This window comes from Xyrauchen texanus, chromosome 33, assembly GCF_025860055.1.
Source record: "Xyrauchen texanus isolate HMW12.3.18 chromosome 33, RBS_HiC_50CHRs, whole genome shotgun sequence".
In the NCBI taxonomy this organism is placed as follows: domain Eukaryota; kingdom Metazoa; phylum Chordata; class Actinopteri; order Cypriniformes; family Catostomidae; genus Xyrauchen; species Xyrauchen texanus.
This window is the reverse complement of record NC_068308.1, coordinates 38420807-38492895: the sequence shown is the minus strand read 5'-3', so window position 1 is coordinate 38492895 and position 72089 is coordinate 38420807. Positions and strand designations below refer to the sequence as shown.

Below are 72089 nucleotides of genomic sequence, written 5' to 3'. Positions count from 1 at the left end.
AGCCACTTTGGGTGGAGATTAGATAAACTTTTAAAAGAGGCGGAGCAAACAAACAGCATGCAAAAATGCTGTGAAACTTAATGGGGAACCTGATAATCATAGTATTCTTCAAGCATTCAAAAGCATTCATCTGAAAACTGCATTACAATTGGGACCCAAGGAAGTGTAATTCTTTACCACATGGTTCCAGAGTTATAAGCTTTGAACTGTTGGTTGCTCTTGAGACTGATGCCAAAATTGGCTCCAATTTCACAACTTTTTAACTATAGACTCACAGCTAGAAACAAAAAAAGCGGACACAATAGGTGCCCGCACACCTTGGCCACAATAAATACAGCAATTATCAAAATCTTGCAGACATTATTGAAATATTTAGAAATAGTAATCAAATTGAATACCTGAGTACTTAACCAAGTAATCTCCATAGAGTATGTAACTGTACCATTTCTAAATTGTCTCTCTTTAGATTTAATATAATATCTATTATAAACATGGTCTTGCTATTACATGCTTCATGTTTGTGGTCATTTATATGGAGATGCATATAAGTTTGTCTTTGTGTTTCAGAATCATAGAGGTGATGAATAAAGTCAGAGAAAGCTGCTCAGAGTTCCAGTGAACAACACAACTTCTGAAGATCACATGAGAATTAAGAAGAATATTTTCCACTGCTTTTTGAAATTAATAGAGGTTAACCCATATTTTAAAGTCTAACCTGTGAAAGAATTGTCTTGAGTAAAAAAAGAGTAGATAAATTATAGTTGGTGAGCTTTGGAAAGGTTGGCTTTTAACTTGCATTTAGACAACACTCATAATTTTTTATTGATTTTTAAAATTCAGTAACATAAGGGAAATGTTGACAAACAAAGTTTGTGTTGATACACAAATTGTATCAAGATTGAAAAAATGAAACGTATTTTATTGAATATTGATGGAGCAACAGAATTTGCGTAAAAAAGAAATAATAATGCAAGGTTGTTTTGATTAAAATTAATAAAAATAATAAAAAAATCTCCCTTGTTGTGAGGAAGATTTGTAAGTTAAATCACAACAACCTTATGTTATTATTTATTTTCACACAAATATTGTTGCCCCATCATTATTACTATTATTGTTATTTTAATATCAGAGCAACCAGGAACCAATACACAACAGAAAGTTCAATGAAGTAAACTGATATATAAACAATGAATACAAATTTGGTTTAATGTATTGTTAAGAGATTACAAACAAGAGTCCACCCACATGTATTAATAAAGCCACTGTTAATGTTCTGATGATGCAAGACAGCATCACTGTATTCTGGTTAAACTGTTGAAGGGAGAATCTGCATCGGCATTTAATCTCAGGTAACAATATTTATCATTTTATTCCCCTGAGCTCTAATCACTCATCAGTCATCTGCTTTTGATGGATTCAAATTATTTTTTTAAATAAACGTCCATTGAAGTTTAATGATTTAATCCGGAGATTTGGCTTAACTGTAACTTTGAATAGTTACAGTGGAGGTTTTTAATTTTTTTTATAAATGTGCACGATAAAGAGAAGAAAAGGACAGGTACACAGTACAATAATGTCTTGCATTAAATTTGATCCTGCTCTCTACTGCCTCTACTGAAGCTAGTTTGAATAAATGGTCCTTTTGGACTGGGGAGGGACTTTTGAGCTCTAAAAGTTAGAATATGTTTTCATAGTCCATCAAAACTCATTAGTTTATACCAACAAAAGTAAGTAAAAGATTGAAGATTATCGTGCACTTTCTAAAGTGCAAATTGTTTTTGAAATGACAATCTACTGTAATGTATCTAATAATAATACAAATAATAATAATAACCCTTGTGTGCTGTTCGGGCTGTTTTCAGCCACTAGGGTGTTTTTTTGAGTCGTTTTTTGGCCATAACTTTCTCTGTGTTTCAGCTAATGGAATGATTTTTGGTGACAAATCTTATTTTCACACATATTTTAGGAAAATGCTTTGAAAATTTTCAAAAACTCAACAGTACACTGTGGGCAAATTCACTACCCTTTGGTTATGTTCGTGGCTGAAAACAGCCACTACTTTAAACTGCTGTAAAAATTTATCAGATAAATATTTTTTTTTTTTTTTTTTTTGCATAAATCTATTAATCAACCTCAGTCCTGTTCAAAACTACTAAATGTTTAAAAAAATTCAGGATTTTAACTCTTTAATTGCCAAATTCATAAATGATGTCACTGATTTGGGGAAAAAAAATACAAAATGACGTATTTTCAATATAAAATGTGATTGTGGACTGGATTTTTTTTTACCTTTTATCACAGTCTTGGACATGTCAAAGATTAGAAACAACATTGGTTTCGATGCATTGTTAGTTTTTGTGCAGCATCAGATTTTAACTTTTTCTCCCTCATTTACTGTTCGTGGCTGTTTTTGCCCCATTGAGTTCCATTATAACCACATTTTTTGATTGCAAAGCCATGACACCATATAGTCATGCATTTTTGATTGTTTGTGGTTTTCCCTGTTGGGAAGAGGTAAGATTTGTAATTTTTACTGTTGATAACCACGTGGCACCATTAACCCTTTAGATAGGCCTGTGCAAAAAAAAGCTTAGTTTCTGGCTTTTACATGGAGTTATATGGAGTATAATAGCATATTAAAGTGTGTGTGTGGGTGTGGGTGTGTGTTGGTGTGTGTGTGGGTGTGTGTTGGTGTGTGTGTTGGTGTGTGTGTGTGTGAGAGAGAGAGCGAGAGAGAGAGAGAGTGTGTGAGAACTCACCTTGTTATTTTTTAGTATTTTTGAAGCTGCACATAACAATGAGAATAATCATGCAAACATTGTCAAAACACAAACAGTATCTTCTAAATTTATCTCTAACAAGCACATGAATTCAAGTAAAAATTAACAGGAATAGGATGCATGTAGTAACAAATGTGTAATGGCACATACCTTGTCTAGATTGTCGACACCTTATCATCTCTAAAACTTCACTACAAGTCAAGCCCTTTCTCATGTTGCTTGCTGCTCTTCTCACCATCAAATGACCAGCAGGCTTGCATGCAAGTGTTTAAATCCACTTGCTTTGTTTTTGATTACTCTGCATTTCTCACCATCAAAAGGCACTTTGTTTTTGTTTACTCCATGTAGTTGTGAGAGCTGAGGTGCATGTTTTGATTTTCTCAGACGCAACAAGGTGAGTTCTCACACTCTCTCTCTCTCTCTCTCTCTACACACACACACCAACACACACCAACACCAACACACACCAACACACACCAACACCAACACACACCAACACACACCAACACACACGCACACACACCAACACACACCAACACACACACTTTAATATGCTATTATACTCCATATAACTCCATGTAAAAGACGCCAGAAAGAAAAAAAGAAGCCAGAGATAATCGCAGATTACAACCGTTGCAAGGGAGGTGTCGACAATCTAGACAAGGTATGTGCCATTACACATTTGTTACTACATGCATCCTATTCCTGTTAATTTTTACTTGAATTCATGTGCTTGTTAGAGATAAATTTAGAAGATACTGTTTGTGTTTTGACAATGTTTGCATGATTATTCTCATTGTCATGTGCAGCTTCAAAAATACTAAAAAATAACAAGGTGAGTTCTCACACACTCTCTCTCTCTCTCTCACACACACACACATACACACACCCACACACACACCAACACACACCCACACACACACCAACACACACCAACACACACCCACACACACACTTTAATATGCTATTATACTCCATATAACTCCATGTAAAAGCCAGAAACTAAGCTTTTTTTTGCACAGGCCTATCTAAAGGGTTAATGGTGCCACGTGGTTATCAACAGTAAAAATTACAAATTTTACCTCTTCCCAACAGGGAAAACCACAAACAATCAAAAATGCATGACTATATGGTGTCATGGCTTTGCAATCAAAAAATGTGGTTATAATGGAAGTCAATGGGGCAAAAACAGCCACGAACAGTAAATGAGGGAGAAAAAGTTAAAATCTGATGCTGCACAAAAACTAACAATGCATCGAAACCAATGTTGTTTCTAATCTTTGACATGTCCAAGACTGTGATAAATGGTAAAAAAAATCCAGTCCACAATCACATTTTATATTGAAAATACGTCATTTTGTGTTTTTTCCCCCCCAAATCAGTGACATCATTTATGAATTTGGCAATTAAAGAGTTAAAATCCTGAATTTTTTTTAAAAAATTTAGTAGTTTTGAACAGGACTGAGGTTGATTAATAGATTTATGCAAAAAAAAAAAAATGTAAAAAATATTTATCTGATAAATTTTTACAGCAGTTTAAAGTAGTGGCTGTTTTCAGCCACGAACATAACCAAAGGGTAGTGAATTTGAACAATGCACAAGGGATAATAATAATAATAAAAACCTATCACCAATAACAATTTACATAACTTTCAATATGATTAGAAATGTTTGGAAATTGATACTATTGTTCCTTGTGTGTGTGTGTGTGTGTGTGTGTGTGTGTGTGTGTGTGTGTGTGTGTGTGTGTACTGTTCCTAACTTTAAGGTTTCTCTCAGCTCCATCTGACCTATAACATTAGTTAAATATGGCCCTTAATTAAAGCATATCAAACATATCATACTGTATAAGTTTATTTATTTAAATAAATCCTCAACAAATAATTAAAATATTACATTTTTACAACTGGACAAGTGGCTAAAAGCAATAAATAAATCGGAAACACATTACAATAATATTCCATTAGTTAACATACACTAATTGTTATGCTTGATAACGAGGCAGACGAAATGGTTCCAAACGCAGCTGAACTTTAGACGACAAAACAGGAAAACACAAAGGAACAACCCGATGGGAAATTAAACATAAAATAGTAAACTACACGACGTGAGCAAAACAGGGACTCGAGGAGGAAACACACAGGTTGACATCAAACAACGATCGACGAAGACTGAACAAAGACACGGTATAAATACACAAACATGGAAAAGGCCAATGAACGAACAGAACTCAAACAAGATAATAAGGTGATTAACAGAAGCAAACGGCAAACTAATGAGGGCAGGTGAAAACAATGACCGGGAACACGAACGCTAACAGAGGACTATGGAGTTACATAAGGGACTAAAGTGAAAACTAAGAAGTGCAAAAGTGACAAGATGGAAAACAAGAGGGCAACAGTGAAACAAGACAGGGTAACCGTTACATAGCCCCCTCAAGGATCGGATACCAGACGATCCTTGACAACAAACAACAAAAGACAAAAATCCACAAGGACAACATGAGGGCACCAGGGGCAAACAGACAGTACAAGTGGGCACATGGGCAGACAGGCAGACCAGGGGGGCACACTGGGCAGGCAGGAAGTCCGGGGGGCACAGAGGGCAAGACAGGCAGGTCCAGGAGGTGCCAGGGGCAGACAGGAAGTCCGGGGGGGAAATGAGTCAGTCCACGAGGGCACGAACGAAGGTGAGACAGTCCACGGGGGCACAAGTGGAGATGAGGGTTAGGGGCCCAGGGAGGTATCGACCGGGCAGGGACAGGTTTGGGGAGCCTGGGAGGAGGCCACTGGACAGGGACTGGGTCAGGAGGCCAGGAGGGGGGACTCAGGACGGGAACAGGGTCGGGAGGCCTGGGTGGAGGCCACAGGACAGGGACTGGATCAGGGGGCCTGGGAAGAGGCCACGGGACTGGGGCTGGGTCAGGAGGTCTGGGGGGAAGCCACAGGACAGGGACTGGATCAGGGGGCCTGGGAAGAGGCCACAGGACGGGAACAGGGTCAGAAGCCCTGGGAGGAGGCCACAAGACAGGGACCGGGTCAGGAGGCCTGGGAGGAGGCCACAGGATAGAGGCCGGCTTTGGTGGCCTGGGAGGTGGTCGTGGGCCAAGGGCTGGTTCAGGGGACCTGGGAGGTGACCACGGAACAGAGGCCGGTTTTGGTGGCCTAGGAGATGGAGTGGCCACAGGGGAGGCCGGCGGCGCTGCGTGAGGTGGAGCCAAGGAGGACCTCTGAGGCGGAGCCGAGGGAGGTGATGGCTCACAAGGCCCAGAAGGCAGGGCTGAGGGAGGCTCAGGAGGTGGAGCTGAAAGAGGATCAGGAGGCGGAGCCGGGGTAGGCGGCACCATGGGAGGCTTTAGGAGCGGAGACCAGGAAGACTCTGGAGGCTCTGGGGGCAGAGACGTAGGAGGCTCTGAGGGTGAAGCCGTCGAAGGCTTGAGTGGCTCGAGAGGCGGGGCCGGAGGAAGCTCGGGAGGCGGAGCCATAGGAGGCTCGGGAGGCTCTGAGGGCGGAGCCGTCGAAGGCTTGAGTGGCTCGAGCGGCGGAGCCGTAGGAGGCTCGGGAGGCTCGGCGGGCGGTGCCGTCGAAGGCTTGAGTGGCTCGAGTGGCGGAGCCGTAGGAGGCTCGGGAGGCTCTGAGGGCGGAGCCGTCGAAGGCTTGAGTGGATCGAGAGGCGGAGCCATAGGAGGCTCTGGAGGCGGAGCCGCAGGAGGTCCCGGGGGCGGAGCTGCAGGAGGCTCGAGAGGCGGAGCTGCAGGAGGCTCGAGAGGCTCTGGGGCAGAGCCGTCGAAGGCTTGAGTGGATCGGGAGGCGGAGCTGTAGGAGGCTCTGGGGGCGGAGCCGTAGGAGACTCAAGAGGCTCTGGGGACGGAGCCCTGGAAGGCTCGAGAGGCGGAGCCCCGGGTGGCTCGAGAGGCCTGGAAGGCGGAGCCCTGGAAGGCTCGAGAGGTTCGAGAGGCGGAGCCCTGGGAGGCTCGAGAGGCTTGAGAGACGGAGCCCTGGAAGACTCGAGAGACTTGAGAGGCGGAGCCCTGGGAGGCTCGAGAGGCTTGAGGGGCGGAGCCCTGGCAGGCTCGAGAGGCTTGAGGGGCGGAGCCCTGGCAGGCTCGAGAGGCGGAGCCCTGGCAGGCTCGAGAGGCTTGAGAGGCGGAGCTCTGGGAAGCTCAGAGGGTGGAGCTCTGGAAAGCTTGGTAGGCTTGAGAGGCGGAGCCCTGGAAGGCTCGAGGGGCTTGAGGGGCGGAGCCCTGGTAGGCTCAAGAGGCTTGGGAGGCGGAGCCCTAGAAGGCTCGAGAGGCTTGAGAGGTGGAGCTCTGGGAAGCTCGGAGGGCGGAGCTCTGGAAAGCTCGGGAAATTCGGACGGCGGAGCTCTGGAAGGCTCGGGAAACTCGGACGGCGGAGCTCTGGAAAGCTCGGGAAACTCGGAAGGCGGGGCTCTGGAAAGCTCGGGAAACTCGGATGGCGGAGCTCTGGAAAGCTTGGGAAACTCGGATGGCGGAGCTCTGGAAAGCTCGGGAAACTCGGATGGCGGAGCTCTGGAAAGCTCGGGAAACTGGGATGGCGGAGCTCTGGAAAGCTCGGGAAACTCGGATGGCGGAGCTCTGGAAAGCTCGGGAGGAGGAGCCCTGGAAGACTCGAGAGACTTGAGAGACTTGGGAGGCGGAGCCCTGGTAGGCTCGAGAGGAGGAGCCCTGGAAGGCTCAGGAGGTGCTGGCTCTAGGATGGGCACGACCACTGGCGCTGGCTCTTGGACGGTCACGGTTACTGGCACTGGCTCTTTGACGGTCATGGCTACTGGCACTGGCTCTTGGACGATCGAGGCTTCTGGTACTGGCTCTTGGACGGTCACGGCTACTGGCACTGGCTCTTGGACGGTCATGGCTACTGGCACTGGCTCTTGGACGGTCATGGCTTTAGGCACTGGCTCTTGGACGGTCGAGGCCGCAGGCGCTGGCTCAGGGACGGTCGAGGCTACAGGCGCTGGCTCAGGGACGGTCGAGGCTACAGGCGCTGGCTCAGAGAAGGTCGAGGCTACAGGCGCTGGCTCAGGGATGGTCGAGGCTACAGGCGCTGGCTCAGGGACGGTCGAGGCTACAGGCGCTGGCTCAGGGACGGTCGAGGCTACAGGCGCTGGCTCACTGACGTTTGAGGCTAACGGCACTGGCTCACTGACGTCTGAGGCTACAGGCTCTGGCTGGGTTACCGTGGTATGTGCCGGCTTAGGTTCGCCGGGCGCTGAGGGCAGAGTCAAGGGGGGTTTAGGGCATGGGGCTGCGGCAGGCGGAGGCTGGAGCACAGAGACCACTCCCTTTCTCCTCTTCCTCCGGGCTGATGCGACTGGCGTGGCTGGGATGCTGTTCCTGGTCAGCGTGGGTTCAGGCTCGCTGGCCGTGGTTGACGACGACTCAGGCTTGCTGATGGTAGAGGCCGTAGGCGCTGGTTCGCTCACTGTGACATACGTGGCCGCTGGCTCGCTCACTGTGACATACGTGGCCACTGGCTCGCTCACTGTGACATGCGTGGCCGCTGGCTCGCTCACTGTGACATACGTGGCCGCTGGCTCGCTCACTGTGACATGCGTGGCCGCTGGCTCGCTCACTGTGACATGCGTGGCCGCTGGCTCGCTCACTGTGACATGCGTGGCCGCTGGCTCGCTCACTGTGACAGGCGTGGGCCCTGGCTTGCAGACCGGGGCAGGCGTGGGTTCTGGCTCGCAGACCGGGGCAGGCGTGGGCTCTGGCTTGCTGACCGGGGTAGGTGTGACAGGGGGGGCCCCGGACAGCTGAAGGGTCTCCACAGTGGGTGGAGGGGTAGGGTCCTCCTCCACGATGCCCACGGTGAGCTGTGAGCCGCAAACTAGTAGGGTCGCCTCCAGGAAGTCGCAGAGCGTCCAGCCGTGCGTTGCCTGTGGCAACCGCTCCCTCAGCGCCGCGTTCAGATTGCCCCTAAAGAAGGCCACCAAGGCTGAGTCCGGGAAGTCTGAGACACTCGCCAGGTTCAGGAAATCGTGGATGTGGTCTTCAATGGGGCGGTCCTCTTGCTTTAAGCAGAGCAGATGGTAGTTCGCACGTTGGACTGCTGGATCCATGGGTGGGTCGATCGTTCTGTTATGCTTGAGTAACGAGGCAGACGAGGAAATGCGGATCCAAACGCAGCTTGAACTTTATTAGACGAACCAAAACAGGAAAACACAAAGGAACAACCCACGATGGGGAAATTAAACATAAAATAGTAAACTACACACGACGTAAGCAAAACAGGGGACTCGAGGAGGAAACACACACCGGGTTGACATCAAACAACGATCGACGGAGACTGAACAAAGACACAGGGTATAAATACATAAACAAGGGGGAAAGGGGCCAATGAACGAACAGAACTCAAACAAGATAATAAGGTGATTAACAGAAGCAAACGGCAAACTAATGAGGGCAGGTGAAAACAATGACAGGGAACACGAACGCTAACAGAGGACTATGGAGTAACATAAGGGACTAAAGTGAAAACTAAGAAGTGCAAAAGTGACAAGATGGAAAACAAGAGGGCAACAGTGAAGCAAGACAGGGTAACCGTTACACTAATGATGAACAATACTTTTACAGCATTTAATAATCTTGGTTAATGTTAATTTCATCTTAGAGTATTACTTTTAAAAATCAAAAGTTGTATATTTTAACATTAGTTAATGCACTATGAACTAACATGAACTAACCACAATTGTATTTTTATTAACTAGCATTAACAAGCATAAAATCTGTATTAATGCATCACCCAATAATAACTCCTTTTTTGCCGCTAACATTTTTTTCTTGTCTCATTTATGTATTGCTCTGATTAGTGGTTTAGCACACTGTATTGTGCTCTGGAAGCGAAGAACCAGCAAGCCCAAAAACATGACTATTATCTGGAAATAAAACCTAAACTACGATTAGCAAATATATTTTAAAAATCAGGCAGGCAATGAAACAAAATATAATAATAAATATAGCTGCGAGCAGCAATTAACAGGGTTCAAGCTGTTTAAGGCCTTTAAGCACATTATTACGTTTTATTTTGGAAGCATGTAACCACATACAGGCAATTTACAAAGGAAATTGAGTGGTGGTGGCATAGTGGGGTATAGCACATAACTGGTAATCAGAAGGTCGCTGGTTTGATCCCCACAGCCACCACCATTGTGTCCTTGAGTAAGGCACTTAACTCCAGGTTTCTCCGGGGGGGATTGTCCCTGTTATAAGTGCACTGTAAGTCACTTTGTATAAAAACATCTGCCAAATGCATAAATGTAAATGTAAATACATGGTTTTTAAAGCTTGTAGCATCACCTATGGTCCGAGTTTTTGTTTAGGAATTATGGTCTTATTTGTACACTTGACCATGCCCATTATATAAATGACACTGTGATAGCTACCCAAAGGGTAAAGTTCAAAAATATTTTGGGATAATTATTGACCTAGAGAGTCCAGATATTGTGTGAATAGAATTGTGAATATTTAATAAACAATTTGATTGAGAGCAGTGGTTCTTGAGGCAAAGTTGTTCAGTATGAGGAGATCTAATAAATAATATGAATTATAGCTGCATCCCAATTCAGAGACTGCATCCTTCAAAGGTTGCATTCGAAGGCCGATTGCATCACTGCTGCGTGACAAAAGCTGTCCCAATTCGAAGGCTCCTTCAAATACAGCCTCCAAATGCATCCTTCATTTCCTTTGAAATGAAGGATACAAAAGATGGATCCTTCGCGGCCTTGCCTACACCAGAATTCATTGCACGCCAGTGACGACAGCATATTTTTTGAGAGCATTTGCCAAATTACACTTTTAAACGAAAGTATTGGGTTTTAACTTACTCAAATATCTAATGGTTCAAATGTGAAGAAAAAGTTTAAAGTGGTTAAAATGTTGACTTATATCTTACTAAGTTGTGATTATATATAGTTTATACTCTTTATTATATACATAAATGGACCATGGTGAAAATTCCTATTTTGTTTTCAGACATTTTAAGATTCATTTCAAAAAGTACTAACATTACTGTCACTCAGCAGCTGTCACAGTTGTTAGGTGGCAAGAACAGTCCTCCGTAGGCTAGACTTTCCCAATGAACAATGCTCAGTCTGACCTTCACGGCCTTCGAAGGCATGGCCTGTGAAGTCTGAGTCCTTCGAAGGATGCAGCCTTTGAATTGGGACATTATGTGAAACCAACGACCTGTCATTTGGCATACTGTGCAGTTCAAATTTGATATATGTGCTCATTGTTTAAGTAAGAGAAAATTATCTTTGTTAAAAAATTTAACTCATAAGCCCATGAAATACCCAGTTAAATTTAACTCACAAAATGTAACAAGCCCAACTAGTAATGTAATCTGCAGTGTTATCTTTTGACTGTTTGTTTGACTTGATCTGCATGTGATGTGTGGTGTAAAGGAATTTTCTGGGTTTAGTCTATGTACCATAACTGTGGCATGCTTTCAACCTTGACAGTAATTCTACTCAACCCTTAATGTGCATAACAAACAAGAAACATATTTACAGTAAATACATGTACAGAGGAAACCTTTCACGAGTGCTGGCAATTTACCTAGCTTATTAAAACACACAAATTACTATTATTATTTGAGGTAATTAACAGTTGAATTATATTTTTTATATAATGAAATGCAACTACAAGAGAGGTTAAAGACCATTGTTGTGCATAACACAATATCCATCCATCCATCCATCCATCCATCGTCAACCGCTTATCCTGTGTACAGGGTCGCATAACACAATATAATAATTGTAATTAATGCCCCAGATATTTCATTCATTCTTTTATGGTATTGTTAAGACAAAAAAGAGTCCACCCACATGTATTAATAAAGCCACTGTTAATGTTCTGATGATGCAAGACAGCATCACTGTATTCTGGTTAAACTGTTGAAGGGAGAATCTGCATCGGCATTTAATCTCAGGTAACAATATTTTTCATTTTGTCATTTTAAGCTCTAATCACTCATCATTCATCTGCTTTTGATGGATTCATATGATTTTCTTAAATTAACGTCCACTGAATATTTAATGATTTAATCTAGAGATTTGGTTTATGTAACTTTGAATAGTTGCAGGGGATTTTTTTTATAGAAATGTGCACAATAAAGAGAAGAATATGACAGGTAAACAGTACAATAATGTCTTGCATTAAATCAACATTTTAATATGGCACATTACGAACTAAAAAAAAGATTTTCCTTGCAAAATGTAACTCAATATATCTATCATGCCAGAGACAGGCTCAACTGGTAATGTAATCTGCAGTGTTATGTTTTGTCTTTTTGTTTGACTTGATCTGCTAGTGTGGTTTAAAGGAATTTTCCGGGTTTAATCTATGTACCATAACTGTGGCATACTTTCAATCATGACAATAATTCTACTCATACCTTAATGTGTATAATGAACAAGAAACATATTTACAGTATAGACACATACAGAGGAAATCTGTCATGAGTGCTGGCAATTTCCCCAGCTCATTAAAATAATCAAATTAAAGTTATTGTTTGAGGTAATAAAAAGTTGAACGATATTTTTGATATAATGAAAAGCAACTACAAGAGAGCTTAAAGACCATTGTTGTGTATAACACAATATAATCATTTGAATTATTGCCCCAGTTATTTCATTAACTCTGTGGTTCTACTTAAAGACTCCTTTACCGAGATCAAATGGTGAAAAAATGGTGTGTATGGCTGTTTCTGCAACGATAATCATCCCACACCTGAACCTGATTCTTTTGGTTGAAATCGTTTTACAACACAAGTTTAAATATATGTGTGTAAATGAATTAGTTTCTTGGGGTGAGAAAGGAGGAATCAGGAATTGTGAACTTCAACTAAAAATGGTATGTTTATTTACTAATCATAACAAAAACACTCTTGCAAAAATCTCATGCCACACAGGCTCAGCAGGAGTGTATGCAGGCCTCCCGCTTCCTCTACTGGTGTCTGGCTCACTTTTAATGCAGTCTTCACTCTCAATGCAATGACAAACAGCTGTTAGAGACAATCATTGACAGGTGATGATCCTTACTGTTCTCGTCTCCCAATCTCACTCTCTATTCACAAGCTGGTGCTCGACTACGATCCCACTACCACAAAGTGTTTTCATTGTGATTGGCATTTTTCTCTCTTTATTAATGTCGATAATCTCTTGTGTGTTTGTTTAGATTCCTCTGAAACCTGTGAAATTGCTGTTAACTCTTTGAGGTTGGTTTTCCAGCTGGTATCTTACACCTCACTGAGCCCAGCTACAAAGGAACAATCCAGAATGGCAGAGTGGAGTTTCATTTTGATAACGATAAGTTCATCTGTGGGAAAAATCTTGTGGCAGGATTCATTATGTGTATGCTATTCAAATACACAATGAAAATATGTCACAGACTGATGCAGCCTTTGAATTGGGACACAGTCATAGTTTGTATGTGTGAAACAAAACGTGATTACAAAGGCATAAAACTTGTTTCTCACAGACCTCTAGGGCCAGGAGTCAAGCAAGCCCACTGAGTTTTGTGCCAATCAGCCTCCGTTAACCTTGTCTAATAGGTGATCAAATTTTATTGGCCGAAGGTGGCCATGTTTTTTGAGATATTCCAATGTCCTCATGGAGAGTCAAGGCACGACAAACGGTCTAGGAGTTATGAGCAGTTTTGCGGTTTTGATCTCTGTAGCGCCCCCTATTGACTGATTTGGCCGAGTCCGTGTGTCTGAGTAGCAAGCAATACTACTACCAAATAACCAAGTTTCAAGTCTCTAGGCCTTACGGATTGATCTGCCCAATCAGTTTTATGGCAGAATAATAATAATAATAATAATAATAATAATAATAAATATAGCTACAAGCAGCAATTAATGGGGTTCAAGCCTTTTAAGAACTTTCAAAGTATGCAAAAAAGGATCAGAGGAGATCTAACATATAATATGCATATTGTGTCTATGTGTGAAAGTCAGCGTGATTACTGAGGCGCAAAACTCATTAGCGCCACTCAGTGTCTGATTTCTTTCTAATTTCTCACAGACGTCTAGGGCCAGGAGTCAAACAAGCCCGCTTAGTTTTGTGCCGATTAGCCTCCGTTAACCTCGTCTAATAGTTCAAAGTTAGTTCAAATCAAAGTTAATTGACTGATGGTGGCCATGTGTTTTGAGATACACCAATATCCTCATAGACTTTCATGGCACCTTGGGCAAAGACACTGCATGCCAATTTTTAAGTCAGACGACCGATTGTGTAGTTACAGCCAATTTCATATTTTTTTTGTATTATAGCGCCACCATGTGGCAAAAGCATGCCACATTTTCTGGACTACCGAATTTTAACCTCTTATATAAGCATGACAAGTTTGGTGAAGATATCTCATTTCCTTAAAGAGTTATAGGCATTTACATAAAATTGGCCACTCCTACCTCCAATGTTATCAAATACCGTAATCAGCTTTAGTCAAAAGTTCAAACTTTTTTTGATAACTTTCGATATTGAAACTCCATAGAATCGTTTGGCACTGCTTTGGTCCCGATTGGATGAAAAACCTAGGACTAGTTCGCAAAAGTGAAAAATCTATGAAAAACCCAAGATGGCGGATCATTTTTATAAACGGAAATTAAAATCGGAGATATGTGATTTGTATGGTTTAAGCCACGCATAATGATGCATAAAAAGTTTTGTTTGAATTGAATTAGCATTTCACCACTATGTACCACTCTTTCCAAACTACCCAGATATCCTTAGGACATAATGTTGTTGATGCATCACAATTTTCTTTTGAATTCCACAATGAATTCTAAAGAGATATATGCTATACTCTTGGTGATTCAAATGGACCTCATACACCTCAGGATGGTTTTGAACCTTTGTATTCCATGGGTCAGTGTGCACTTTAGTGCACCACACTGGCACAACATGAACAGTCAACAAAGGAACACACCAAGCTTAGAGGAATCACAGACAAGCATAACGGCTGTTTTACGCCAAAGCAGTGCGTGATTTGAACTGAAGCCAGTGTTTTGCTTTTGTATAGCATCTTGATTTGCTCAGTTTCCAAACCAGGCTGTGATGTTTCCTGCCAGTATGCTCTCAATGGTGCAGTTATAAAAGTTCTTTAGCACCTATAGAGTGCAGTTTAAAGTCCTATAAGGGCCTGAGGTGGTAAAGAAGCTGACGGACCTTCTTCACCATGGTGTTAATGTGGCAGGTCCATGACAGATCGTGTGAGATGTGTATGCCAAGATAACGGAAACTGTCTACCCCCTCCACTGTTGCCCTGTTGATCATAATGGAGTGGAAAGTTTTGTTGGAAAGCTGAAGTCCACTATCAGCCATTTGTCTGGCTGACATTCAAAAGGAGGTTGTTCTCATGGCACCAGTCCTCCAGGCCTTTGATCTCCTGCAGATAGGCCCTCTCGTCATTATCAGAGATCAGGCCCACCACAACAGTGTCGTCAGCGAACTTGACAATGGTGGTGGAGTTGGAAGTGGCCACACAGGGGGAGTGGGGGGGGGGTTGAGACAAGACTGCCCACCCTTCCTGCTTGTGGCCTTTCAATCAAGAAGTTGTAGATCCACTGATGCAGAGATGGGCTAAATCCTGGGTCCTCAAACTTGGTGGTGAGTATAGAGGGAATTATAGTATTAAATGTGTGATGGTGAATGCGTTTCCAGCATTAATGCTCTCCACATACAAGCAGCCATTATCACTATTGGCGCTGTCAGCACCGTTAGCTCAGTAAACCAAGTGGAAAAAGTGGTCATCTCGTCCGCTAGATAAGCATCAGAGTTCGCGATTTTGGGGGATGCAGTTTTATTGTCCGTTACCGTTCTCAGTCCTGCCACAGGCTTCTAGTGCCACTCTGTTGAAACTGTGACTCCAATTTCTTCCCGTAATGCTGTTTTGCTTCCCTCACCGCTCTGCGTGTTTTTTAAGACATGATTTTGTAAATATCCATGTTCCCAGTGGCAAGCCCCGCTTTAGAGGCAGCGAATTGAGGATGGATTTATCCACCCAAAGCTTCTGGTTGGGAAACATCCTGATGGTGGATTGGCAGACTGCATCATATACCCGCATATAATACTTTAAAAAGTATTATATGCATTTTAGTATTATTTTTTTATTTTATCAAGATGTACATTCATAGCTACAGCTCACGCTTTGTCTACAGATGTTGCTTTAACTGTCACATGACAAAAATGGTTAGAGGAGGAATGCCTTCAGAGAAGCAGAACAGAAAAAGGATGATGGAAAATGAAAAACAGTGCATTAAAATGAAGAAAACAATGACCAAGTGGATAAACAGAGATTGGTAAGCTTAACTTATCACTTTATCACTGAAAATCTTGAAGAAAGGCTTGAAGTTAACCAACATTTAATGTTGATGAGAGGTACAGATGACCAGCTATACATATCAGTTCTTATACTTGTATCTTTTCTGTCACAGTTATGCAAAAAGTCACCATATGTTTGGGAATGGGCATTCAGTCGTTTTACATATAGAGAGAAAAGCTTGTTAAAAAAGTTGTTAAATAACCCTCTGCCATGTCCTACCTGGGCTTCTCTTACTAACTATAACTAATGTTGCTCTGCTTTCCTACCTTCGCCTGTTGTTGTCTTGCTGTCAAACACAACGTGAGAAACCATTAGATGTGGTGTGGGTAAATTACCTCAGGAATTATTAATCAGCACCTGGATCAATTATTGTCTAATCTAAAAAGATAAGCAAAGAAATGTGCGATGAAGAGGCTTACATCAGAATCAATCATGTTGAATAATTAAGCCTCTTCTTTATTTTCTTTCCATTTCTGTTTGAATGGAAAATAAGGATTCAAATAAAAAACAACATTGAAGCCCCTCAAAAACCGAGAGTGCTCGTCAATCTACAAGCATTTTCAAGTACTACTTAAGTTACAATGCTTTTGGGAAATGGGCGCAAAACTAAGATGAAACGTAAGTTGGTTTCTATGATCTACTTAGGCTTACGATGCTTTTGGGCGAGGCCCAGGATTCTTCAGGACATGTAGATTATGCATTCCAATTTTCTTTTAAACTTCTTGACCCATAGGTGGCACTGTCGCAAAACTCAAAAATGAAGCGAAAGCAAGTTTTGTTTCGATAGGTCAAAGTATTGGCAAGGTACAGCCTCAAATCCATTTTAACATTGACTTTGTTAATTTTGGGATGCCATAACTTTTAAACAAAGGTGAAAATCAAATACAGCAAGACATTATTTGATTGTCAATCAATAGAGTAATCAGACAAAAAGAATGGTATCTCTAGGACAAATCATTTTTAAGATACATGCAAAAGATTAGTGCATTTTGAATTGGTGGTGGTGGTGCAATGGAGTTTGGCCATTTTGTCCAAAATTAGCTATGAGGGCTCTTCATGACCAACTGTGCCAAATTTCATAATTGTTTTAAGAACGGTTCTATGGGCTGCCATAGACTACAATTGGGCAGGAATAATAATAATAATAATAATAATAATAATAATGGATATAATGGTGCCACAGAACCTTTAGTGCTTGGCCCCTAATAATAATGATATAATAATATAACAAACACACACACACACACACACACACACACGTATATATACAGTGTTGGGGAGTAACGGAAAACATGTAATGGGAATATGCATTTAAAATACAAAATTTAAGTAAATGTATTCCACTACAGTTACAATTTAAATAATTGGTCATTACAATACAGTTACATTCAAAAAGTATTTTGATTACTGAAGAGATTACTTTGCATTTTATTGTCATTTGTTTCATTCAATATTTAGTCCTTTCAGATGGATACATTCATACGAACAGACAGAGAAGTACGATTGAAGTAAGTTTGGAGCAGAAGAAATAGAAATAAACCTTGTGTAAATTGTTAGCTTTACGCTAAGCTAAAATGCTATTTCTAGCCAATTTACATGCACATGTTACCAGACACGATCATATTTCTTATCAAGAAAATTCATGTTAGATCATAATTTATTTTCTCTAGTAAGAACTTTGATATTATGGCAAAATCGTATTCTTGATAATAATTGTTGTATTGTTTTCATGTAAAAATATCTACAAATCCTTAAAACAAGATCAATTAAACTTGTTTTAGAAACAACACTGTGTAAGATATTTGGGTTTTTCAGAGATTGTATTTTTAAAATGTGTATTTTGTCTTATTGAACTGACAGAGTTTTTATGGTCAAAACAAGTGAAAAAAATGAATCAGTGCTGAAGAAGTAATCCAAAGTATTTTGAATACGTTACTAACCTTGAGTAATCTAATCAGATATGATACAAATGACATTTTACAGCATGTATTCTGTAATCTGTAGTGAAATACATTTAAAAAGTTACCCTCACAACCCTGTATACATACCTGATATGATTGCATCATGTGATTTCTTCAGATTTGTGCTGCGAATCTCCCGTTCTACCACATCCTAAAGATGTTCTTTTGGATTTGGATCCATTGACTATGAAGGCCACTGATGAACAATGAACTCATTGTCATGTTCATGAAACCAGTTTGAGACGACCTTTGCTTTGTGAGATTGTGCATTATCATGCTGGAAGTAGCCATTAAAAGATGGGCCATGAAGGGTTACACATGGTCAGCAACAATACTCAAATAGGCTGTGCAAAATAAATAAACAAGACCATCAGATTCATGTTTATTGAATGAAATGCATGAAATGGTAATAGAAAGAATTAGATGGGTAATCAAAGTGGCTCCATAATCTGCCCGTTTTTCCAATTGTAATCCTTTTTTTAAATAAAATTAAAATAATGATCTTTATTTTTGTCTAACATTTTCTACTGGCTGTGCAATTGTTTTGATTATTCTCCTTGCTGATGCTACTGATATTAATTTGCGTGAGAACAGTCTGGCTATTTTACTTTCAATTCTAAAGGATTTGAAGAATGTTGCTGCACTGGTTGAAATGTTGTTTGAGGATAAAGGGATTACACACACACACAAAACAAATATTTTACAACAAAAAAATTATTGGTTTAAACTAACTTGTTCTAGTTCAAGTACTTAAATTCATTTTATCAGATCAATTAGAAACATCTAATTAATTGTCTTAAGTTGGTCCAACGAAATGTATTTTATTGACCATTAGTATATGCCACGTAAGCAAGTGTAATGCCTGTGAAAAGTTGCACTGTCAGTTTGATAACAATTGCTTATAGAGATAAGCAGCATTCAAATCAAACTTCACTGAAAGTAAGAGTCCATCCTCAACACAAAAACAAGCACCAATCTTCACCACAAAGATAACTCCAAAAACTTTTAAATACCAATATAACACAGCATTATACACGAACACAAATCTTATTATTCTTATCTTACTCTAAAATGCATAAAATAACACTTAGTTTCAATATTTGTCCACCCCATACAGTCCCATGCTTAGTTTCATCAATGCTACAAAAATATTTCATGTAGTCTTAACTCAAATTGATTAAGTAAACTTCAGTTTTACAAATGTAATTGTATAGAACGTAATTAAATAAAGTTAAGACAAAATGTTCTAGAATTGTGTTGATTTAGTTTATTTTAATTAAGTAAACTGAACAATCTACAAAAATTCTTTTTTTGTACAACTGCACTTTGCTGACTTTTTAAAAGCTGCTTTTCAGGGTTTCTCTAAAAGCAGACCTCATTGTTTCCTGAAAGAACATCTCTCTGCTGTACATACAAGGACATAAAATGTGACTATTGTTGTAGAGCCTGACGCTGAAAGAAGTTTAAAGCAGATTGAATAACAACTGTCATTTGTCAATACTGCAACACCCAAGAATAATAACGAAAAGATATTGTTGGAGATTTAAACAGTTTTACTTTCTTTTTCTACTTGAGACGTGTAAAGTGAAATGCTAATTTAATGCTTTTGATTAACCTGCTTCTTTTTACAATATATTTGCTTTTAGTTTTATGATTAATACTCAAAATTTCATAAGTATTAGTGTTTGCATTTGAAGAGACATTACAGTCAGGACAAGGTGAAATATAGATCTTGTGATGTGCTCAGACACATAATCAGTGATGGTGGTAAAAAATGGGTCATGTGTTGATAACTGGGAGCAACAGGTTCTTATGAAATTAATTGTGCCCATGTATAAAAATCCCTGTTTATGTAAACAAATATAATGATTATTTTAAAAGCAATGTAATTATTATTTATTATTGGTGTTTTTGTAACTAAGTATTTCTTATATTTCTTCTGTAACTTTATATTAAACATAACATGTTCTCGCTTTAGGGATGTACCATAATTTTGCCTGCATATCAATTTTGCTGACATTTACAGTATTCTGGCGTCTTTGTAATTCAAGTCGTTGCCTAACAACATTAATTTGATGCGTTAGAGTCTCTCTTTGTTTAGTTCCTTCATTCTCTGCACCCAATGACTGGTCACACATTAATGTGACTAAAGTGAACCTGCTTATTTTAATGATATTACATTTGATTTTAGGATTAAAGTGTAAGTGCAGTAAAATAAATATGACTATTATAATTATTATATAATACATTTAGTTGTTATTTAAGATGTTACAAATAGAAATACATGTTTTTTAATTGACAATTGTGCTTGCTCACGTGAGGTTAAAGGCATTATTTGTTTGCAACATTGAAACTATGTACAGAAGTTTGAAAAATAAAAGTGATTTGATTTGATTAGATATTTTAGGACAGTCAAAACTGTCTGAAAACCAAAAATAGATGTTAACTGGGTACGTATATTTGCAATTTGTGTTTTATGGTTTCATTACTGCAAACAAAGTTAAAATAGCCTTATAGTCTGTAACAATTCATTTGTGTGTGTTTGTATGGGAAGGGTATCTTCATAATTGTGGTTCAGTTGTTCAACCTGTGGTCATTCCCTCTGCATTCATCTATTCAATCATAGAATGAAGAATGTATTTTTGAGTGACAGGTGTACAAGGAAGCAAATTGTTCAAATTACCACTTTCATGTAATATACTAAACTGGTTTAAGGTATTGTTAAGAGATTACTCATGATTCCAGTAAGAGTCCGCCCATATGTGTTAATAAAGGCACTAATAAGAGTCTGAGGATGCAGTTCAGCATCTCTGTATTCTGGTTAAACTGCTGAAGAGAGAATCTCCCTGAGTTTGCTCTGCAGCAGCATTTAATCTCAGGTAATGTTACATCCATTTATTTTATCCATCTGGGCTGTACTCACTCTTTACTTTATGGATATGAATTATTTTGTATAACAAATTAATTATGAATTGAACATTTTTTAAAAGTTGTTTATATATAAATATATATATATGTGTGTGTGTGTGTGTGTGTGTGTGTGTGTGTGTGTGTACAGGACGTGGCGTTCGTAACAATGAGGTTTCTAATCTCGCTGTGTGTGTCACTTCTGCTGATTAATTGTAAGTGTTTTGAACATCTTTAAATACACACCTGTGATCAATATCTGTCACATACATTACAATGATGCAGGATTCAAATAAATGTACTGATTATCCTCACCCAAATATTAAATGATTATGCTTATATTCTGTTTAACAGGTGAACTGATCAATGGACAAACATCTGGTAATCATTCCTCCACTTTATATTCAATTATAATCCTTTATTTCTTCACCCTTTGATGCATTTTTTTAACCAGTCCAGGGCCTCGTTTCCCAAAAGCATCATAAATGAAGTAGCAATAGATGTATGAGTGCTCTGGAGTAATCGTAAAGCAATAAGAGCATTATAAGGACATCTTCAGGACAATTGCTAAATTCACATCATACAATTTATATATTAATAGCTACACTTTATGCTGAGACTTTAATATCAGTATATGTGCTTCATTTATTTTTATTTTAACAAACATGTCTAATAATTATAATAATATAATACTAATCATAATAATAATAATAATTAAATGCGTAAAATAGATAGTCTAATTGGATGAATAAATTAATTAGTAAATAAATATAGTTATTTGTGTGAACTTTTTGGACTAGTTGGTAGCAACAAAGTAGTGGCTTGATTGATTCATGCAACTGTATAAATTAATATTAGAGAGAGAAGAAAAAGTAATTAACTTGATTCGTGCATGTAAATCGTCTGTATATATATTTGCTCATTATTATTTATGAGCCAGATGCGTTTATCCTCGTCTCCTCTTGCTCTCTGACATTTAAAGGCTCTCTTGACAGCATTACAAGTTGTGTATCACCACACAAGCAGCATCGCTGTCACCGTCATCACTTTTGGGAGTAAAGAGCAGAACTCCGCTTTATTGGTGAATGTTCGCTTAAGCGCGTCTTCCAAACGTCTCCTTATTTTAATAACGCAAAATAATATTCAATTAATGCTTTGAATTAGCAGGATCATAGGCTACACAGTGTCTCCGCCAGGCACGTGCACACATAGACATCAAAGGGGGCTTGAGCACATCATGACCTTTTTTTGGGGTGCTTTTATATATAAATGAACACATCTCAACAATAACAAACGTTCGTAAAATTGCTCGTAGAAAACACTCTTAACCACTAGATCATTACTGTTAAACATGTCATACGGACTCCAAGAGTCACTGGAACACATTTTGATCCTGTGTTTACATGGTTACAATGTTTTAATGCTTAATGTTTTTAATGTAACATTTTCTCAATGTTGTAATTCCTAAATAGTTTACTAAATATATACTAACTATTGTTTTAGCTTACGTATATATATATATATATATATATATTTTTTTTTATCTCTGCCTGGTTGCTGTATTGTTTGTGCACTGGAAGGTTCTGTCACCAAGACAAATTGCTTGTATGTTTAAGCACATTTGGCAATAAAGCTGATTCTGATTCTGGTTCTGATTCTAAACGTGGATGCAGAAACAAGTTCGTACTTTTTATCACAGAGCTGCATATAAAAATATTATTTAATGAACATCCAAATAAAATAACAAATATTTTGTAAAAAATATGGCATTTATGAACATACATTTAGAAACTCCCCCAAAAAAGTTTTAGTCTTGTTGCAAGATCAGCTTTGCCGCATATCTATATATGTCTTCTTTCTTCCTCTTAAAAAAAAAAATCCAATCCATTATTTGATCTCGATCTCTCATCTTTCTCACACGTGTAATTCTCAAAGTAATCTGCAACACATAGTTCTATCCTAGCACTCTTATTATTGCATCATAGGACGAATCGCTTCTATTGTAATCCAATTGCTCATTGGATAAATGCGTTTATTAAATCAATAAATGTACATGTCAAATGTAAATGATCTCATCTCATCTGATTTTGGGTTTAGTATTTTAAGATAAACAAAAATAAACTCGTTTAAAGAAATAACCCACTTTGATTAGTATTAAGTGTAATTAATTAGGTGTATATAAAACACATTTACGCTACAAAGCTAATTGAACAATTCCTATTGAATGTTTTAAATTGGCTTAAGACATCTGACTGTGCTTACATTAATTACCACCAGCCAAGACCAATGTCAGCCAGAACTACACCAGCGTTGTTTTATTAATAGCAGTGGCAGTCCTTGAGTGTTTAAAAGGAATGTCAGTGAGCATGCCACTACATTACATACAAATGTAGGCCTACTTAGAAATACCTATAACCTACACATCACAAGAAAAAAAAATCCTAAAATTAATTCTTAAAAGTAGACTATTTACACATAAGCACCATGCAAACATGAATTGCGTAGTTGCAAATGTGTGATTGACATTCGTCACACCAGAATAACGTTCTCATGCATAAACAAAAGTCTGTTTCAGCGGATTTTAATATCAGGAATACAAGGATAATCGGATCAGAGAATATTTAGTAGAAACGGGACACTTCTATTAACGGTCAAGAGATGTAGAAAGGAAGTTCCGCCTTCACTTAAAAAAAGCCTTATTAGGACGCCGCCTATCAATCAACTTCACAAAGCGCATGCGCATTAGCTATAGGGGCCAGGATTTTGGTCTTAATATGAGGTTAAAAAGCACAATTTATGATTCCAGCGTTGTCAAATTTTACTGCTGATTTGAAATATGTTCTTGGATCGTAATCATGACCAAACCGTTTTGGAGATTTTGGTCTTTCTCCGTTCAAGTAGACCAGCGCTGTACTGTCATGACTGGAAATGTCCACCAGAGAGTGTTCCAAACATGGCCGACAGTGGACTGACTTGCTAGAAACATTTTGATCGACACGAGTGTTTAGACGTAGTTCAGATGTCCATATATAAGATTCTGTTTACACATCTGCAACAAAATCTGTGTGCATTATAATCACAATATTCTGTGTCGGATCTCAAAATCGGATGGATGGTGTAAAAATGCAGCCATAAATATGAGTAGGCAACAAAGTGACAGATCTGGTATAAAAATACTGTATGTTAGCTTGTAGTACTAGAAGACATGAATAGATTTCACCATGCTGTTGCATTTTGGTCTTAATGTACGTAAAACACTATTTTTACATTACTGTGTAGATTACAACGTTGCAGCAATATCACAAATATTTTTAAAATATTATTCCATGTTCTTGATTTACCATTATAATGTCGTTTAATAGTTCCAACCAATAGTCCAAAAGCACGATTCCTCCAGGAAAATTAGCTTTTTTTCTGGTCAAATAGTGTATCAAGATTGGAAAAGTAATTTGTTTGAAAAGAAATAATAACTGAAGTTTATTATTATCATTTATTTATTTTTAAGGTGGAACTTAGGGCAAAAAGCCCCGAAGGGGGTTACAGTGATATCGTGTTGAATACCTATAGGGACAATACTTATAGGGTACAATTTGTCACAATTTGTCAAGTATTTTTGACAATGATGATAAATGAAGATGAATGAGTTCAGGAACTGAAATTGACTAATTAGTTGAAGCTCATCCTATAATGGTGATTAGGATGCAAGATTGGACATGGGTGTATGTGTTCTTACTAAACACGACTGCATCGGAAACACTCTCCTGTATTTTAAAGTTACTAATTAATCAAATACCTAGGCCTACTGGTTAACCATTTCCTATTCATTTCAATCAAATTTGACATTTCATAACATCATAAGTATTCTATAAACAAGTGAATCTCCAATGTGATCATTTAATGAGCTCACTTTTATTTTGTATTTGTTCCATAATAAATCTATTCGGCCATCTTAAGAAAAACAATGTGTTTTTGTTACAAAAGCAGCGCAAATGCGCCATCTAGTGGCAACTGTTGTGCGCATTCTACAGAACTGTGCACGAGACATAAGAGTTACACACATGCCAGAAACAGTAACTGTGTGTGACAGAAGAGTGTTTCTGACATACACCCATGTCCAACCTTGCATCCTGATCACCATTATAAGATGAGCTTCAACTAATTATTCAATTTCAGTTCCTGAACTCACTCATCTTCATCCATCATCATTGTAGTCTAATGTATGTCTGTGCTGTTCAACTAAGAACTGTCAGTAAAGTCTTTTGAACTAATTCCTGCATCTGCTTGAGTTCTGACTGATGCCCAAAGGTGAGAACTATATGTACTTCCTTTCACACAGGTTTATCACTTATTTACCAGTTAAAAACAAAAAACAAACAAACAAACAAAAAAAATTCTATTGGATCAAAATAAATGTGATCATTTTCATTAGATGTATCTGAATTGAAGGTAAATGGCATTGGAAAATATGCTTTATATATTCGCTTTAAATTCCCTTATTTGGACAGTAAAACTCTTGGAAGTTGAAGTGCACAATAATTGCTGTTATCTCAATCAATCACCTCAGGCCTTCTCTGAAATCGCCTACGGACCCCCTAAAACCCCTAAAACCCCATCGTGGCACCCCTGTTGGTTCCTGGACCCCAGTTTGAAAACACTAGAGAAATGTGCTGCTCTCGCTAAATAGAGGGAAGCATAATGCTTAATGTAATGACCTTGAGTTCACTTGCTAAAAACACAGAATGTGTGAAATGGATCAAACAAAAACTGAACCAGAACATACAAGATATGGAATAGATTGACAAATAAGCTGCCAATATTTTATTTTATATTTTTACTCGAAGGTCCCGGAACATCAATTTAACCCCTGTATACAACTACCATATTTGGTACATAGGCTAAAGTATTTAAAGGATCTATAATTAAGGTTGCTCTGGTTCAGTGTTTCCCAACATTTTTCTGCTGTACGTAGGGACGTCAGATCCTGGGTAATGATGGACCCGAGTAACAGGGGGGCCACAGAAATCCTTTATTGAAATTATATTATATTATAATTTGTTGTATATATATACCTCCTTTTGGATTTGGGAGGGAGTTTTGACTTCTAAACATTAGAAATGATAATATATATTATTAACATGCTATTGGTTTGAATAAAACATTGCAAGACCTGTAAAAATGGGGTGTTCCCCTATCCTCCCATGTTAGCGACCCACACCCCCTTCATTAAAAGCGAAAGCGGTCTTGTCCAACGTAGCTACATAGGAGAATATTTGTTTAATATGCATGTAAACTTGATCCAAAATTAACACTTGTCACACGGCAAATAGGAGAAATATAATAGCTCCTGGTGTAAAAATGTAATGGAAATATTCACCAGGTTTTGGAAACATTATTAGCAACTGCATCATTACATGCTTTTCATTAAACAGTGAAAAACAATCAGATGCTGCTTAATAAAGTGACATGCATGGGGGCCTGTAAAGATGCTGACTACCACTCCAGGGAGTGCTGAGTGACTCCAGCCAGGACTCCTAAGCAACCAAATTGGCCCGGTTGCTAGGGAGGGTAGAGTCACATTGGGTAACCTTCTCGTGGTCACTCTAATGTGGTTCTCTGTCTTGGTGGGGTGTGTGGTGAGTTGTGTGTGGATGCCGCAGAGAATAGCATGAAGAATCCACACACGGTAAGGCGCTCAACATGCCACGTGATAAGATGCCTGGATTGATGGTCTCATACGCGGAGGCAGCTGAGATTTGTCCTCCGCTCCCCGGATTGAGGCGAGTCACTACGCCACCGCGAGGATTTAGAGCACATTGGGATTTGGGCATTCCAAATTGGGGAGAAAAAATATAAAATTAAATGATGTGCACAATTCAAATCAAACTGCCAACATCTGCCGCTACTCACAAATCTACTGAATAAACATGTTTTACTTCAGATGTTCATCTATGATGCCTAAATGTTATTTGTTTCATGAGATACATTTGAAATGTTCACATTAAGCCATAAAAGAATGTGAGGAACAAAATCTGCTGTCATTGAGCTCAGATACCATTATCAATTTAAAGAGACAGTACCGATTAAGAGTGTGTTCTGAGTGTCAATGTAAACATGTTTGTAAACAATAAACATATACATATACATATATATATATATATATATATATATATATATATATATATATATATATATATGTATATGCTAAATAAAACATTTAATTTCAAGACCTTTATTGATGGAATATAATTTATTCGACCATTTTTTAAAAGCTAAATTGCGACCAATATAATGAAAAACTGTCAAAAAACAGACTAAATTAACAACATGTGCTGAGAAAGAATATATTTTATATTCAAATTAAATGGACATTGTTAACAAATAACACCTAAATGAATCCATATAGAATAAAATCAAATCGAACCTGAAAATCTGGATCAATACTCAGCCCTAATTTTAAGATCATTTTAGACCCTGTGTAAATATTGGTTAGGACTGAACATCACGGCACTCTTCTCATTTCAGAAATGATATGGTGACTTTGCCAACAAGAAAACTCATAAATGTACACATGTAGAAGTTTTATTGTTAGTAGGATTTTTTTAAATAATGTATTGCTTGATTCAAATAATATTTGCATTTGAAAACAAAACTTTGTTATGAATTAGCACTGTTAATATCCATCTAAATTGTTTATACTGGATATTATCCCCAACAAAAAGCCCAAATTGGTCAGGGGGCCCAAAAATTGCTCTGTGCCCAGGGCCCAAAATGTGGTGCTACACCCCTGGCCATACACCCTCATAGCACCATCAGTAAGTACCACTCATCAAAAAAAAGATGTGTACCAAAGGCTAAATATAATATATATATATATATATATATATATATACACACACACACACACATATATAGAATTATCGTTTGTACATAAATATAATTTATAATGTTTATTCATCTTCAACAACAAAAACAAAACCGGTATGTTTCAGTGGGCTGTTATAGATTTATGTGGCAACTTATCTGGAGAAAATGTGGGAATAAATGTGTTATTAAAGAAAATCTGTTTGGATGTTGAAGTTTTGCACTTTTTATTTCCCCTTTCATTGTGAAAAGATCATTATTCTGGACTGACCATGAAAGTAAACTTCCAGTCCGGTCAGCAAACTAAAAAGAGTTCAACACTTCATCATTTTCTTCTTTTTTTATATTATTCTCTCAGTGTCTACAACTTCCAGCTCTGACCCATGCAATGATTATAATATTCTTGATGACTATTGGAGAGACATACGCCAAAATTATTACCAATACTATGGATATGATGACACACATGTTGAATGGAGTGGTTGGTATCGGCTGTATTTGAATGGAGAAAGTGCTCAAATGTCGGAGTGGTGTGTGAGTGGTGCGAGATGTGGTGGTTATACTGGACTGTATCTTACTGGTTCTCATCCACGACTTGAGGATGGAGTGGTGACCCGTGAAGTCCTGGGGACTAATGGATATTGGTGGTATTACTCTAACCAGTGTGGCATCTACAGATCCAACTCCATCCAAGTCAAAGCCTGTCCTGGAGATTATTATGTCTATAAACTCATCAAGCCAGATGTGTCACTCAACATGCCCACATACTGTGCAGGTGCGGTTCAAACTCTTGTGCTCTTTTATTACTCTGAGATTTGTATTTTATATATTTTTTTTTTCATGACACAAAAGCATGATTTTCAAAAAGGTCAATGTCAAGAGTTCATACTCAATATATATAGAAAACATTATTTGCACAATGCATCCAAGCATGTTAACAGAATTCAAATAAACAGAATTGCTTACGATCATGAATCTCTTCAATCATGAATCTCTATCATCATTATGCATTTTGAATAGGCCTATGATTCTCTAGATTGCATGTAAATAATGTGTTTTAACAGTACTTGTACCAATGACTCTCTTGTCCATGACAGTTGCTTTCAAAAGCATCAGCAATGATCCATGTTACAACTATGAGTCTCTGGACCGTCCCTGGAGAGCCAATAATGAAAGTGGATTGTGGATTGGTGATGAATCTTTCTCCTGGAATGGCTGGTATCGGCTTTTCTACAATGGAATGAACATCCAGATGCCAGAGAGCTGTGTTAAGTCATATACGACCTGTAATTCATACATAAGTCTGTGGCTCAATGGTCCTCACCCTCAGATAGAGGATGGAGTTGTGACCAGAGAGGTCTGTGGGGAAACTTATTGGACTGAATGCTGTAATTACAAGTCAGAACCAATCAGAGTGAAAGCCTGTCCAGACAATTACTACGTATATGAACTTGTGAAACCGCAAGAATGGAATGCGGGATACTGCACAGGTACAGCGTCTTACCTCCACTTTTTCACAAGTAAAGTTTAGCAGCTTTTCACAATTATTTTAGTCACATCTGAAAAATCCCCCTTTTTTAGATGTCAGCACTATATCACAGACGGTTTCCTCCACAAGTCCAGCTCTCATTACTGGATCCAGCATCACCTTGGGTAGGTTACTATAAGCAAATCTATAAGAAATAAATACATACTGTTCATAAATATATTCATACATACATCCATGAAATAATTAATTGGGGAACTTGCTACGGCATCTTTTCCAATTAAAGTTTTGCAACTTCTTCCTGTCATGATTATGTACTATTTTCTTACTATTTACAGTATAAGTTTACTTTGTGGTTTTTAATTGGACATTTTACCACCATTAATCCACACTGCAAATGAACTGCATCAAAAACAAATAGACTTCATTTAATGAACAAAGATCTCTGCAATGCAAGCAAAGGATTGTGACTAGAGGGAGTTAGTGTAACAAATGTAGCTGGTAATGGCAATGATGAAGATGCAAATGAAGACGACGATTAAGCAGAACCCAAGTGCAGTTTATTTTACAAACGAGATGTCCAAAAAAACGTGAACAAAACAAAAACATGGAAGTGACGTGACTTGACTTGATTTGACTTGACTTGACTTGACTTGACTTTGTACTTGGCATGAACAATAACACAACGTTACACAAACATCAATACTAGACAAGAGAGAATGGCAAACATGAGCACTTAAATACATGGACATGGGGAAACATAAGCCAATGAACAAACAGAACTCTAAACAAGATAACAAGACAATAAACTAAAACCAATGACAAACTAGAACTGATAACAGAGTAATCAAACAATGAACCAATGAAAACCAGACACATGAACATGGAGGAAACATGAACAAAACACATCTAGATGTTACAGTTAGGGTCAAGATCGAGAGGTAGGGTGTCTGTGTATGTATTTTGTATGAGACTCTTTCGAGACTCCAGAAAGTCGCAAGTTTTCTTCTAGACACAATCAAAGCAAATCTCTGTAGCAGCAGCAGTCATGTTCATCAAAATCTCTGAATGAATCTGTATCATGTCAGCAGCTGACAAATATTTATTCATTTATTTATTTTTTATCTGATGTTTAAGTACTTTTTTTTGTTATGTTTAATATAGATTTTCATTGTTCTTTCATTATTTTATTTTATTTAATTGGAATTGTTTTATAAAGGAACATTTTAGTCTTACTGTACTCAATAGTCCTGCTATGAAATTGCATCTCATTGAAATATAACTTGTTGTTTTGGTCTCATCACAGTTGACCCGTGCTATAACTACAACAATCTTGATAACCACTGGAGAGACACACACAATTACTGGTATATGTATGGATATTTATCTGGATATGACGACACTCGTGTAGAATGGGATGGCTGGTATCGACTCTTCATTAATGGATCGAGTGCTCAGATGCCTGAGTGGTGTGTGACTTATATGTCATGTGGAGGTCATAGTGCTCTGTGGCTTGGTGACCCTCATCCTCAGATAGAAGATGGAGTTGTTACTCGGGAAATCTACGGCTCAGTTAATGACCAGTGTAATCAATACAGATCCAAACCCATCCAAGTCAAAGCTTGTCCTGGAAATTATTATGTCTACAAATTTACCAGACCAAAACTATCAATCCCAGTTCCTGTATATTGTGCAGGTACAGTCATTCTGTTTGATATTTTTACGTGTTTATCATGAATTTTCTTTTATATAACAACCATATTTGCAGACTTGCTAAAGATGTATGTATTATTATCTTGTACACAATTAATATGCAATATATACTATGCACTGTTCCTATAGTTTCATACACCACGCCAAGTGTTGACCCCTGCTACAACTATACCAGTCTGGATGAGTCTTGGAGAGCCACTGACAATCCTTACTATAATAACTACAACTACTACTACTACTCCATGTGTGATTATAATGTCAACTGGAATGGCTGGTACAGGCTCTTCTACAGTGGTCAGAGTATCCGGATGCCAGAGTCATGTGTTAATTATGGCATGTGTGGCACTGACTACCCGCTGTGGCTCAATGGCTCACATCCACAGCTGGAAGATGGAGTGGTCAGCCGCCAAGTCTGTGGTTCCACATGGAATGACTGCTGTGGTTACAAATCTCATCCCATACAAGTCAAAGCCTGTCCAGGAGATTATTATGTTTATGAGTTTGTTCAGACCGACTACACTGCTCAGCTTACTGTGCAGGTACATTTACTCATATGCACTTTATTCATTAAGCTTGTTGGGTTTCAATTGAAAATAACTGACATTAATATAAAAATATTCCTGATACAGATGTCACAAGTCTCAACAGCTCATCACATTCTACAACAACAGAAACAATCCTTCCAGTAGGATCCACTCCTGTGCCCATCACAACCACTGGTAAAGTATCGTATTACTTCATTTATGAGCGACACATGCATTTTTAAAACATATTTTCATTAGACATGAAGGGCCCTCTTTTTTTGAGAGCACAAGCGTTATGCGTTTGGAAATGTTATTATGTGTGTCCTTTTTAAACAGGACACATTTCTTTTATACACATAGAAAATGTGGTTCAGGATATAGATGTATGCTCCGTTAAATTATAGAGAATATACGTATAATTAATCATTTTAATCTACTGACACTCAAATCATGGCTAGTATTAACAGTGCTTGTATCAGAACACATTTCACTTCTGCCGGTCGACATTGATTTTGAAAAATTGTAATAATTTACTGAAACTGCTGGTGGAATATCCAAACTGCAAATGCAGGAACTGCTGAGTTAAGAGTTGGTATTGAAACGTCTTGCAATGACCAAATTCTTAGGAAAACTTTACATACAACATAACCACAGTAGGGCAAACACTCTCATCCTCGCCCATTTGCACTTTGTGCTCCCACGAAAACTGGAGAAGACCTAGCGCACGGTGTTAGCACATTTCGTTGCGCTTTGCACACTCGTGAAAATAGAGCCTCTTTTAGTTATCCCACTGTGACATAAAGTTGTGGTTAATTCACTGCTAAATGAATTTGCCCAGAAATTCTCAGACGTTTTCTTAATCACATTAAAAAAACATTTTATTCAATACAAATGAAAAAGACAACAGTTGTAGAATAAATAGAAAATTGAATATGATTACTGGAAGAAAACATAAACATAGAATACATACATTAAAACAAACTGAAACTAACATTTAAGAAGAGAAATATGAAAACTGTAATAGATGGGCAGCCCCAAAAAAGCTGAAGTTGTGAAAGTTTTTATTTATAGTAAAAACTATATGTGACGGTCTTGCCAGAGTGGTCCATTTACTGCATAATGGAGATACAAAAATGGAAATAATGGTTTCGTGACACAGAGAATTAATCAGTCCTAAATGAAACACAAGAAAATACACGGAGGAATTACGATCAAGCCTCGTGAAACAAAGTCAGAATAACTCAATATAAAAAAACACATTCGACGCCAAACACATGTCAACAGATCCCTAATATGTTCATTACAAGATCAATTCACAATAGGGCAGTTATTTATGTGTTTTTAGTACTTTTAAATGATAATTCTCTAGACACTCAAAATGTGCCACTTACCTACAGCATGTCTCATCAGCTCTGCTGTGGGAGTTATTCCACTCGTCAAATACCATCATTCACCTTTAGATGGCGCTGTCCCCATTTATGCAGTAATTTAACATATTTACACACCGTTATACACCACAAAATACTAACTATCTCAATCTACAAAAATGTAATTAATAAAACTACGGCTAAATTAATTTAATAATATTGAAAAATAATGAAAATCAAACAAATTTCCAAACAATGAGCACATGTGTTGAAACCATGACAAATCAACAGTCTGATTCAAAACACAAATATGATGAAATGCAAGACACATCACCCCAAAAACTAAATCCTATTGGAATGGGGAGGGACTTTTCACATCTAAACATTAGAACTGATAATATATATAAACATTCCCAGAATGCACTATAAAAATCAGAGTGCATCTGTGTTTATACCGAAAATGTCCTCATGTCTTCTTAAGTCTGTCAAGTCGTTACAGGTTTGAGCACAAGAGTAAATTAATGTCATTTTAAAATTCAAAGCCTCATTTTCTTTTCAAAACAGATTTAGTTTGTAATTCTCTTTAATCCATAATGTGCATGACAACATTTAAAATATCAGAGTTGTTAAAATAAAGATTAAAATACATTCATTGTATTTTAATTCGTTTATTAATGAAATGTATCTATCATAATTAAACTTTTATTTTAATATCTACAAATAAAATGCATGTTAATGTCTTTTCTTCAGTGATGTTGCTGATTGTAACCTCATAATCGTGTCACAGACGATTGAGTCGTGAGTGTCCCAATGGTTAGTGAATAAATACCCCTGCCAGTGCCCGAATTCGTGATAACAATATACTGATTCAATTACCCCTTTTAATATTCTGTCAAGATACTCACGGTCAAATCTTTCAAATCGGTTCTCTTGTAAACCCAACTCCCAAAATCAGTTATTGTGAATAAGAGACAAAGTGTGAGTTAAAAATATTCTTATTAAAGTCAAATGCAAAAGAAGACTCAATATTGGCTGTTTAAATCACATTTTGATCTTCTGTAAATGAAAGAGATTCTCCGACTCACAGAATGTCTTAAACTTTCAATAACTTGAAACACAAGAGTAACAGGAAGCTTAAAGAGTTTGGAAATAACCACTTCATAGAAATTAATACAAAAAAAGAATATAATGATAAGACAATAGGTATTGATACATTTGTCTATTTCTTTCCTAACAGAGACTATCCCTATTGACCCCTGCACCAACTACACTGTACTGGATGATTCTTGGAGATCCACCAACAATCAATATAGTCAATATTCCTCTCAGATAATGTGTGACATTGGGGTCAGCTGGAGCGGCTGGTACCGTCTCTTCATTGAGGGTCAGAGCGTTCAGATGCCAGACACATGTGTTGTTATGTTGACCTGTGGCACTCATGCCCCACTGTGGCTAAACGGTCAACACCCAAGTGTTGAGGATGGAGAGGTCACCCGGTCTGTGTGCGGTCACTGGAACAATGACTGCTGCTATTTCCAATCCAATCCCATAAAAGTCAAAGCCTGCCCAGGAAATTATTATGTCTATGAGTTTGTGGCACCAACTACCTGCAGTTTGGCATACTGTGCAGGTATATACATTTACATGTGCTCTTTGTACGTATATGTAAGTGATAATTGTATATTTGGTGATTCATTTTCACCTGTTTTTTCTTTTAGATGCTAGCAACATTACCCAGACTACTGTGAGACCAGAGACATCCACAACCCCAGAAACTACAACCATGCAGATTATGACTGGTAATGTAATGTGCTGTGTACTCGATTGTGTTCCAGTCTGGAGGAGTATTGTTTGAATGTGCAGATCAGATATTTGTTGTGTTTGTAACTGTATGTAAAGAACAAAACTGTGTGTGAAATGTGCAGTTTCAGAACTATGTCTAACCGCATGTGATTCAGATAAGTAAACACTTTTGCGTTCATTCATCAGGATAACTTAACTTGTTGTTAAAACTACACTATGGATGATTTCTCGTTTAATTTTCTGTTAGAACAAAAAAGACCATTATTGAGCCAGTACATAAAAATTTGAGTTAAAAAACAAACATATTTTTGCCATACCCCCAATCACAAGTGTTGAGACTAAATGTGTTACAACACTCACTGGATTCCCCTTTAAACAAATAACTATGATGGCAGGACACATAACCTCATCGACATTTCACAACATTTTTAATGTTAAGATAAAAAAAAGATCAAATACTTTTTATATTAAAAAACTTATTGAAAGCTAATATGGGTAGTCTTGTCTCTTTTGACTTCTCATTACACATCTGTGACAATTCTCTTGTAATAATGATCTTGATTTAGACACAATTGTAAGAAATTGGTCTAGTATCAAAGTTTTCATTTTCTTTTGAATATGTAGTGCAGTAAATAAAAGTCATCAGAAACATTTATAATCTTTTAATGTAGAAATACTCCAAAAATCGTATTTCAACTTTGTTACTAAACACCTTTGCTCATGTGTAATGCAGAATATATCTTATGTATGTTTCAGTTTGTAAATTGGTTTAAAGGGCGTGTGCTATGAATACTGTCTAGAAGTAGAGATTTTACAGTTAGTTTTACTCTTAAATAAAGAATAAATGCTATCGAAGGTTTAAAATAGAAAAACATTTGGTAAATTATAGTATGTAGTGTTTTCAATAGACACACTCGTTTAGAGGCGCAGTCAGCCAATCTAATCAATTAATCCAAATATATCAAATCTTTCATACAGTTGTTAGCTGAATGCTTGTATTTTGGTTTTGCCAAAGAATAAGGCTGTGAATGATTATTTATCATCTATTGTCATTTTTTTTTATATATTATTCTCTCAGTGTCTACAACTTCCAGCTCTGACCCATGCAATGATTATAATATTCTTGATGACTATTGGAGAGACATACGCCAAAATTATTACCAATACTATGGACTATATGATGACACACATGTTGAATGGAGTGGTTGGTATCGGCTGTATTTGAATGGAGAAAGTGCTCAAATGTCGGAGTGGTGTGTGAGTGGTGCGGGATGTGGTGGTTATACTGGACTGTATCTAAATGGTTCTCATCCACGACTTGAGGATGGAGTGGTGACCCGTGAAGTCCTGGGGACTAATAATTATTGGTGGTATTACTCGAACCAGTGTGGCAACTACAGATCCAACTCCATCCAAGTCAAAGCCTGTCCTGGAGATTATTATGTCTATAAACTCGTCAAGCCAGATGTGTCACTCTACATGCCCACATACTGTGCAGGTGCGGTTCAAACTCTTGTGCTCTTTTATTACTCTGAGATTTGTATTTTATATATTTTTTTTTTCATGACACAAAAGCATGATTTTCAAAAAGGTCAATGTCAAGAGTTCATACTCAATATATATAGAAAACATTATTTGCACAATGCATCCAAGCATGTTAACAGAATTCAAATAAACAGAATTGCTTACGATCATGAATCTCTTCAATCATGAATCTCTATCATCATTATGCATTTTGAATAGGCCTATGATTCTCTAGATTGCCTTGCATGTAAATAATGTGTTTTAACAGTACTTGTACCAATGACTCTCTTGTCCATGACAGTTGCTTTCAAAAGCATCAGCAATGATCCATGTTACAACTATGAGTCTCTGGACCGTCCCTGGAGAGCCAATAATGAAAGTGGATTGTGGATTGGTGATGAATCTTTCTCCTGGAATGGCTGGTATCGGCTTTTCTACAATGGAATGAACATCCAGATGCCAGAGAGCTGTGTTAAGTCATATTTGGCCTGTAATTCATACATAAGTCTGTGGCTCAATGGTCCTCACCCTCAGATAGAGGATGGAGTTGTGACCAGAGAGGTCTGTGGTGAAACTTATTGGAGTGAATGCTGTAATTACAAGTTAGAACCAATCAGAGTGAAAGCCTGTCCAGACAATTACTACGTATATGAACTTGTGAAACCGCAAGAATGGTATGCGGGATACTGCACAGGTACAGAGTCTTACCTCCACTTTTTCACAAGTAAAGTTTAGCAGCTTTTCACAATTATTTTAGTCACATCTGAAAAATCCCCCTTTTTTAGATGTCAGCACTATATCACAGACGGTTTCCTCTACAAGTCCAGCTCTCATTACTGGATCCAGCATCACCTTGGGTAGGTTACTATAAGCAAATCTATAAGAAATAAATACATATTGTTCATAAATATATTCATACATACATGAAATAATTAATTGGGGAACTTGCTACGGCATCTTTTCCAATTAAAGTTTTGCAACTTCTTCCTGTCATGATTATGTACTATTTTCTTACTATTTACAGTATAAGTTTACTTTGTGGTTTTTAATTGGACATTTTACCACCATTAATCCACACTGCAAATGAACTGCATCAAAAACAAATAGACTTCATTTAATGAACAAAGATCTCTGCAATGCAAGCAAAGGATTGTGACTAGAGGGAGTTAGTGTAACAAATGTAGCTGGTAATGGCAATGATGAAGATGCAAATGAAGACGATGATTAAGCAGAACCCAAGTGCAGTTTATTTTACAAACAAGATGTCCAAAAAAACGTGAACAAAACAAAAACATGGAAGTGACGTGACTTGACTTGATTTGACTTGACTTGACTTGACTTTGTACTTGGCATGGACAATAACACAACGTTACACAAACATCAATACTAGACAAGAGAGAATGGCAAACATGAGCACTTAAATACATGGACATGGGGAAACATAAGCCAATGAACAAACAGAACTCTGAACAAGATAACAAGACAATAAACTAAAACCAATGACAAACTAGAACTGATAACAGAGTAATCAAACAATGAACCAATGAAAACCAGACACATGAACATGGAGGAAACATGAACAAAACACATCTAGATGTTACAGTTAGGGTCAAGATTGAGAGGTAGGGTGTCCGTGTATGTATTTTGTATGAGACTCTTTCGAGACTCCAGAAAGTCGCAAGTTTTCTTCTAGACACAATCAAAGCAAATCTCTGTAGCAGCAGCAGCAGTCATGTTCATCAAAATCTCTGAATGAATCTGCATCATGTCAGCAGCTGACAAATATTTATTCATTTATTTATTTTTTATCTGATGTTTAAGTACTTTTTTTGTTATGTTTAATATAGATTTTCATTGTTCTTTCATTATTTTATTTTATTTAATTGGAATTGTTTTATAAAGGAACATTTTAGTCTTACTGTACTCAATAGTCCTGTTATGAAATTGCATCTGTCATTGGAATATAACTTGTTGTTTTGGTCTCATCACAGTTGACCCGTGCTATAACTACAACAATCTTGATAACCACTGGAGAGACACACACAATTACTGGTATATGTATGGATATTTATCTGGATATGACGACACTCGTGTAGAATGGGATGGCTGGTATCGACTCTTCATTAATGGATCGAGTGCTCAGATGCCTGAGTGGTGTGTGACTTATATGTCATGTGGAGGTCATAGTTCTCTGTGGCTTGGTGACTCTCATCCTCAGATAGAAGATGGAGTTGTTACTCGGGAAATCTACGGCTCAGTTAATGACCAGTGTAATCAATACAGATCCAAACCCATCCAAGTCAAAGCTTGTCCTGGAAATTATTATGTCTACAAATTTACCAGACCAAAACTATCAATCCCAGTTCCTGTATATTGTGCAGGTACAGTCATTCTGTTTGATATTTTACGTGTTTATCATGAAATTTCTTTTATATAACAACCATATTTGCAGACTTGCTAAAGATGTATGTATTATTATCTTGTACAAAATTAATATGCAATATATACTATGCACTGTTCCTATAGTTTCATACACCACACCAAGTGTTGACCCCTGCTACAACTATACCAGTCTGGATGAGTCTTGGAGAGCCACTGACAATCCTTACTATAATAACTACAACTACTACTACTACTCCATGTGTGATTATAATGTCAACTGGAATGGCTGGTACAGGCTCTTCTACAGTGGTCAGAGTATCCGGATGCCAGAGTCATGTGTTAATTTCGGCATGTGTGGCACTTATTACCCGCTGTGGCTCAATGGCGCACATCCACAGCTGGAAGATGGAGTGGTCAGCCGCCAAGTCTGTGGTTCCGATGGGAATAACTGCTGTGGTTACAGATCTCATCCCATACAAGTCAAAGCCTGTCCAGGAGATTATTATGTTTATGAGTTTGTCAGACCACTACACTGCTCAGCTTACTGTGCAGGTACATTTACTCATATGCACTTTATTCATTAAGCTTGTTGGGTTTCAATTGAAAATAACTGACATTAATATAAAAATATTCCTGATACAGATGTCACAAGTCTCGACAGCTCATCACATTCTACAACAACAGAAACAATCCTTCCAGTAGGATCCACTCCTGTGCCCATCACAACCACTGGTAAAGTATCGTATTACTTCATTTTATGAGCAACACATCCACTTTTAAAACATATTTGGGGCAGTTGTGGCTCAGTTGGTAGAGCGGGTTGGCCACCAATCGCAGGGTTGGTGGTTCAAATCCCGGCCCACACAACTCCACATGCCGAAGTGTCCTTGGGCAAGACACTGAACCCCAATTTGCTCCCAATGGCAGGCTAGCACCTTACATAGCAGCTCTGGCATCATTGGTGTGATGAATGAATGGGTGAATGAGTCACAGTGTAAAGCGCTTTGAATACCAAAAAGGTTAAAAAAGCGCTATATAAGTGCAGACCATTTACCATATTTTCATTAGACATGAAGTCTTTATAAGCGCACAAAGTAACCGGTATTTTGTGTGTCCTTGTTAAACAGGACACGTTTCTTTTATACACATAGAAAATGTGGTTCAGGATATAGATGTATGCTCCGTTAAATTATAGAGAATATAAGTATAATTAATCATTTTAATCTACTGACACTCAAATCATGGCTAGTATTAACAGTGCTTGTATCAGAACACATTTCACTTCTGCCGGTCGACATTGATTTTGAAAAATTTTATTAATTTATTGAAACATGAAAAAATTAAACAAAACATATTTCTAAATTCAAATTATACTACAAATGAAAAGAAAATATAATCAAATTAACAAAGTTTTTTTTTAAACATTTGACTCTCTCCTTCTTCCATTGGCCCCTTTTGCAGTGACTTAAACATAATAATAATAATAATAATAATAATAATAATAATAATAATTGAAAGAAATAAACCATGACCTCTAGAAAATCTAAAAAAATCTCATACACATACACACACACACATATATATATATATATATATATTTTTTTTTTTTTCAACAATGTCAAGAACAGTTTTAATGTTCTGTTGCATACTTTAAGAATTTGGACATTACATTTATCACCATCTGCTGGTGGAATATCCAAACTGCAAATGCAGGAACTGCTGAGTTAAGAGTTGGTATTGAAACGTCTTGCAATGACCAAATTCTTAGGAAAACTTTACATACAGCATAACCACAGTAGGGCAAACACTCTCAACCTCGCCCATTTGCACTTTGTGCTCCCACGAAAACTGGAGAAGACCTAGCACACTGTTGTAACACATTTCGCTGCACTTTGCACACTCGTGAAAATAGACAATAGACAAAATACATCAACAAAAAATTATAAAACTAAGGCTAAATCCACATTTATGCATTTGTCAGACGCTTTTATCCAAAGCGACTTACAGTGCACTTATTACAGGGACAATCCCCCCGGAGCAACCTGGAGTTAAGTGCCTTGCTCAAGGGCACAATGGTGGTGGCTGTGGGGATCGAACCAGCAACCTTCTGATTACCAGTTATGTGCTTTAGCCCACTACGCCACCACCACTCCACAATTAATAATCTTAAAAAATGATGAAAATCAAACAAATTTCCAAACAATGAGCACATGTGTTGAAACCATGACAAATCAACAGTCTGATTCAAAACACAAATAAGATGAAATGCAAGACACATCACCCAAAAAACTAAATCCTATTGGAATGGGGAGCGAGTTTTGACATCTAAACATTAGAAAAGGTAATATATATAATAATTTCTAATGTTTAGAAGTTTGTTTGTTTGGTTGTACATTTGGGCATGAACAACTACCCCCCTCCCCCCCTTCATATTAAAGATAACTTTCATTTTAATATCAACAAATAAAATGCATGTTAATGTCTTTTCTTCAGTGATGTTGCTGATTGCAACCTCATAATCGTGTCACAGACGATTGAGTCGTGAGTGTCCCAATGGTTAGTGAATAAATACCCCTGCCAGTGCCCGAATTCGTGATTCAATTACCCCTTTGTAACGCAGTTCAGTGGAAAGGAGGAGGCTTGAACCGGCTTGGCAATATAAATTATATTTTAATGATAAACTTTTACAAAAGACACAAACACACACGATGGACATTTCCGTAAACGATCGCTCTCTCGCACCATCCTCCGCAGTCGGCCTTTATCCCTCTTGGAGGCTTGATTAGCCTGATAAGGGAGCGTGTGTGTAGCCGGGTGGTTCTCTTGTAAACCCAACTCCCAAAATCAGTTATTGTGAATAAGAGACAAAGTGTGAGTTAAAAATATTCTTATTAAAGTCAAATGCAAAAGAAGACTCAATATTGGCTGTTTAAATCACATTTTGTTCTTCTGCAAATGAAAGAGATTCTCAGACTCACAGAATGTCTTAAACTTTCAATAACTTGAGACACAAGAGTAACAGGAAGCTTAAAGAGTTTGGAAATAACCACTTCATAGAAATTAATACAAAAAAAGAATATAATGATAAGAAAATAGGTATTGATACATTTGTCAAATTTTTTTCCTAACAGAGACTATCCCTATTGACCCCTGCACCAACTACACTGTACTGGATGATTCTTGGAGATCCACCAACAATCAATATAGTCAATATTCCTATCAGATAATGTGTGACACTGGAGTCAGCTGGAGCGGCTGGTACCGTCTCTTCATTGAGGGTCAGAGCGTTCAGATGCCAGACACATGTGTTGTTGAGTGGAGCTGTGGCACTCATGCCCCACTGTGGCTAAACGGTCAACACCCAAGTGTTGAGGATGGAGAGGTCACCCGGTCTGTGTGCGGTCACTGGAACAATGACTGCTGCTTATTCCAATCCAATCCCATTAAAGTCAAAGCCTGCCCGGGAAATTATTATGTCTATGAGTTTGTGGCACCAACTGTCTGTCATTTAGCATACTGTGCAGGTATATACATTTACATGTGCTCTTTGTACGTATATGTAAGTGATAATTGTATTTTTGGTGATTAATATTCACCTCTTTTTTTCATTCAGATGCTAGCAACATTACCCAGACTACTGTGAGACCAGAGACATCCACAACCCCAGAAACTACAACCATGCAGATTATGACTGGTAATGTAATGTGCTGTGTACTCGATTGTGTTCCAGTCTGGAGGAGTATTGTTTGAATGTGCAGATCAGATATTTGTTGTGTTTGTAACTGTATGTAAAGAACAAAACTGTGTGTGAAATGTGCAGTTGTGGATCAGTTGTAGAAGTTTTTTTGCAGACCACCATGTCAAACCGCATGTGATTACGATCAAACGTAGTATACATATCTTATTTATTAATTTATCTCAGTAACTTAAAATATTTCTGTTAAATACCAAATTTAATATGAGTGGAAATGGTGGTTTGTATAAAATTTTGTGCATTTAGTGACAGTTCAATTTACAATTTTCATAGCACAATTTTGTTGACTTAATTATTAGAGGATATACATGAAAACATTATTATTATTACTATTATTATTATTATTATAACTCATATATATGTTAAAGTGAAGGTTTATTACTCTTCAGTACTATGTATTAATTATTTCAGGCAATGGCTTCAATATCCCAGGCACATTTTATCCATTTGGATCTGGAGACACAGTGAATGCACGCAGTGATGATGGAAGTTCATCAGTGATTTACCTCCTGCAACCGTTTATATATTTTGGACAAACATACAACCAAATTTATGTAAGTCAATCATAGTGTCAATCACTCAACTTTCAAAATTATCATTCAAAACTATCATTATTCTCATAATAAAACAAGAATTCTGCGCATGATAATAAATCCACATTTACTTCAGGTCAACAACAATGGACACTTGACTTTTGATAATGCATGGTACAGCTACTCTCCGTACCAGTTCCCTGCTTATAGTGGGAGAGACCTCATTGCTCCATTCTGGACAGATCTTGACAACAGTGTGAATGGGTTTGTCTCATATAATCAGTACACCTCTGACAGTGTCCTTACACAGGCCACACAAGATATAAACCAATACTTCCCTCACCTGAGCTTCTCTGCTTCATGGGTCTTTGTTGCAACATGGGACAGAGTTGCATACTTCCCAACTTCAGGAACAGTAAGATTGTCCTTGTCCTCCTTGTAATTGTCCTCCTTCAAATAACAATTTCATTTTCCTCCATATAATTGTATATTTTATGTATTATTATTATTATTATTTTTCACAGGAAACATCTTTCCAAGTGGTTTTGATATCAAATGGCCATCTCTCATTTGTTTTAATGAACTATGGCACAATTGCTCCAACACAACGATATATACAGGTATGCACAACATGACAAAGTAATGAAGTATTACATTATCAATGAAACTGACTAAATAGACATGTGATATTTTTATCGTTAGGCTGGTTATGACACTACCGACTCAAGTCACCATTTCTCAATAACCGGATCACTCCTGAGTGACATCACAAGCCTATCAAACAACAGCAATGTTGATGTGCCAGGCAGATGGGCCTTCAGGACAGATTATGGATCACGGGGTTGTCAGTTTAATGGTAATGTTATTTCCAGTTGCCTGCCTTACTGTAAACCATAGAAAGCAGTTATACTATGGATGGTTAGGTGAACGTTACGTAAAGACTTCTAGTAATTTAAAAAAATGACTGTATTTTATTTATTGTTTCTGAACTATTCCTTGTTGAATGGTTGAAGATGAACAAATTCATCAAATGAAAATCTACACTGTATTTTTAATCATTTTTATGTATTATAATAATGTATTTTTTTATAACTGCTCAGTGAGGACTTCAAGACATTACAGACATGATCATTTTCTGGTATAGAATAGTTTTAGGTGAAGCTGCTTTGAAATTAATATTAAAAGTGCTATCCAAATAATAATAATAATATATGATATTATATATATATTAATTATATTATCTATTATATATTTAATCGGATTAATTAATCGTGATTAATCGCATTTAATCGCATATACAAATATTTGCTGAGAAAGCCCCTCATATAACAATAATTAAATATACACTCACCTAGAACTTTATTAGGAACAGTATGGTCCTAAAAATAGTTCCCAATATGGTCTTCTGCTGTCGTAGCCCATTCGCCTCAAGGTTCGATGTGTTTGCATTCTTAGATGCTATTCTGCACACTACAAATGTACAGAGTGGTTATCTGAGTTACTGTAGCCTTTCTGTCAGCTCAAACCTGTCTGGCCATTCTCCGTTGACCTTTTTCATCAACAATGTGTTTCTGTCCACAGAACTGCCGCTGACTGTATGTTTTTTGTTTTTGGCACCATTCTGAGTAAACTCTAGAGACTATAGTGACTATACCAGTCAAACCAGCCTGTCTGGCACCAACAATCATGCCACCAATTTTCCCTATTGTGATGGTTGATGTGAACATTAACTGAAACTCCTGACCCATATTTGCATGATTTTATGAAGTGCATTGCTGACACATGATTGGCTGATTAGATAATCAAATGAATAAGTAGGTGTACAGGTGTTCCTAATAAAGTTTTAGGTGAGTGTATAATGATGAAATAATGATACATAGTTATCTTTAAATATTTAAAAATAATATATGAATAAACAAAATAAAAAAATATTCTGATAATTAAAATGACATTCTTGTGGCAGAAGAGTTCATCACTGATAAGACTTTAGAATACAATGTATTTGTTTACTACCATATTATTGATCATAAGTCAATCATTGTCACACAGTTTACAGTAATCCATTACACAAGTGAATTTATCAATCAGTTGAAGATTTATTATGAGGGCTTGTTTAAGGACCCGTCAACGTTCACCTGCATCAGACATGCTTGTGCCTCGTCTCGGGTGCGTTGCGTCATAAACATACATTTTTAGGTCGCTGTGTCAAGTTAAATATAGTTTAATACTTAGAAAACTTCTTGAGATCCCTTAGTTCGGATTCACGCTCCTTTAAGTGTTTGGAATGCAAGAGTGTAATGCATGTTTGTGTTGTGCTGCTGCTGGATTGTTGTTTCCTTTACTGTATAAACTATAGAGAGAGAGAGAGAGAGAGAGAGAGAGAGAGAGAGAGAGAGAGAGAGAGAGAGAGAGAGAGAGAGAGAGAGAGAGAGAGAGAGAGAGAGAGAGAGAATAATCTGGGTCCAAGCACGTATGGCCAGGACATGGCCAAAATAATTAAATTGGACACAATAAGTCCAGTGGTTGCTGTGGACTTTTTTTTTTGTCACAGTTGCAAAATTAGAATTTTATTAGAATGACAATAGAAGAATGAAGATGATGATGAAGAAGAAGAATAGATTTTGTATTGCTGGACAAGAGCACACTGAAAGATTTTTTTTTTTAAGAATTTTTAGTCTTGACGGTCTATCTAGTGGACAAAATCGGTAAAACATCTGTTCAAGTTTTTCATCACATACAGTTTTTCCTGATATAATTGTCCAAATTTCATAGGGCTCTTCATTTGTTGGATAGTTGTTGCTATTTTTAAGAACAATAACTCAATGTCAGATGATTTAATTGAATTTCTTAACTTGCTTCTCCATCTAGTGGACAAAATCAGTAGTACACCCTTCTTCTTTCAAATAGAGTTAAAATAAATAATATTTTATTTGCTTTTGGCAAGAGGAAATTGATGAAACAGCACATGTCCTCAGACTATCCTGGTGTCTATATAGTTAACTTATATAAGTTTTGTCATGTTTGGACCTTGTGATATGATCAATAGAAAATTCAAGAAAATGAATAGGAGCTTGTTATTAAAACAGGTGTGACATCTGTGTTGTAGGTTCACAAAAGCTGACACAGCTTAGAAACAATTATTCTGCAAACTGTCGTGCAATGATAATCACTTTAGGTAAAACAAGCAATCTGTTTTACCACCTCAAAATGAAGCACACTAAAGAACATTTGTGCTCTCAATAATTCCTGATTAATTAACTGATTTTAATAGGTTTTCCATAAACAAAAAACAGACTATATTGTGATATATATCGTTATCTTGATATAAAATTACACATATTGTGATATAACATTTTGGTCATATCGCCCACCCCAAGCGCAACCTAGAGTCGGATGGGTGTGTTTGTAAGCACCTAAGCAGTTGGAGGGAGAGGGGATTTAGGACCATCCTGTCAAGTTTGGTGTCTCTTCAGTGCTTGGACCAGTAAAAAAAAGAAAAAATATATATTTTAGGTGTTTGTATCAATAACACCTAAACATTTCATGTAGATTTACCAGTGCAACTAGGAGACTCTTTCTGGAGTGATGCCACCTGTCAGGAGAAATGCACCTGTACCAGAAATGGCCTCCAGTGCAGCCTGCAGCCCTGCACTTATTCCCAAGCCTGTCGTCCAGCTGCTTTCCAATACTCTTGTCAGAACATTCAACGCCAAACCTGCACCATCTCCGGTGATCCACACTACTACACTTTTGACAATCAGATTTTTCACTTTCAAGGAACTTGCACCTATGTTCTGTCTGAGGTTAGTTTTTAGAAATTGTTCTAATGGTATACTATTTACTTTAAAATGTATATGATTAGGTATTGTTTTAGTGATGCTGAATTTGATTTGTTGTTTAGGCTTGTGGAAATGGTTTACCGTTTTATCGCATTGAAGGCAAAAATGAACACCGGGGTAGTACACATGTGTCATGGACTCGGATGGTCAGAGTGTTTGTCTATGAAGAAGAAATTGAGCTTGTCAAAGATCGCTATTACGAGGCAAAGGTTAGTGTCACTATAGTGCTGTAATGCTAACTTGAATTTGGTCATCTGTCCTTTTTCTGAAATTCTTTTATTTAACCATTGTACAGGTTAATGGGACACTCACAGCAACACCATTCACCCTCCGCAATGGCTCCATCCAAGTCTATCAGTCAGGTTTTTCCTTGGCCATCAGCACTGATTTTGGTCTGGTAGTTACATATGATGCATATAGCTACGTCACCATCTCTGTACCTTATGAGTACCAAAATTCTACATGTGGTCTTTGTGGGAACTTTAACCTACATCCTGAAGATGACTTCCGTTCACCCACTGGTGAGATCCTGAGCTCTGATGTTGACTTTGCCAACTCTTGGAAGGCAGAAGGGGACACAGATCCTGAATGCCATAATGTCAGGTGCACAGGTCTGGCTTGTGCAGTGTGTACCACCAATGAAATGAGTGTTTACAGTGACACAAACCACTGTGGGATCCTGGGAGATGTTTCTGGCCCTTTTGCTGCTTGCCACTCAGTGCTTGCGGCACAGACCTACATAGAGAACTGTGTCTATGATCTCTGCTTAGGACAAGGTTACCAGCCCATTCTATGCCAGGCTCTCAATGTGTATGCTGCTCAATGCCAACAGCAGGGTGTGCAACTAGGGCAGTGGAGACGTCAGGGCTTTTGTGGTAAGTGCCTTGTTATTTCTTCATTTAGATGAAACAAAATGCATCTCTTTGCAATCTGAATGATTTGTGCATATTCTTACGTTTAACCTCCATTTCCAGAGATTCTGTGCCCTGAGCACAGTCATTTTGAGTCCCAAGGAACAAGTTGCCCTGCAACCTGTAGTAATCCATCTGCTCCAATATACTGTCCCTTGACCAGTCAGGAGAGTTGTATCTGTGATGCTGGGTACATCCTCAGTTCTGGACTATGTGTGCCTCTTCAAGACTGCGGCTGTACCTTTGAGGGTTTCTATTATGCTGAGGGACAGTCAGTAGTTTTGGATGGGGATTGTGGAAGGCAATGTTTTTGCAATAGTGGGACAATGATCTGCCATCAGCACCAGTGTGGACCTGCAGAGGTGTGTGAAGTCCATGATGGTGTACGGGGTTGCAGACCCATCAGCTATTCCACATGTTCAGTTGAAGGCCTGGGGTCATATTACACCTTTGATGGACTAACTTTCAGATATCCAGGAGCCTGTGGACTGACCCTTGCAAGGGTAATGGGGCCATCCCAACTACCCTACTTTGTTTTGACAGTGGAAAAAGTTCCCAGAGGCTTTCACAACTTTGCCAGGTACCTGAAGTTTGAGACAGAAGGAACTCAGGTTTCCATAGAAATGGGAGAAGGTAGTAATGTACAGGTACGCCAGTTGTCAGATGCTTTTCATGAATTAAAAACAGATTTCATGTACTGGATCAATGAACATTTTTCAATCTCTTGTACAGGTGGATGGACAGATGGTTGGTCTGCCCATCAATGTTGGTTCTGGTCGGATTCGGATCTTTCACAACAGTGTGATGGGGTTTGTTTTGGAAACAAACTTTGGGGTGACTGTTAGAGCTGACTGGCCAAACATTGTCCGAATCACAGCACCAAGCTCTTACAATGGAACAATTGGAGGTCTATGTGGGAACTTGAATGGAAACACTGATGATGAGCTTTACAGTCCAGATGGTCTCTTGTTGGATGACTCTCGATTGTTTGCAGACAGCTGGCGGGATGGGTCTCTGTCAGCCCACTGTGAGGACCCAGCTGATATCTGGGAACCAGGACATTATCAGAACAGCAGCCAATTTAGTGAGCACTGCAACATCATGGCCAGGAATGATGGACCATTTGCTGAGTGCAGCAGAATATTAGACCCTTCACAAAGGATGCTACATTGCATTCAGATGCTGACTGAGACGGGGGGTGCCAGGGAGGCCTTATGTGAGGCCTTGCGAGGCTACACACTTCTCTGCCAACAGAATGGCATTGCAGTTGGAGAGTGGAGGAATTTCACCCACTGCGGTTAGTATCTTATTGTGACAAAATCAGCATTTTTCTCAGTGCAGTGCAAAGTGTTGATAATTTTGCTTATTTTGTTTTTTTGTTTGGAACATCTCAGATCCTCAATGTCCACCAAATTCCCATTTTGAATTGTGTGGCACTTCCTGTCCTGCATCCTGCCCTAGCCTCTCATTTCCTTTTCTATGCACTCTGCAATGTCAGGGGGGATGCCAGTGTAATGATGGAAATGTGCTGAATGGAGATCGCTGTGTGCCCCCAACGGGTTGTGGTTGCCACTATGCTGGCCGCTATCGGCATCCTGGAGAGCAGTTTTGGAATGGTGAACAGTGCCACTCGCTGTGTGTCTGTGATGGCATCACTGGAAACGTCCATTGCTCACCATCATCTTGCAGTGAGCAGGAAATCTGTCAAGTGGTGGAGGGAGATTTCGGCTGCCATCCCCTTCCACATGCTAGTTGTTCTGCTTCAGGAGACCCCCATTATATGTCATTTGATGGAGCCTTCTTTGATTTTCAAGGGACATGCCGATATGTGCTAGCTACAGTATGTAATGACAGTGTTGGGCTTCCACACTTCCAGGTGGATGCAAGAAATGAGGCTTGGCATGGACTCTCAGTGTCAATTACTGTTGAAGTTTTTGTCAACGTCTCTGGGCATCTCGTGCACATGTCACAAGACATGTATGGTTCTTCTGCTGTTGAGGTAAACAACCCACAGTAAATTGCTTTGCAGTACATGTGATATGTAAAACATTATAATTACAGTAAAGTTTGTATTTTATTTATTCAGTAATAATTTAATCGTCATTGTGACTTGGTTAACTTTCTAGAACACATGCAGCAGTGCACTTTCTTATGTATTTACTTCACTGGATATTGGCATAAACAATGTGTTGGTTTTTACTTTCCTTTCAATCAGATTGATGGAGAGACCAGAAATCTCCCCATCCTACTTGACTCTGGTCGTGTATCCATCTACTCCACTGGACAGTTCGTCTTTGTCACAACAGACTTTGGTGTCAGTGTGAGTTATAGTGGTTCCTGGGCAGTGAACATCATTGTACCAGCAAACTACAGTGGAGTTATGTGTGGACTCTGTGGCAACTTTAATGGCCAGAGGGATGATGACTTCATGACTCGTTCAGGTGCTCTGGTACCTTCAGTAGACCAGTTTGGGGCGGCTTGGAAGCTTGAAGATGATATGTCATGCAATGATGGGTGTGGAGCCAATTGCCCTTTGTGTCAAGATCAGACCATCTCTCAGTCTTTGTGTGATATTATCAAGGACAATCAGGGCCCCTTAAGCTTCTGCCATTCTTCTGTAGACCCACAAGTATACTTTAATGACTGTGCATTTGATGTGTGTGTTTCTGGGAACAATAATGATGTACTGTGTCGCTCTATCCAATCCTATGTGAGTGCCTGTCAATTGGCAAATGCTATTGTCTACCCCTGGAGAGCAAATGGGTCATGTGGTAAGTTACTGGAAGAGGAAAGTCTGCTTAATTGCTTTAAAGTATAGATAAATGTTTTCTTATTCAAGGATTTTTATTAATTTAGATTTTTGTCAGTAATTGGTCATTTTGAATCTTGAATATTGTATACTCTATATAAAATTGGTTATTGTATAAATGCTTATCATAAATACATTTTGTTTGTCTTTGCCAGTCATGACCTGCCCTGAGAACAGTCACTATGAGCTGTGTGGTACAGACTGTGGCCATACATGCGCCAGTAGCATCGATGCTAGTTGTGAACACACATGCTCAGAGGGTTGTTTCTGTGATGCTGGATTTGTGAGGAGTGGAGGTCTATGTGTACCAGTGGAGCAATGTGGCTGCTTGTATGACGGATTCTACTATGATGTGAGAATTAAAACATTATGTTTTTGTAAGCAGTTTAAGATGTAAGGAATAGGAAATGCAGTGCTAGTGTATTATTGCTAAATATATCTCAATTCCTCAAAAAAACCTTTATCAGGTACCATGGTACATTGAAATATATCATACTACAGAATGATTTAGATGATACTTCAAATAATATTATGGTATTATTAGTCCAAATAAACATGGTAATACCCTAGCACATTTTGTAGTTGTCTCTTTTATGGAATATAATGTTAATCGTTATTGTAATGATTTTACAGATTGGTGAACAGTTCTGGGATCCAGAATGTTCCCAACGCTGCGAGTGTTTTGCTCCAAATGATCTGCGCTGCTCTGCATACACCTGCCCATCAACAATGGAGTGCACTGTTAGAAATGGCCGTCGTGGTTGCTATGGTCAAATGTCCACGTGCACAGTCTGGGGCGACCCCCACTTCATAACATTCGATGGAGCTTTGGCCCACTTTCAGGTACAAACTGAAGCAAATAAAAAACATAAAACTGAAGAATCTGCGATTGTTGAATTTATGTCATGTTTGGTAAGATATTTCCGGGTGGGACACATTGCAAAAGATTATGAGACTAATGAGGTTTGCAATATGTCAATTCCCACCAGGGAACATGTTCATATGAGATCGCACAGACCTGTGGTAATGTTACCGGAGATGATCTGTCATTCCGTGTGGTGGCGACCAACAGACACCGTGGCAACATGATGGTGTCATTTGTATCAGTAGTAGATATTTGGTTGTCTCAGCGTGGAGAAAATATGCATATCACTATTGGGCAGAACAGGAAAGTCAAAGTAAGTAATTTATAATTATTGACTTATGTTTCCTTTGTTATGATTTTCTTCTCCATGTAACACAAATAATCTTACTCAGCAGAATGTCCAGATTGTTCTTTTCCCAACAAATAAGATGGTGACTAAGATTTATATTTCCTTCCAGGTTGATGGCAATGACATTGGCACACCAGCCTCAATGATCAATAATCTTGTAGAGATGCATGAGGAGCAGGGATTTGTGGTCATAAATGCATTCAATGAATTCATGGTCCATTTTGATGGCCATAGCACCCTCCTAGTCAGACTGAGCACAAAATTCTATAGATCTATATGTGGAATGTGTGGTAATTATAATGGCAACCCTGCGGATGATAAAGCACTGCCCAGTGGAGACCTTGCTCCTGATGACACTGCCTTCGGCCAGAGCTGGATTTCAGACACCAGCACCCCAGGGTAAGATGCATGGGACTCTATGGCAGTGGTTCATAACTGGTGGATTGTGACCCAAAAACACTGTAGGTTTTATGTCTGTTTTGATAGGGTCACAAACAGCATGGAAAAGCATTGTTTAAAACAAATAATGAAATGCAACTTCGTGCAATTTGTATGCACCATTGTGATGCATAGTTAGGACAGAAAAATAATTAGCTTAGAGTATCAATTTTCAAAAGGGGAAAAAAAAAACATTTCCCATATCTTTTGTTATTGACATCAAAACATTGACTGGTTGTGTGGCAAGGAGTGGAGGTGGCGTAAAGCACCAAACTGGTAATCAGAAGGTTACTAGTTCGATCCCCACAGCTGCCACAAGGCACTTAACTCCAGGTTGCTCTGGGGGATTGTCCCTGTAATAAGGGCTCTGTAAGTTCCTTTGGATAAAAGTGTCTGCCTAATTGTAAGCCCTAATCTTGTAAAACCATAAACCAAACTACACTTGGTAAAAAAGAAAAGTGAGACCACATAAAATACAGGTTCACTTGCAATGAGAATTAAGATGGTTTGTGCAAACCGCAATATTTTGTGTGTGAATGGAGGGGGAGTTCAGGCTGTCATTTTCAGACGGTTGCTTATCATACCCACCATAGATTTAGCACAATATGTAAACTTTTCAGACCTATCAGTAAACCACCGTAGACAAAATTTCAATGAATATCAAGGTTAAATTAATGATCAATTGATCAATTGATTAATAAATGATGATTCATTAATGCCCTGTTTTGATTCGATAATTTTCACATTATTTCATCTTTAAATACAGATAGATCCAAACAAGTCAAAGAACCTATAAGCTTGTGCAACACAGAGTTGCATGGTAGAACTTTGGTCATTTCAGTGTTTAGTTACAAGGACATTGTTGGTTTCTTTTGTACAATAAACCATTTCGGTACTGTGTTGGGTTGCCACCTGATGCACAACACTCAGTGTGGGTCCTGAAGCAAAACCAGTTGAGAATCACTGTTTTTGGGAACACTTTGCAAGATTACAGTAGCACATGCAAGGCTCTTTGTGACTCCCCTAATAATTCTTTGTAGTAATTCAACAGTATAGCATGTTACTGACCCTCAGTTCCCCTGATTATTGTGTCCTCTTCAGTTGTGGTGAAAGTGACCGGACCGGTAATGCTGATGAGTGTCCATTCAGACAGGAGTATTCTGAGATCTGTAGCATTATCACCAACACCACTGGACCCTTCCAACAATGCCACCTTCATGTAGACCCTGCTCCTTACTACTTCTCCTGCGTGTATGACCTGTGTCTTTACACATCTGCCAATGGCATGTTGTGTTCTGCTGTTCAGGCCTATGAGGCGGCTTGTGCAATGTTGGAGATACAGATCCCAGAATGGCTTCGAGTCTTCAGTGCCGTAAGTCAAAATCCTCAACTTCAATAGCAGTTGTTAAATATATATATATATATATATATATATATATATATATATATATATCATATATACACATATCATATTTAAATTATTTCACAGCAGAGATTTTTTTTTCTGGTCATATTCCTTCTAGTCCATTTAAGATAAATGGGGCACTCAGTAATTTACTATGTTGTGCTTGCTGATATGCAGTCATCTTGGACTCATACTGACACCTAGTGGTGTGGATACTATACGTGACAAAGCGATAATTTTCAGTGTCTTATGCAATAACAAAAAAATAAAAAAAAAATTGCTAATCGCAGTTAACCATAATTAATTTACAATTTGAACAAAAGGAACAGGAGGGGTTCCAAGATGAAGTGAGTTTTTTTTGGATGGTCATGTGATCTTAACATGGTGGCGACCAAAATGAATGAATATTTCATATTTCTGTGTTTCTCCTCTTAGCTGTGACAGATCCCTGTGCTGAACTCAACTGTACTGAAGATGAATGGTGTGGGAAGAAAAATGGTGTTTACGACTGTTTCTGCAATGAGGATCATTCCAGACCTGAACCTGACTCTTTTGGTTAGAATCAACTACACTTTAAATAGGCTTATACATTTTTTATTGCCGAATTCTTTCTTTATTAATTCTGATAATCTTGTGTGTGTGTGTGTGTGTGTGTGTGTGTGATGTTTTTTTGTTTTTTTTTCAAGATTCCATTGAAACCTGTGAAAGCAGCTCAGGCTCCATGTCTCTGTCTCGCTGTCAGCTCTTTGAGGCTGGTTTTCCAGCTGGAATCTTACACCTCAATGAGCCCAGTTGCAAAGGAACAGTCCAGAATGGCAGAGTGGAGTTCCATTTTGATAACGATGAGAACATCTGTGGGACAAATCTTGTGGTAGGATTCATTATGTGTATGCAACTTTAACAAACTCACATTTTATATTGTATCTGACTGAATAACTTCCAGAAAGTCAATTTGGGAGAACAAAGACTTTGTATTAAATTTAAAGTCAAATCCTCAAATATGATGTGTGTGGTCCACAGGCCAATGGCACCCACTTCATCTATGAGAACTTTATTCTGGGGGCACCAGACTCATCTGAAGGTCTCATAAGCAGGAAGAGAATTCTGAAGCTATCTTTCAGCTGTGTATACCTACAAACACAGACACTCTCAATGAATATAGAAATGAATCCACTGGAGAGGTAGGAATTATATTTAAATTCAGCATTCTGACTCCAGCCAGGCTGCGTTTTTAAGCAGAAAACAGAAGTATAAAATGTAGTTGTGTCAAAAATATATAAATAAATCTAACCAACTAACATTTATTTTAATGAGAGACATTTTTATGAGGGGCACAAGAAGACTTTTCAAGCAAAATATTTCACAAAAAGAAATTATCTTTGTTAGTTTGAAAACTATTTTTTATAACAATTAGGGCTGTCAATCTTTCAGAATTTTTAAACAAATTAATTTCATGATATGCCGAATAATTAATAGAATTAATTGCAATTAATCACATATATAAATATTTACCCTCAAATAACAATAATTCTATATAAAATGATTAAATATTTATACATAAAATATATGGTATAAATACAATTATTCAGATAATTAAAATGCATTTTTGTGCAGATGAGTAAAGCATTGATATATATATGTATATAGTGGCTTTAGAAGGCAATGTACTGTTTCTTTCCATATTATTGAACATGAGCTTATCAATGGCCTACAGTCCGAAAAACAATAGATTTATTATAAGGGCTTTCTACGGAAGTGTCAACATACACAAGCCTCAGATGGACATTTTGGATGTTTGGCATCATAAACACAGTGTTTTTTGGTTACTGTGCCAATTTATACATAGTTTGAAACATGTCTCGAGATCCCTGCATTTGGATCAGGGCTCCATCAGCTGTTTTCTCATCTTGTGCTGTCAATAAAGTCAAGCAAGATTGAGCATGGTTTGTTGCCTATGCAGCTGGAGTTTCACTTACTGCCCCCTGATGAAAACACGTGGTACTTTCCAGCTTTAATTGCTCCGATGGTAAAAACATTCCTTATTATGGTCCGTACATATGATAATTATTATTTTTTTAATAATCACATTGAATTAATGCTTTAAATCGACAACATAATAACAATAGAAATAGTTTCTGTTCAAACTGAAGAAAAAATTAATCTTGTTAGTAGTGCATATCTATAGTTATTGTGACGATCTACACCTGTGGTTACTCTGCCAACCAGTTTCTTAAAATTCAATGGCTCAGAAAATTTATTTTTTTAGAAAAGCTCTAGAAGCATTTGTTTGTAGATGCCACTTGCTTATATATTTTGTTACCTAATGCAATGACACTCATTATATTTTTAAGAGTGACTTACTGTAAATGTTCATATGGTCCAACTACATTTTTGGACCACTTTAAAAAGTACACTCCTTTAAAACAATGTTTTACCCTTAAAACAGAGTATTTTACACAGATCTATCTGTTATTCAACAGCATTGTGCACCGAATACTTCCAGCCGGTGAAGGCAGATATCAGGTCAGGATGGTTCCATATCACGATGCACAGTTCTCCAACCCCTTCACTGGTAGTGTGGATGCTGAACTGAACCAGCAGATTTTTGTGGAAGTTCGTGTTGATGGGGTCGATAACCGTCAGTTTGCCGTTGTGATTGACACGTGTTGGGCTACACCTGAGAATGATCCACATCACCATCTCCGCTGGGACCTCATTACTGGAGAGTAAGAGACAATTGTAAAAAATAAATCCATAGCTCAGGGGATAGACCATATCAACACCACAGTTAAGATTGTCTGATGTGTTTAAGTGTACCATGCACGCGTAATTTGTGTATGCATTATACTGTTTGTGTACTAACTTCTTATTTTCAAAATCCCTAACTCTAACCTTTTTTCAAAGTACATTTACCAAACTTGGCACAAACCTTCAGCCTGTTTTGACTTATTATGCTCTATATTTTCTAACTTATCGGACTAATGATTGTCCCGTATGAGGTAATTAAAAATCCAAAAATGTTAACAACTCCTCCATACCTAGCACACATCTCTGCTGAAAAGACTGTCATAAATTTACATGATGTTACAGATCGGTTTATGGTGGTTAGTGCTGATTTGGTGAAGAAATAATAATAATAATAATAATAATAATAATAATAATAATAATACCTGCTGGTCAACAAGAACCATGAATATTTAGCAAAGCTGATTGACCTAAGATTTCTTACTGGTTAAGGTAATTAAAAATTCTGGTGAGGACACCAGCAGTCCAACATCCAAAACACATGTCTACATGCAGCTACCAATTCCTCAAAACCACATATTGAAGCAAACTGGATTAAATCAGATAACAAATTATGCAACATTAAATAATTACAAATAGTGCAACCTAACAAGTCAATTTGTTTCCAAATATTCTCAGGTGTCCCAATCCAAATGATGACACAGTGGAGCTGCTGCAGAATGGAGTCTCCACATCAAGCCGTTTCTCTTTCAGGATGTTTGTGTTTACTGCAAACTCCACTAAGGTTTACCTGCACTGTGCTATTCACCTGTGTCTTCTGACGCGTAGTGACTGCTCAGCGGTGAGTTTACAAATCCTCTCACAAGTTTTCACAAGTTCTGTTGAGTTTGAAAATTGCATTTTGAAGACATACAGTAGGTCAATGAGTCAATACAAGCCAGACTTGCAAAGTTTATTGGTTTGTGTCTGTGCAACAATTTGGTAAATAATATTGTCCTGCGTAAGTGTCTATGCACATCGGATTTGAGCAAATTAGATGTTTAAATGAATAAAGTCAAGACTGTAAGTTTTAGACAAAATTCAAACTGTAAAAGTGTCCTATGCTGACATTGCTTACATTAAATTATTTAGCAGAATTGAAAGATTCAGACTTTTTTATTTATTATAGTAAATTTGCTTAAATGCACCAACTAACCCTCTTTTATAGTACAATTAGTTTTGATTAAATTCAAACTAAAACGTTTCCACATTGTGACTATCATTTCCAATCTTTAGCATTGTTACCCTGGATACCACCAGAGAGTGGGCAGATCTCTGGACTTCCACGACAGTGCTTCCATTTCCATGGGCCCTCTGGTCATGTCTGAAAGCAACTCAGGTAAACATTTCCTTTAATAATGTTTATGAATCACGCTCCTTTCTCTTATTTTCACTTCTTTGATGCATATTAATTTCTGTTTTGCAACTTTACTATGCACTGAAAAACATCATGTCCTCTATTTACAGATATATGGGCTCCAGAAAAAGTGAAAGTGTCCAGGGCTTCTGGTCTCTGTGGTTCCTTGATAATATTGCTTCTTTCACTCCTGAGTGCTCTTTCCATCTTCTAGTATTGTTCCACTAAGAAGGATTTTTTGTTTGTAACATTAGTTTTCTTTGGTCTATATTCCACACTACATGTTATTGAACTGTGTGATGTAACTTTTATTTCATGGGCTTAAAAATGGCATTTGTTTATGATCATAATCTTTTGTTTGGTATGGTGAAACTCTGTATTTGACTATTGCTTCTGACTTTCTTGTAAAATCATGACAAATAAACAGTTTACCTTTATTCCTTGTTTTATGGTAATCTTTGCACAATTACTGCCTTACTTGATAATACATTTAAACCATTAACATACAATAAATGATTCCACTGATCAAAAACGAATATACAGACAGACAGACAGACAGATAGATAGATACTTATTTCATATCCTCAAAGAAGGTATGCAAGCTGAAAGACTTGAGCTTATTTAGAGAGTTATGACTTAAGTTATGAGTTTAAGACCTAAAGATTTATAATTCACAATTTAAGTTTAAATATCCCATACATTTTGTTTAACAATATTTTGATAAACTTTAGAGAAATCAGAACTGTCAAACAATGCACTGGGTGGACATGAATACTTACAAAGGACTGGGTAAGATTTTGACAATTCATTATTTTGATTAAAATATGTATGTATAAGTGCCTTTATTAAGCATTTATAACATGTGAGTTGAAATAGACTCACTATTTGGCAGGCATTGCATTAAATTCACCCCTTTAATTCATGTTGTTATAATTGCACATCAATGTTTAATAATGAATGTTTAGATGAGTTATTAGTCATTTATGAATCCCTTTATAAACCATTTACAAAGGGAACCTTAATATAAAGTGTTAACAAAAACCCATATGCATTAACAATATATAGTTACTTACAAGATAATCACTGTAAGCATAATCTAAGAATCATTATTTAATTTGTATTTAATTATAAAATAGTCAAAACTGTGCTGCATAATGAGGCACACTTGTCCCTGACAGATATACAGGAGCTGATGGGTTACATGGACCCAGGTTTTAATCTGGCTTGGGTCATGTCCCAATAGTGCCACCCCAGCTACGTCTTCACATTTGCTTGTGCTGTCCTGTGAAAAAGGCTACAAAGCAATTGTCTGGGTTCAAGCCTTTTAAGAACTTTCAAAGTATGCAAAAAAGGTATGTATTTGCATGTGTATATGTACTTTGTAAGTTGCAGAATTTGCAAACTGGTGTTAAATATGACTGTTGTGTTGTATTCAACGATCTTGAAACAGGATAATTGTTATGGTGGTCATTTATTTTTATTTTTAACTGTTATAAAGTCACAAAGCACACAATCTCCAAAAAGGTTTTAGAAATGTTAATATTTATTTGAGGAATTAATGGCTTTTGGAAACACTTGTTCAAACTGACATGATAAATGCAACCCCTAAATTACTAAATAACTAAAGTTCAACTTTTCTTTGATAATTGTTGACCTAGGGAGTCCTAGATGTAGTTCACAATAGCAGGTAACATTGGATAATATACAATAATTTACACAACATTTATACAGCCATTTTGTTGAAATTTGATTGACGAATAAAAAAACATGGCCGCCAGCAGCCAGAGTCATATTGTAGAATACATTAGCATTTAGCCCCTACAAGAAGCATACCAATTTTCAACTTCATTGATAATCCAGTTATGGATTCATGAGAATTTAGTTGCAGCACCCCCTACAGGCAAATTTTCTTTGGTACACAGTCACATTCTAAACCTGTCTACAAATATCTCAAGTTTCATAATGGTCAGATTTGATGTTATTAGCTGCTGAAATTTTATTGTCTGCTGGTGTCCATGTTTTTTTATTTGATCAAATTATATTGTAACATATGTTAGCCTTTGGCCCCTACAAGATGCATAGCAATTTTCAACTTCATTGATTATATGGTTGCAGATTTATGAGCGTTTTTTAGTTGTAGCACCTCCTATAGTCTAAATGTTTCGTGACTTTGCGTGCACCCTTAGAATGTCCTGTTGTCTATGTGTATCAAGTTTTGTAAATTTAGTTTTTTCTGTTTGGTAGATATTTGAAATATTTGCAAAATGGACAATGCCTGACCAATTCGTTGGCTTAAATCTTCGCAACAATTAGACAAATCAAAATTCCTTTGATAACTTTTTATCAAGACGGTTCATAGTATACACACCCCAATTTTCATCCGAATCAGACATACGGCCTAGGAAGAGTTTGAAAAAGTAATTTTTTTAATTATGCAAATTAGCGCAGACATTTTCATGAGAACATTTTATAGGATTTATCCGTTTCGTAGACGTTAAATCAAGGATTCAGAGGATAACATTTTTTTATCCTAGCCTTTACGGTTCTAGAGTTAAGACCACAAATGTAAAGGAGCTTATTATAGCACCACCTAGTGTCCGACGGGTTCGTGTGTGGATGCCTATGTAGCGGGTGAGATTTCTGACCATCCTAACAAGTTTGGTGTCTCTGCAACTTACGGTCTTTGATGCCCAGACACTTTTAGGTCAGAAAAGAAGAAATAATAATAATAATAATAAATATAGCTGCAAGCGACAACCATCGTGGTCCAAGCAGGTTTGGGAACCAACAGTGAAATTCGAAAGAATAGATATTGTGCATGGTGTTTATAGAATGCATATGATTCTTCAGTAAGCAGTATGTAGACAGAAGTTGTCCACTTTGTAAGTGGACAAGTATTTATCTGAAGTACTTCGTTTTAGACAAATATGTGTTTCTATTTTAAACATATGTGGTCCTCTAACTTATAAAACTATGTAATTTTGTGAATTGTTGTGTTAAAATTCTAATGTGCAACATTTCTATAGCAACGAAACTAAAACCTAATTAATGCTATAAATTGTATAATTATTAGCTTATGTGTGTACATAGGTTTTGTGTATTTGTATATTGATATAACTTATTTGAAACTGCTTATTTTATGTTGCAATGTAAAATATGTATGTTGATAATTAAGAAATGACATATGGCACGATGATAAAATAAATTCTTTAATCTTATATCACAAATTCTAGTGTGTGTAAATGAGTAGGTAAAGAGATGAAAGCTATATGTGTAAACTAAGAAAAATGTAAGTAATAACCTACTGTTTTGTAATGTTTGTGGAAGACGTGAGCAGAGTTCCATTGAGCTGTTCTGTTGTTTGTTTTTCATGTATAGTAGCAGCGATTAAACATTTTTAAATACATTTTGCAGCTATTTTTTTCAACAACCATTTGCTGCTGTTTATTGATAATTCAAGACATTTTTATTTGTATAGCGCCTTTCACAACACATATCGTTTCAAAATACATGTGGCCAATATAACCAAATTAAGAACAAATATAAGAGGTTGAATTACCTGAATTCAGCCAAATGTGTCATCAAATCTCAGTGGCTATATTGGTAAAGTGAATTTTTGTGTATTTCTTGGAAATGTGATCATTTTCAGAGATATAAACCATTTAATGAGTAGTTTTCTTAAAAGAGATTATTGAATTTGTGAATTGTTGATTAAGAAGAGATGCAATCAGATTAGGGCTGCATTTCTTAAAACATTGTTAGCCTAAATTGATGATAGAGACTATTGGTGGCAGTGGTTTGTTTGATTTACTTATGATTATGATGTTTTTCAGAAATGTGGCATAGTGCTATTTGGGAATGAATCTTGTATTGTGACTGAACAGGTTTATTGAAAATAATTGGTTTGTTCATGAATCAGGATCTGTATTGCATGTCAGAGAATGTATAGTATAGTTTAGAATGTATAGTTTATAAATAATAATAATAAATAACAAACAATAAAGCAACTATACAACACTACAACAATCCTACATAGAGAAAATAGTCAAATGAATGCAGACAACATGTTAGAAACAGTACAGTACACTAGGATTTGCCTCTCTGTTACAGTTGGTATGATCAAGATACGAGCATGTGGGGCAGAGAGACTGTTGCCCTCTCGAACATCACAGCACCAATCATTTTCCCAATGAAAATCTTTGTTAAAAAATGGTAGCGCAACGAGCCCACATTGAGATGCAAATGTACCAAATGTAACTTTAGTGTGCACCAGCAGTCTTACAGATTGCAAACAAGGCGACCACTATTGATAAACCTATGCGTAAGAATGTGTTATTTCTATTGCAAATTCACACAAACAGGCCATCAAACAAATTGGTCCTGACAAGTTAAACATAAAAATTTGATTGAAAATCAAAAGACAAGAGCAGGAGATAAGACATTGTATTTATTGTATGATGAAAAATTGTATGTCTAAAACCATTGGCCCTCTATTTTTTCCATATATAGCCTACTTTTTTGTTCTTATTTTGCAAGGGGATAGGGGGATGCATACACTAGCGTGTATACATTTGTCATGTTTTCTCAGAATGTTATCTTGTCACTGTGTTTTACATTTTGTTAAGTTTTAAATTTTCGCTCAAAATATACAGGCCAATTAGTAGTTAGTAATATTTTTTAATTTGTAATTATTATAGGGCCAACAAGAAGCAGAGGTTTTCACTTTTTGTGTATATCCTCAGAATGACCCCATACTATATATCTAATTTGGTGATAATATCTTAATCTGTTCAAAAGTTATAACCATTGTAATAAATGTGGCCACACCCACTACGTTTTGGCATACCGTTTGATGATGAAAAGTAAAAAATTAATTTGATAACTTTTTACATTGGGACTCTGCTGAATCTTTCTTCAATTGGGCTAATGGCCTACAACTAGTTTGAGAATGTCATTTTTTTAAATAATCTCAAGTACTGAATTATTGTTTTATTTCAAAACAATGGTACTTGAGGCAAAAATTATTCAAAATGAGGAGATCTACAGTGTGGAATGAATAAACAGTTTCTTTGTGAAAAATAGGGGTATAAACAACAATTTACATGCAGGTAAAATACCATAGGACCTCCCGGAGGAGAGTTTCTTTCCAATTTTGCACAAACCTCTTGGGCCAAGAGATAAATATGTGTACCAGTTTATGTTCCGATTGGCATAATTTTGCCCTACATAAAAGCTTATTGGCCGATGACAGCCATGTTTTTAAATATATGTGACTGTGCTCATGGACCTTGGAAAAAGACAGTGCATGCAAAATTTCAAGTCGTTCGGACCAACGAACCATAGTTAGAGCCATTTTAGTCTTTTTATTATAGTGCCACAAAGAAGCAAAGGTGTGCAACATTCTATGTGTGACCTCATCATGAGCCCATACATACATTCACCAAATTTGGTGATAACATCTCAACCCGTTCAAAACACTATGAATCATTCGGCACTGGTTTGGTTCCGATCGGGGAAATGGCCTAGGACGAGTTCATTCAGTTTTTTTTTCAAACAATCCAAAATATCAGGAAAGCGAAGGGGTGGAGCAAAATTCTGGTAGGGGGTAAAACTCTTCGGCATGACTCAACGAATCAGAGGAAACAAGAAATTTTATTCTAGCCCTTACAGTACAAGATTTTTAGCCCAAAATGTTATCTTTTTTTTTGTTTTGTTTGCAATAGTGCCAACTAGTGTCTGTTCACCTGAGTAGTAGGGGGATTTGGAACCATCCTGCCAAGTTTGGAATCTCTACGACTTAATGTCTCTGATGCCCAGACACTTTTAGGGCAGAATTAAATTTTTTATAAAAATACAAATAATAATAAGAAAATAGGAACAAATACAATAGGGTTCCTGCACCTTCGGTGCTTGGACCCCTAAAATTTCAAAAGACATTGTCAGTATAAAAACTTTCTTCAAATAATTGTATATGAATTCAAATACTCATTAAAGCTGTAGACTTAAAAGGATTTCATATCCTGTCAAAAGCTACACTTTGATGCTGCCCTGATTTAGCGCTTTGGGAACAGTTTTAGGTGTGACCAGCTGTGAATATGTGTGCAACATGTCAAATGAAATTGACTAGAATTTATAGCCTCTGCTGGTGACATCAATTGGATGCGTCACAGGTGCATCGTCAGATCTTTGTCTTCAGATCATTCTGTGTGTGTTATGCTTCTTGAGTGTCAGAACTTTCTACTTTCCTCTGTTAGGAGAGTTAGAATTGTTAGGCAGTGCGCAGAAACCGTTCTCTTTCTCTTTTCTTTAAAAAAAAAGAAAAAGAATGACTGATAAACAAAGCGGTGTGTGTTCCCATGTTTACACTCTATGGCTGAAATGGACACACACCAGTTTTGTTTTGTGTGTTTGGGGGAAGAGCATGCTCTTGCGTTGGGGCATGGCAGGTGCAAGCATTGCAATCTGTTTACAGTCAAAATGCTTCACACTCGTCTTGCTTACTTCCAAGAGCCAGCGCCCACTCTTTCATCGTGGGGCTCTCGCATAGATCTGGCTGAGGATACAGCTGATCCTTCTCGTAAGCCTGAAATGCGCTTCGGCGCCTCTTCGGTTCACAAGGGGAACGTTGAACCTCTGTACATTCCACGCACAATAATAAAGCGGCTGAGGAATTACTCAAGGTGGTTGCTCGGGCTGTGGCCAGACTACAGTTAGACTGGCCACACGAACAAGAGACCCTCCAAACTAGAAGGCAATTTCTGTCTGGTGGACAGAAAAAAAGGTAAGGGAACTTAAGAGGGTTCGTGGAAATTTGCCCATTAATTTCACCTGCCATTGTACGTTTCATGGATGCGAGGGACGAGACCAGGTACGTGTACCGCCCTCGAGATGGTTAGCTCATCGACCAAATGGACGTTTTCATTTTTAGAGGGGATATCCGGGCAATTCTCGAGGGGTCCGATTTACATGGCCAAACGGACGCACATAGGGGGTGACTGTAAGCTGCGGGTGCCTCTCCACTGCCCACTGAAACCCCCAGAGTCCCACGGTACCACTATCTGCACCCTAACCACCTATAATGCCCAATGACCACCCTGATGGGGCAGGAATGTCCACAGACACACTATCTGTCCCCTGACCAACTATTTTGCCCAAATTGACCAGTGAGACCCCCTGACCACCCTGGAGGGGCGGGGCTGTCCACTGATCCATTATCATCCCCCTAACCCACTACTTTGCCCAAATTGACCAGGGAGACCCCCTGACCACCCTGGGGGCTGTCCACAGACCCGCTATCTGCCCCCTGACCCACTATTTTTCATAAATGGACCTATGAGACCCCCAGACCACCCGGGAGGGCGGGGCTGTCCACGGACCATTATCATCCCCCTAACCAACTGTTTTTCACAAATAGGTTTTTACGCTCTGGGAATTCAAGGGCCGCATGTTTGGTGGCCGCGGTGCCCATCCACACTCTCAAAAAGTAATATTTTGAAGGTGAAAAAAGTAATCATAGGAGAGTCTGCCCTCTTAGTATGTGATAGAGGGGCACCAGATGTGCAACCGAGCGAAATTTCGGCTCCGTTGGAGCTCAGGGAGCGAAGTTAGAGCACATCCCACATACGATTTGTACAGTGTATTTTCACAGTAGGTCCGTGTACACGACCCCGAAAGGTCTAAACGACTCCAAATTGACAACTGTAGCTTCTCAGGGGCCCCCGTGTCAGGTCCTAAATTGAGGAAATTGGAAGCCCTGGAGGCTTGCTAAGTATTAAAGCCTCTGATGAATGTACTGTTGCACAAAGGCCTAAAATGCAGCCTCTCTCATTGATTCCTATGACAGGCAGAGAGATCTTTTGAAAATAATGAAAAATGCTTTTTTGCATCCTAGACCTTAGTCCTCTTAGTATGTCCATAAGGCCCCCGAAATTTGGGGTCCGTTGATGCTCAGCGAGCAAAGTTAGAGCACGTCCCACTTACCATTTCTACCATTCATTTTCACAGCGGGACTGTGGACACAACTCCGAAAGCTCCAAACGACTAAAAATTGATATCTCTAGCTTCTCAGGGACCCCCTTGTCATTGTGCAAAGTTTCAAGTCCCAATGACTTCGTTAAGTGCTTAATTGGCTGACTCATGAGTGTAATGTAAGAATAATGTTTCTATAATATTTTTCTTGATTTTTTTTTAAAGAACTTCCTTAACTCTGAGGGACACACCTTTTTAATATTTTGTTTCTGAGGGACCAACAATGAAGCATTCGAAGCCCCCAGGTCTTAGCACCAATTTTAACCCTGTCCACGAAACCGCTGTAGAATTGCATTGGTTCAATGGGCAAGTGGGACGTCTAGAAAAGGAGGTTCTGAAGGTCACAGAACCTTGAAATTTCATATATTCGATCGTCAGGGGCCCCCAATTCAGGTCCTATATTTTGGAGGCCCTGGGGGCTTGCTAAGTATTAAAGCCTCTGATGAATGTACTTTTGCACACAGGCCTAAAATGCAGCCTGTCTCATTGATTCCTATGACAGGCAGAGAGATTTGTTGAAAATAATGAAAAATACTTTTTCCATCCTAGACCTTATTCCTAATAGTACCAAACTAAACCCCGTCCATGAAACCGCTGTAGAATTGCATTGGTTCAATGGGCAAATGGGATTACTTGTAAAAAGAGGTCAAAAGGTCACAGGACCTCAAAATTTGGGATTCTGGATCCCCAGGGGCCCACAAATCAGTGCCTAAAATTTGGAATCTCTATACATTTTCTGAATTCACTCTTTCAGCTCTAGACCTTAAATTAACACCCAAATGACTTTGCACATGCAAGAGGCTCTCTCTGACTTTGAGAGAAAGAGGCCTGTGCGGTTTATTCTTGCATTAAAGCAAAAAAATAAAACGTTTAATTCTAAGAGACTTGTGTTTTATTATGACACACTAGGGGCCTACCAGCACATGAAGGTTGGGGCCCAGAGGAGCTTTCTAGAAAAAGTCCATCTGCAATTTATTTCATTCATTTTCTACAACGGGACAGCGTGGAGATTTTCGTGACCTTTTTACGTTTTTTACCATTAATTTGGCCCATTTAGGGAAGTTGTCCACAAAACTGTTGTGAAAAATGCATTGGTTCAAAGGGCAAGTGGGACATCTGGCTAACAGGGGTCAAAAGGTTACAGGCTCTTGAAACTCCAGAAACTCGAGCAAAAGGGCCCCCTGAATCAGGAACTTAAATTTGGGGTCTCTAGAACCTTCCTGAGCATATATTCAGACCCTCAACCTAGTTTTCTCTATCATTCATGAGGCTCTGTCAAGCTATCAGTGCAAGAGGCCTTTGTGAGAGAATCTTGCACAAACTCCAAAAACAAACCTTTCCTTTTTCTAGAGCCTCATGCTCTCAGTATGTCTTTCAAGGGACGTCAGGCTACCACCGTGTGAAACTTAGGGGCTGTGGGAGCTTTCTAGAAAAAGCCCACGTGCAATTTGTTTCATTCATTTTCTACAATGGGTTGGTGGACGGGACTCCGAAAGGTCCGAACGACTCGAAATTGACATAAGTGTATCGTCAGGGTGTCCTTAGGCAGTTGTTATGTCCCTCCCAGTCTAGGGTTGGGAGGGGGTGACAAGGTAATAATGTGAATGGCAAAATTAATAAAACAAAAAAAAACTAACAGGCAGCTAGTGTCCTCTCCTGTCCCAGCTCTCACAAAGATAACTCCAATCTTAAATCAATCAAAGAATCATATTTATTCACAAGATCACACATGAAAAAGGGAAGCTTCAAAAGGGGACCAGGCCAAAACAACAAACATAAATTTCTTCTGACTATTTTAAGAGTACTTGCTAGCCTTTACAAATAAACTTTAAATCAACAACAAAACTCTTCCCTTACTTCCTCTCTAAACCAAAAACAGGAGAAAACATGATCAATAACAAAAATGGCATCCTCCTCCCTACGGCTTCCAAAAAGAACCAAAAAAATAAACAATTAACTTAGGATTCTCTGGGAGTATCAATATATAACAAATAACAGATATTTAACACTTACCACCGTTACTTCAATAAGCAACAGGCTGTACAATCACAATTGGTTAAAACTACAACAAGTTGAGGAAACACTTTACATGACACACCAACAATAGCACAATTGCTAATTGTCTGGGGCAGGAGAAAACCATCTCAGCACCTGGACACCAAAAAGGCCTTCCTCAAATGAGTTCACTCTCCAGCTTTATCTTCAAGCTCTCCATCCAGCAACCAATCAGAACAAGGCAGTAATCAAAAGGTAACCATTGTTGGCTGGTGTCCATTAACCTTTGCAATGAGAGAGAGAGAGAAAGAAAGAGAAAGAGAGCAAAACACTGCCACAATACAGACAACACCTACACAGGAAAAAATACAATTATCAATGCCCATGTATCACAAATAATTACGCCCTGGGACGTAACACAGTGTGCAAAGTTTCGAGTCCCAACAACGTGCATGAAAAGTAATTTTTCTGGAATATTTTTCTTGATTTTTTTTTAAAGTACATCCCATGCACCGAGGAACACAGCCTTTTGATAGGTCGTTTCTGAGGGCCCTACGATGAAGCGTTCAAAGCCCCCAGGTCGTAGCACTAAATTTAACCCCATACACGAAACTGTTGGTAAATAAATTGCTCAAGGGGCAAGTAGGACGTCTAGAAAAGGGGGTTCCCAAGGTCGCAGGACCTCGAAATTTCAGATATTTGATCGTCAGAAATTTGGGGTCTGTAGGACCTCGGGAAGAGCAATCCCACTTACAATTTCTACCAGTCATTTTCACAGCGGGTCCATGGACATGACTTGGAAAGGTCCAAATGGCTCCAAATTGAAATCTGTAGCTTCTCAGGGGCCCCTTAGATACTGTGAAAAGGTTCAAGTCTGAATTACGTTGTTAAGTGCTTAATTGGCTGACCTGTGAGTGTAATGTCACAATAATTTTTCAGGAATATTTTTCTTGATTTTTTTTAAAGTACTTGCTTAACACCGAGGGGCATGAATTCATTATATGTTGTATCTGAAGGCCCCAGGAAGTAGTACTCGATGGCTGAAGTATGATTCAAGGCTTTTTTCACTGAACCATACAGGAAGTGCCCACTTCCAATTTGTTTGAATGGCGCCAAATGCATGGTTTGTAGGAAGTAATTTTTTTTATCTCATTATGCATGTTTATGAGTTGTAAGTGGCATAAACCTGTTGTATTGTGTATTCTGAGTGCTGCCAAGTGTATTTTGTCAATCAAGTAGAATGTAAATGTTACTTTAAGTGTTTAAAATGAATTTTCCATGAACTTAGTGCTGAGTTGAGTACTATTTCATAAATGAACATAATAAAGCATACTGTTTCCCCCTCTCCAACCTCAATTGCATGTATAGGCTTGAATTTGGAGCCCCTCACCCCTACTCCATGTTCAAGTCTATTGCAATGGTTCTCCAACTATAAGTCTATTACAATGTTAATGATTAATAATTGACTATTGAGTCTCACTCTGAAGATAATTGTGCATGTTTATGAGTTGTTCGTTGCATCAACTTGTTGTATTGTGTATTCTGAGTGCTGCTAAAGGTTATAAAGTTATAACTACCAAGTGATGATTTTTAGCCCATTAAATTGATTGGCATGTGGGGCTACCCAAGAGCAAATTATTTGCACTGGCTGAAATCATCACTTGGTGGACTTCATTTTTATAACTCCAGGATCAAATTTATGACATATAATCACATTTAGGTGACTCAGTGAAGCCCCCTGATCAACCTAAGCCCTTCAAAACATAAAAATTTAACTGACCACGAAACCTTTATTTCTGTAAATGGGACAAATTGTATGTGGGATGTCCAGATCTCAGCTCTGGATTGACTTAGGAAGCTGAAACTTGTGTTTATGTTCTAATCTCAGCCTCCTCTTTCTATTTTGTGAGTTTCAAGAAGATCTGAGGATGTCGAAAATTTTGCACAAAATGTTCAACTTCCTCAGATCTTCTTGAAACTGATACCATAGAAAAAGGAGGCATGGAGAGGAAAAGAAACAGAGGTTTCATCTAACTAAGTCTGTCCAGAGCTGAGATCTGGACATCCCACACACAATTTATTACATTCACAGAAATAAATGTTTCTTGGTCAGTTACATTTTTATGTTTTGAAGGGTGCACTATGTTTAGGGGGAGTCCTACAGTCACCTAAATGTGATTTTAAGTCATAAATTTGATCCAGAAGTTAAAAAAATGATGTCCACCAAGTGATGATTTCATCCAATGCAAATAAATTGCATGTGGGATGGCCAGATCTAAACTCTGGACAGACTTAGTGTGCTCAAACCTCTATTTCTGTTCTTCTCCAAGCCTACTTTCTCTATGTTGTGAGTTTCAAGTAGATCTGAGGAATTCGAAAATGTCCCTCAAAAAACCTTGAAAGGACTACACACGAAATTTTTGACATCCTCAGATCTTCTTGAAATGTATACAATAGAAAGAGGAGGCTTGGAGAAGAACAGAAATACAGGTTTCAGCTTCCTAGGTCCGTCCAGAGCTGAGATCGAAAGAGGAGGCTTGGAGAAGAACAGAAATACAGGTTTCAGCTTCCTAGGTCCGTCCAGAGCTGAGATCGAAAGAGGAGGCTTGGAGAAGAACAGAAATACAGGTTTCAGCTTCCTAAGTCTGTCCAGAGCTGAGATATGGACGTCCCACGTACAATTTGTCCCATTCACAGAAATAAAGGTTTTGTGGTCAGTGGAATTTTTATTTTTTGAAGGGATTATGTTGTTCAGGGGAGTCCTACATTCACCTAAATGTGATTTTAAGTCATAAATTTTATCCAGGAGTTAAAAAAATGATGTCCACCAAGTGATGATTTCAGCCAATGCAAATAAATTGCATGTGGGATGTCTAGATCTCAGCTCTGGACAGACTTAGTGCGCTCAAACCTCTGTTTCTGTTCTTCTCCAAGCCTCCTCTTTCTATATTGTGAGTTTCAAGAAGATCTGAAGAAGGTAAAAATTTCACACAAAAAACCTTGAAAGGAGTACGTACGTAATTTTTGACATCCTCAGATCTTCTTGAAATGTATACCATAGAAAGAGGAGGCTTGGAGAAGAACAGAACAGGTTTCAGCTTCCTAAGTCTGTCCAGAGCTGAGATCTGGACGTCCCACGTACAATTTGTCCCATTCACAGAAATAAAGGTTTTGTGGTCAGTGGAATTTTAATTTTTTGAAGGGCTTATGTTGTCAGGGGGAGTCCTACAGTCACCTAAATGTGATTATATGTCATAAATTTTATCCAGGAGTTAAAAAAATGATGTCCACCAAGTGATGATTTCAGCCAATGCAAATAAATTGCATGTGGGATGTCCAGATCTCAGCTCTGGACAGACTTAGTGTGCTCAAACCTCTGTTTCTGTTCTTCTCCAAGCCTCTTTCTATATTGTGAGTTTCAAGAAGATCTGAGGAAGGTAAAAATTTCACACAAAAAACCTTGAAAGGAGTACGTTCGTAATTTTCGACATCCTCAGATCTTCATGAAATGTATACCATAGAAAGAGGAGGCTTGGAGAAGAACAGAAATACAGGTTTCAGCTTCCTAAGTCTGTCCAGAGCTGAGATATGGACGTCCCACGTACAAATTGTCCCATTCACAGAAATAAAGGTTTTGTGGTCAGTGGAATTTTTATTTTTTGAAGGGATTATTTGTTCAGGGGAGTCCTACAGTCACCTAAATGTGATTTTAAGTCATACATTTTATCCAGGAGTTAAAAAAATGATGTCCACCAAGTGATGATTTCAGCCAATGCAAATAAATTGCATGTGGGATATCTAGATCTCAGCTCTGGACAGACTTAGTGCGCTCAAACCTTGGTTTCTGTTCTTCTTCAAGCCTCCTCTTTCTATGTTGTGAGTTTCAAGAAGATCTGAGGAAGTTAAAAATTTCAAACAAAAAACCTTGAAAGGAGTACGTACATAATTTTCGACATCCTCAGATCTTCTTGAAATGTATACCATAGAAAGAGGAGGCTTGGAGAAGAACAGAAATACAGGTTTCAGCTTCCTAAGTCTGTCCAGAGCTGAGATCTGGAAGTCCCACGTACAATTTGTCCCATTCACAGAAATAAATGTTTTGTGGTCAGTGGAATTTTTATTTTTTGAAGGGCTTATGTTGTTCAGGGGAGTCCTACAGTCACCTAAATGTGATTTTAAGTCATACAGTTTATCCAGGAGTTAAAAAAATTATGTCCACCAAGTGATGATTTCAGCCAATGCAAATAAATTGCATGTGGGATGTCCATATCTAAGCTCTGGACAGACTTAATGTGCTCAAACCTCTATTTCTGTTCTTCTCCAAGCCTCCTCTCTCTATGTTGTGAGTTTCAAGAAGATCTGAGGA

The 72089-nt window shown here is 38.0% G+C and overlaps 2 protein-coding genes across 2 annotated transcripts in view; both read left to right on the top strand.

Moving 5' to 3' along the window:
* Positions 1–1718, top strand: part of LOC127626548 (legumain-like) — a 17038-nt gene extending 15320 nt beyond the window's left edge. The window contains exon 14 of the mRNA XM_052102425.1: positions 568–1718. Within this exon, the coding sequence (XP_051958385.1) occupies positions 568–619 (52 nt within the window). The 3' untranslated portion in view covers positions 620–1718. The remainder of the gene's footprint in view (positions 1–567) is intronic.
* A 19137-nt stretch (positions 1719–20855) lies between these two features.
* On the top strand, positions 20856–58127 carry LOC127626545 (alpha-tectorin-like). Its single transcript, XM_052102422.1, is given in 35 exon segments — positions 20856–20968; positions 21148–21211; positions 21351–21377; positions 28216–28632; positions 28955–29347; positions 29439–29510; positions 38266–38655; positions 38801–39208; positions 39299–39388; positions 41788–42180; positions 42270–42350; positions 42822–42964; positions 43080–43358; positions 43468–43563; positions 43646–43799; positions 46493–46746; positions 46845–46991; positions 47078–47657; positions 47757–48340; positions 48426–48990; positions 49088–49692; positions 49909–50464; positions 50658–50854; positions 51136–51345; positions 51492–51680; positions 51826–52115; positions 53256–53506; positions 53509–53526; positions 53995–54114; positions 54246–54430; positions 54580–54740; positions 56040–56285; positions 56983–57145; positions 57580–57682; positions 57811–58127. Coding segments are annotated over 34 exon segments (8517 nt in total). The 5' UTR covers positions 20856–20968; positions 21148–21165; the 3' UTR covers positions 57915–58127.
* The last annotated feature ends 13962 nt before the right edge of the window (positions 58128–72089 follow it).